At 38.4% G+C, this 72089-nt stretch overlaps 3 protein-coding genes across 8 annotated transcripts; 1 reads left to right on the forward strand and 2 right to left on the reverse strand.

The window, feature by feature from the left end:
• Window positions 1-5946: 5946 nt before the first annotated feature.
• frmpd1b (FERM and PDZ domain containing 1b) lies at window positions 5947-39853 on the reverse strand. 5 transcript variants are annotated; one of them, XM_026917705.3, is made up of 18 exons: window positions 39667-39853; window positions 29025-29164; window positions 21819-21930; window positions 20523-20686; window positions 16134-16163; window positions 15950-15998; window positions 14717-14762; window positions 14493-14597; window positions 14210-14305; window positions 13936-14061; window positions 13694-13813; window positions 13289-13425; window positions 12792-12918; window positions 12097-12189; window positions 11671-11853; window positions 11337-11481; window positions 10234-11247; window positions 5947-10097 (listed from the first exon to the last, which is right to left on the reverse strand). In XM_026917705.3, exons 3-18 carry the CDS (start codon window positions 21920-21922, stop codon window positions 7804-7806), a joined length of 4833 nt encoding a protein of 1610 aa, XP_026773506.3. In that variant the 5' UTR covers window positions 21923-21930; window positions 29025-29164; window positions 39667-39853; the 3' UTR covers window positions 5947-7803. The 5 variants fall into 5 exon arrangements, with proteins under 5 accessions (XP_026773506.3, XP_053091343.1, XP_026773505.3 ...); XM_053235368.1 differs by lacking the exon at window positions 15950-15998; XM_026917704.3 differs by lacking the exon at window positions 15950-15998 and having other exon boundaries at window positions 16061-16163.
• Window positions 39854-39981: 128 nt separating this feature from the next.
• gnpda2 (glucosamine-6-phosphate deaminase 2) lies at window positions 39982-48345 on the forward strand. 2 transcript variants are annotated; one of them, XM_034305844.2, is made up of 7 exons: window positions 39982-40004; window positions 41771-41900; window positions 42324-42425; window positions 43850-44032; window positions 44707-44891; window positions 45350-45524; window positions 46698-48345. In XM_034305844.2, exons 2-7 carry the CDS (start codon window positions 41777-41779, stop codon window positions 46760-46762), a joined length of 834 nt encoding a protein of 277 aa, XP_034161735.1. In that variant the 5' UTR covers window positions 39982-40004; window positions 41771-41776; the 3' UTR covers window positions 46763-48345. The 2 variants fall into 2 exon arrangements, with proteins under 2 accessions (XP_034161735.1, XP_034161734.1); XM_034305843.2 differs by lacking the exon at window positions 39982-40004 and adding an exon at window positions 40319-40448.
• A 979-nt stretch (window positions 48346-49324) lies between these two features.
• guf1 (GTP binding elongation factor GUF1) lies at window positions 49325-58223 on the reverse strand. The gene is made up of 17 exons (XM_026917481.3): window positions 57817-58223; window positions 57496-57607; window positions 56168-56316; window positions 55881-55961; window positions 54752-54829; window positions 54583-54666; window positions 54414-54478; window positions 53899-54102; window positions 52971-53110; window positions 52363-52486; window positions 52106-52238; window positions 51292-51435; window positions 50728-50861; window positions 50497-50598; window positions 50159-50278; window positions 50034-50070; window positions 49325-49936 (listed from the first exon to the last, which is right to left on the reverse strand). The coding sequence occupies exons 1-17, from the start codon at window positions 58003-58005 to the stop codon at window positions 49808-49810; spliced, it is 2025 nt and encodes a 674-aa protein (XP_026773282.3). The 5' UTR covers window positions 58006-58223; the 3' UTR covers window positions 49325-49807.
• Between the last annotated feature and the right edge of the window lie 13866 nt (window positions 58224-72089).

The raw sequence follows: 72089 nt of genomic DNA on the forward strand, positions 1-72089 counted from the left end.
ATCAAAATTCAAGTGAAAAACAAACAGAAATGTTTTGTGGGGAAAGAAAGGAAAAATTTACAATAACCTGGATGCACAAGCGTGCACACACCTTAACTAATACTTTATTAAAGCACTTCTTGCTTGTAATACAGCACTAAGTCTTTTTGGTTAAGATTCTACCAACATAGTACATCTTGATTTGGCAATTTTATTCTACTCTTCCTTGCAAAAATGATCAAACTGTGAGGCACTCTCCTGTGCAAAGCCCTCTTCAATTCATTCCACAGTTTTTTGATAAGATTTAAATATCTCGGCTGCGTGCTCCTATACCATGATGCTGCCACCACCATGCTTCATTGTGGGCATGGTGTTCTTTGTGTGAGAATCTCTCGTTTTTGCACCAAACATATCGTTTAGAATTATCCTCAGAAAGTTCTAACTTGGTCTCATCTGACCATAATACATTTTGCCACATGGTTTGGGGGTGATTTAGGTGAGCTTGTTTTATGAGAAAGGGCTTTCATCTAACCACTCTAGCCCATAGCCCAGATGTGAAGAAAACGGGAGATTGTTGTCACATGCAGGGAGTGAACAGTACTTGTCAGATATTCCTGCAGCTCCTTTAACATTGCTGTAGGTTCTATGGCAGCTTCCCTGGTAAGGTTTCATCTTGTTCTTTTGTCAATTTTGGAGGGACATCCTGTTCTTGGTAATGTCACTATGGTGCCCCATCTTCTTCACTTGTTGATGATGGCCTTCACAGTGTTCTATGGTACATCTAATGTTCTTGAAATTCTTTTGTACTCCTGTCCTGATTGATACCAATCGACAGTAAGATGCTGTACATGCTTTGTAATTTCTTCGTGGACCATGGCTGCAGCAGTCGGATGAAGTCAGGAAGATGAGTTTGAATGTGATTGGTTCATTCTGAGCACATGCCCCATTATAAAAGGGTGCGCACATTTATGCAACCAGATTATTGTAAGTTTTTTCCCTAAAACATTTCTATTTGTTTTTCACTTGAATTTTCTTGGTATCACATTAAAGGTGGAAAAAGATCGAACATGATATATCTTGGTTTCATTTTTTACATCACAAAAACCTGCCATTTCAACAGGGGTGTTTTTATATCGACTGTAATTAGTGTGACAGAAAATGAGCTGTATGCTCATGGGGTTCTCCAGAGTTTGGGAATGCCACAGTGAACAGTGAATTATTTGGGGAGAAATATGTTATAGTGGTGGTTTAAATTATAAAGTGTCTGAGGAATGAGAACACCATGCCCACAATGAAGTATGGTGGTGGCAGCATCATGGTATAGGAGCTCCTTTTAATGCACTGATTAATAATAGTGAGTTGTAATTGAAACCATGTGTGTGATAGAAGGAGTGTTCATATGGTGACAGTTATTTATTGAGGTTTTTAAAAAGTGTTTTGAAATTTAATGGGTTTATTTCCAAAAGTCATTTTTATTGTTTGATATACTAATAAGTTTACGTGTGGTTTTAAGAAATAATAATAATAATAAAGGGAATAAAATGCTTGTAGTAACACTGTATATTGAACATTTTACTGGAAAGGTTTGGCAGAGTGAATGTAACTAATTGAAAGGGGCTAAATTATCATTTCCAATAGTGCCAAGGATTATAATGTAGCAGAGTTCTGGCTCAGTCAGTGTTGAATAGTGGGAAAAATGTAGTTTTGGGGTGAAAAGTTTGGCCTTCTGTCAGTCAGTGAATCCATCTTGCTGTGAGTTTTTAAGATTTGCTCTCTGTGAGATAAGATTCTTGTATAAAGCAATTGCTCTATTTCACAAGGTTTTTGGAAGGGATAATACCATGGAATAAATATTGCAGCTTTAAAAAAACAGGATAGAGCCAACACTGAAATGAGCAGGGTTTAGCAGGGGAAGAGTTATGGTGGCTCAGTTACACAAATTAGGAGACATGGCGTGAAGGGGTGACACAAAGAATAATGCAGTTATTTAAACATATTTGGAATGATATATTTGCCATACAGTTGGGGTCATAAGTTTACATACGCCTTGCAGAATCTGCAAAATGTTAATAATTTATTTTTTTTTAAATGAGGGATAATAAAAATTGCATTTTTATTCCCTGAATAAGCTATTTCATATAGCAGATGTTTCTGCTCAGGACAAACAAGGCACTCATGAACAACTATCACAAAACATAAAAACGTTGATCATCCAGGTAACAACACAGTATTAAGAATCAAGCATATGTAAACTTTTGAACTGGTTCATTTGTGTAAATTCAGATATTATATTGTCTTTTGGACTATATGTAAACATCTGCTATGTGAAATAGCTTATTCAGGGCAGTACTAAAACAAAATGCAATTTTTATGATCTCTCATTTTTTTTAATTATTTACATTTTGCGGATTCTGCAAGGCGTATGTAAACTTATGACCCCAATTGTATATGTCTGTGATCTCACAAACATCATAGCTGATATATATTTAAGCTCAATTTGTAAAGGACATTATATATGCAAGTAGAGCTGTGCTGTATGACCAAAAATTATATCACAAAAATTTTTATATATTGATAGATAAGTCAACTTGTCCAAAAAATCTTATTTAAAGCATTAGAGAGATAATTAAAAAAAAATTATACCATGAATCTTGGTTGGAAAGATGCCATGTCCATGGTTTCACTCACATTTACTTCGAGCACTGCCACTGCCTACTGTGCTGCAATATACTGCAGTGTGTGTGTGAGGGGAGGGGAGAGGGGTTCTGTGATTTACTGCTTTTGCCTGCAAATTATCCAGAATTTATTTATTAAGCAAATCTAAAAATATGAATTATTAGAGAGACTGAATGATTTTTAGAAATTGATTGTATATGTACTTAATTTTGAATTTCAAATGTTCAGTTGTACGCTCTTGCTCAAATTTTAGATTGCTCGTTTGCAAACTACAAATTTCAATTGTGGTTCACAACTGAATTTTAGATATGATTAGTACAAGACTAATTCATAATAATAACATTCAAATATTAATGGCATGATTCTAACTCCATATGTTAACATGTTATGTTTATGTATTTGGATCTTCACATTTTGTTGCTGGAGGGAAACCTTGGTGAACCTTGATGCTTTAGTGCTACATGCTGGTTTGGCGTTATTGCTCAAACCACATACAGGAGATAGACCAAATAGAAAGTTCCAGTTTTAAAATTATTTTTGATTATAGTCTGAACTTGTCTTTTGGGAGAAATTGGACAGCACTCCTTAAATACATTGTATTGTTGAACATTGTTGATTTATAAAAGAGTTGTCAAAAACAGTGGAAATACCATTTGGAAACTGGCTGAAACTTTCATTATTATTTGGATTTGAAGCTTAACATGCTACTTTGACTTTTGAACATTTTTTGGGTTGAGACATGATATAATAATTGAATTAGCATGTTAAATCATGTATCAGATACTGTGATTGGCATTACATTTTGTTATAAGTCTGCTAAGAAATGTCTAAGTTAACATTTTAAGTTGGGAACTAAGGAGAGAAAGCAGCAGAGATAGCAGGCTTATCAAAACTATTTTTGGAGCTGTGTACTTTTATCAGGTCTGTTGAAAATAAGCACAACATCCAGTAAGACAATAAGAATAAGAACTAAATCACTTCTCTACAACAAGTTTTGGCCACAACTGCAAATATTACAGATGAAGAAATGAAAAACTGCACGTCAGCGTGCCTCTTTGCTTACCTATAACCCCCCTTTCTGCAGTGCAACACAAATAGCCCTTAGACGGGAAAATAGAAACAAACGTTTTTCAAATTTGTTTGATTCATTCATTGTTATGAAGGAAAAGTTGTAATCTTGGTACAAATTGAAATCATTTTATTGCCCAGCACTAGATCCAAGAGTTGGGTCATCCCTTCATTCATAGTATTGTAGTCATGACTTGACATGACAGACAGACACATACCATATTTGAAAAGCACAGAGTTGATTTGGTCATCCATTCATTAATGCCATTGTATTCATGAATCTCTGACACACACACACATGCACTCAGCTCTGGTGACCCCCTTTTTAAATTCTGTCCGCATAACCTCTGCTGACATAACAGACTCAATTACTAAGCTAGAGTATCTCCTGAGGCTGGATGACATCCCTCTGTGGAATCATTCACTTCTGCAACAGTGCACAGAGAATCCAGTGGATCTACTATGTATGTTACAAATTAAGTAGAAACAGAGACACAAACACCCTTGTAGAGAGATGTATTATGTATGTTACAAAGTGGAAACTTCATAAGGACTTCTGTTCATACTAATCTGTGATTTGACAATATTGGCATCCATATTTTTTCTTCTATTTGAGTAAGGTGTTTCATTTACTGGCATGCAAATGTTTTTACTTAAACGTAAAACATTAATCACAATTCTTGTACAGAAGTACAAGACAAGCAAAGCTCTACACAAGTGCAGAGTTAGACTTTAATATAAGCCTAAGACAAAAAAGTACATTGTTGGGAAAAAAGCATTAAAAATACATACTAATATATAGATTAGTGACAAAAAAAACCACTGTTCTCGTGCTGTGGGGACATTTTACTGGGGCATAGTCGCCATTCCAGTTCATCCCAAAGATCAGTGGGGTTGAGGTCAGGTCTCTGTGCAGGCCACTCAAGTTCTTCCACTCCAACCTTGGCAAACCATGACCTCGCTTTGTTCACAGGGGCACTGTCATGCTGGAACATGTTTGGGCCTCTTAGTTCCAGTGAAGGGAAACTGTAATGCTACTGCATACAACAACATTCTCTACAATTGTACTTCAAACTTTGTGGCAACGGTTTGGGGAAGAACCACATATGGGTGTGATGGTCAATTGTCCACATACTTTTGGCCATGTAGTGTACTTACAAAATTGATGCTGTAGCTATTCTGTCCACTCATGGTGATCCAACATCTAACTAACAAACTTTATGCTGGGTTTTCCTTTTTCACTCATATCGAGCTAGAATCATTAAAAATATACACATCTAAGGTTGTTACGGCCAAAAATGATCATTTCACTGGTTATAGGGGATATTAGTGGACATCATAATAGTAACATTTTATTGGTTGTTTTTAAAAAGAGCTTTTCCTAGTCACCTATGTGCTCCTTATATTGAGGTATTTGGGTTTTACATTTGGCATTTATGCAGATATTGCTAAATATCAAACTGTGAGATTAAGTCATATTTAGTATATAATCACACTGAAATGTATTTAAACCAATTTTCTACACTGAACATTAAAGCGAAATGATATGCTCCAATAAAGTGTATAATAAAGTGTAAATTGGTAAAAACCAACCAACCAAACAAACAGCATAGATGCATGAATGTTTAACACCCATTACAAGAAGCGTGCATTAATCATGCCATCTTATTTGAAAGATATTTATTGTTATAGTTCTGTAATTGATATTCATATAACACTAGACAATCTATAGCTATGCTTCTAGGGAAAGACCATCATCCATCAATAATTTAGTAGCTCACGTTAAAGATCTTATTAAAACTGAGCTTCATTTGACTGATCCGGTACGGCAGATTGGGCAGAACATGGTGCCTACTGGGCAGACACATCCAGCTCCAGCTACCAGCTTTGTCTAGATTGTTAATCTAGTCTAGAAAAAAATCTAATCTAGATTTATTTATTTATTTATTTATTTGCTAGAGCTTTTTAAAGTGTGACTGAATGCACAAAATGAACAGGCCCATAAATACATGAGTCATTAAAATCTGGAAGAAAGACACAGAAAAGAAACAAGAAACAATTCAGCAGCAGATTCCATTCAATTTCATTCTTTAATTATTGATACAGTAGAAGGAATGCAAAGACTTCACGATTGTCCCTTCGTTATTCAGACAATTTCTCACTGTTCAGAGCTAGTCTGGGTTTATATGTGGACTCTGAATGCAAGCTATCCGCATATACAGATTAATTTAGTACATTTTCTCATTTTTATTTGCTACAATTATGACAAAAACAATAGCTACAGGACCATTTGAGGCTGTCCTCATTCAGGTAGTTTGATATGGCTGATAGACATCTCCGTCAGTGTAACGATTAGTGTCATAAGTTGTGCTGGCGTGCTGGAACAAATTTTAAAAAGTATTACCAGATAACAAGACCACAAATGCAATAGTGAGTCAGCATAAGAAAACTCCTTTCTACATTTCGCTATTTTTTTTATGCTACTCTTGTAAGTGTGACTTGTTGCCTCAAACACAACTTTGTAATCTTTAAGTTGATTGTTTGACATACCATGTGGTCTGAAATGTGTATGTGTGATGTCTGGAACCTCTCCTCTAATATAATGACTTTAGTTAAACCATTACTGTATGTTCATAATTGATCACTTTCAAGTGTGACAAGCTTTAAGGACTAGGTTAAATTATCTATTAATCACTGTCCAGAACTGACAGTTTGCACTGATCTAGAACAGGTTCTCTCATGCAGATCCAAACCTCAGATTTTACCTTTATATGAAAGATATGAAATGATGAATGCTACCAGTGACCATACGGAGCTTTACTTGGCTCTGAAGATACCACATTTTATGACACAATGAATTTGAACATACTTAATAAAATGCAGAACACTTAACTCAATTTTGGGCTGCCTACTGAAGAACTATTGAAACACTAGTACTAACACCTGGCAATATTTTTCCCCCCAGTCATCAGAAGGCAAATTATGATCCAGGTTGCAATTGCATAAATACTTAATTTGACCTTGATCCAGAATATTTTCTTAAAAGTACTTCTAGATCAAGAATAAGGCTTAGGTTTTTTGGGAAGCCCCATTATCAAAACAGTTTTGATCAGATATGAGCAATGTTCAATACAAAAAACTTTGACAACAGCTATGAATTAGTGACACTTGCATAGTAATAAAATAAGTAAAAATAGTGAAGTTTGACTAGTGCTAGAAATGAATGGTCACAATGACAGAGCACCTCGTGCTGTATCATCTTTGGATAAAACTGATCGCTACCATTAACAATAAGCTGACTTGTGAATGAAAAAGGAACATTAAGGTTCATACTGACATATACATATAAAATTAAACACTTTCAGCTTTCTCTCAACATCCATTAATTCCCATTTCTATCCAGCTTTCGAACAAAAAGAAAGAACTTTGGATAGTGAATTAATAAATTACTGCACACAATTCAAATGTTACTGAGTGTTTTATACATCCTTTCTAGCATCTATTATATGTACACATGGTAAGAACTTGGGAGAAGAAAGGGGGTTGGTGTCTGCTTTGTCCATCTTGTGAAGTACCATGCCTAAATCAGTGAAGAGCAGTACAAAAAATACAGACACTGGACACCATAACACTGTCTATTTCTTTCAGGTTTCACTAGTTATTAGACCAAGAGGTAGGACTTTACATACAACAAAACAAAAATGTAGGTATAGGTTATAATCCACGGTGTGTACACATAGCATGTAAAAATAAATAAGTACTTGAATACATACTTAAAGAAATAAGATATTGTTAGAAAATAGCTACTGTATGTATCAATAAAACCATATCCCGTTTAAAGTTCATAAGGAGACTTGGCAAGACCAACAGTTTTAGAGGACAAAGGTTCTACTTTTTGGTAGACTTATTTGCCTGTTAATGAGTTTTACTGAGATTTTGTGTGTTTGTGTGTGTACACGGCACTTACTTTTATTTCATGTGTGCCAGCACACATTCAAAGTCTTTAAATCCAGAGAAAAGGATTATCATTCTCTTCTTAAGTTCTAGCTCTCTGCTCTCTTTCAATGAAAAGTTCCAAGTTCAGAAATTTAGGGGTAAATGTCTATTGTCTGTGTCTGGAGTGTGTGTCCTGAAGAGCTGTGTTAGAGAGAAGACTGTAGAGATTAGAACCGTGCATTGTTTAGCTAACAACCTGACGCCCTCCCCCTCTCGGGCTGTTTCTACAGCCATCACAAACTCCTTGTACAGACACACAATTTCTTGAAGCTTCCTTAGAGCCTCAGTACCATCAATATCACCATGGCAACTTCCACAGTCTGAACAGGACACTTGAAGGCAAGCTGCTGCTAGGTGTACCAAAGCTCCAAAGCTATTGCCCAATGAGAGAAGAGCATCGTCCGGTGCCCAACCAACGCGCGTGGCACGCTGACATCCTGAAGCCAGCCTCCGTGCCTCAGCCTGCACTAAACATCGCTCTGTTTCAGAAAAGGAATTGCCGTTCATACCACTAGCCTTTTCACATGGCCCCTTCTGGCCTGGAGGATTTATTGCAGTCTCACCATTCTTAAGCACCAGCAGAAGTTCATCAATATCTTTGTGCAGGGACGTGTAGCCCCCTTTAATCCCAGTACCTTTTAGGCCTGTTACATATCGTCTTTCTTGAAGATCCCGTAGTGGATTGTCCAATGGGTTGTAACCCAGAGGTCTAGGCCGGGGTGGGGTAAAGAGAGGACTAAGCTCAGAAGAGGTTGAAAGAGGGCGAGGTGTATCTCTTAGCAGAGATAGGATGTTGGAAGAAGGGGCAGAGGAAGGTGCAGTGGAGGTCTGGGGTGGTTTGTTGATTCGTTTCTGACGAGAGAACTCATACACTGTGAGATCATCATCAAAACCACACAAATCCTCAGAATCCCCACTAAAGCAATTGGCATAAACAGTATGGCACCCACATGCATCACGGTGGGGTGTGCCAGTGCTAGATGGAGGAGATGGCCTTTCCAGATTATCCTTTGTACCAGTGTTTTTTTGAGACTTAGGCTGTTCAGACCTGCATGTTCCCAAGCGTGAGAAAAGTTCAGTGGAGTCTTGTAACCCATTCTTCCTCAGGTCTGGATGACCAGACAATGAAGTTTTCCCACTTGTGTCTTGTACATGTGAGGGTACTTCTTGTGGCCCATCTTTGAGCTTCACAACAACCAACTCAGCATCTTTCTCTTTCCAATCATTCAAAGCAGGTACTGAAGTGGATTTTGGAGATTCTTTTTTAGAGTCCTTGTAATCAGCTGCATCTTTAGATGCTTTAGTGTCTGCTAATTTATCACTGCTGAGTGCTACTGTCCCCAAAATTTCCTGGGATCGGGTGAGATACCAGGGCATGTCCTGGATCTTTCCACGTAGTGCTGAAGCAGGCAGACGCCCCGAAGAACTTCTGGTGCTAAAGCTCCTTCCAATCCCAAAGGGATCTTTGGGATCCATGCTTATAGAGCCTCTCATAGTCACAGATGGGGGTGGAGTGGCTGTCAGAGTTGAAGAGCTGGTCACTGTGACTGCAGTATTCTCATTCCTTAGTTGGCATTTAAGATTCTCATGGCTTAGAGAGACCCCTTTACTCAGAGGAGGGCCAGGGGTGGCCCCGTTCCGCTGGGACCAGGTACGCAAAGAAATCCCATTTGATGGTTTCTGATCTTCAGTTTTCAGAGCTAGATCAGTTGATGATTGGGAAACTTTGGATATGAGTTTATCAGGTTCTGGGGGTTTTGCAAAAACTTCTTCTTTCTTGGGCTGCAGAGAAGGCAGTGATTGGTGGTGTTCTGTTTTCTCTTCTTTAACTATTTCATCTTTTTTAGAGTCTGTAGGATTTGTGATATTTTGAGCATCATTCAGAAGTGTTGCAGGATCCACTGTGGTTGGTAGCTGGGATTTAGATTGCCACAATGCTGTGATTAAGGGGGACGACAGTGGTGGTCCAGCTGTAGTAACAGGCTTAAACTCCATAGTGTCTGGCTCCATCTCCAGAAGCTCAGAGGATATGTGAGCATTATGGCCAGGAATATCTCCATTACATTGCTGGCCCTTCTTGTCTGAGATGTGATTATTTGAGATAGGATTAGGTTCAAGCATGGCTGGTTGAGGAAGCAGAATCACTGATGGCTGGTGACCCTCCAGCTCTTTATTATCAAGAATATTTTTTGCAGGAGTGAGATCTTTAAGAAGGGAAGCGTCCTTCTTTGGGTTGTTTCTACTAATAGGTAAAGAATTGTCATCGTGTGGCTTGTCTAATTGACTCTGCATCTTGGATGCTGCTGGTTCCTCCCCACTGACCCTTGCATCAGTCTGTTTCAGAGCATGTTCCACTCCATTCACATTTATTTTCTTCTCTGGAAGAAAAAAAGAAAAAGAAACATAGAAGGGATAAATGCTAGAACAGGATTGATAGAGAGAATACACATAATTTAAGACAAAAATTATACAGCTGATGTATGTTTTCCTACTGTTTAGGAAAAGCTCACTGACCTGCAGGTTGTTCAAAGATTGGTGGAGTGAGACGATCCTGTGCATCAAAGAACTCATCTTCTGATTCTGACCCACTGTTTCTGATGTCCTTTGCTATTTCAGAAACTCTGGATATTGTTCTTTGTGGTGGAGGTGGAGGTTGAACTTTTGGTCTGGACAAAGGTGCTTTAGACTTTGCTTCCTCTTTCTGGTGGAGGTTAGAATTTCTCAAATCTTTCTTACATGCTGGATGGCTACGGACCCTTGCTAAAAGTGCTTGGACATTGAAGCCAGCTACTGTAGATTTTATGCTATTACTACTACCCGAAGCCAACACAGCATCAATGTCCGCAGGTCTATAATTTTTGTTTTCATCTTTATTAATCTCTTCCAAATCACTCAGAGCATCATCACTTGCTTCAGGTGGGCTTGGAAGGGAGTCAGACATTTGGGAGAGGTCACTGTACCTCAAGCCACTGTGCTTATCATAGAGCCAGTCAGAGGAGGGGTTTGATTTCTCTTTCTGGTTCAGGTGTTCAGGGATCTCTAGAAGGTAAGGATGGTGGACATCCAGCCTAGAGGCCCCAGTAGCCTGGTCTGATTTGGGCATCTCCTCCTGAAAAGTGTTCAAACAAGCAGGCCATGTAGTGGATACTTTGCTAATCTCCTCAAGAGTGTTAAGCGAGTTGCTGGACAGACTAGAAAAGCTGCTGTTTACTCTTGGGTCTGTGTACCATCCTGTTTCCAGAAGTGCATCTTCTCTTGCTGCATAGTCTTCATCCTCAATAGAGCCACTTGTACTTGTTCCTTCTAGAGCACCTTCTACTACCTTCTCCTCTTCTTCTGTCTGGGTCACAATCACCCTTACTGTGTTTGCTTTGGCCTCTTCTTTCTCTTCATCCTTCTCATCTTCCCTGTCTTCGTTTGTTTGAGTTGAGACAGTGTCCTCAGAGACTGGTGTGTCTAGCAGGTTGTCCATGGAATAGTCCTCATCTGAGCTCTCCTCTGAGTCACTGCCACAGCGGAATCCAAAGCCTAAGGAATTATATTATAGCATTAACAACCAAATGGTTAAAGCATAAGAAACAGAAGTAATTCTTGAAATCTCTGCCTTTATCTTGTACCTTCTTCTAAAGGTATACGACGTATTTTGGGGCGAGGGCCCCAGCGGAACACGTTCATATTGGGATCCACCAACAATTTGCAATAGCCTGCCAGCAGACATGCCAAGTCCTTAGCAGCTACAGAATCCATTAGCAAGGCCAGGGGCTGTACACAGAGCGCGAAAGAGAGAAAAAAAACAGACATACTGTAAAACTGTGTGTATGGTATGACTACTTGCTCTGAAAGGATAATTGAATATGTGAGATAAATTCATAAATCCCTAAATATGGAATATAAAAGGAAAAACTGAAGAAATGTGAAGAAATATTTTCGAAGCCCCATCTGTGTACCCACCTGGATATCATGTAGGTAGATCTTTAGCATGCTGACCCTGTCAGACTCAGAGAGTACTTCTACACGGCTGATATAATGGAAGTCTATAATAGTCGAGATCATGTTCAGCTTGTGGTTTAGTATCTGACTGACACCAAATCGTGCTCCCACCAACAAACTCACCAACGACTCCCGGTCCTGCAGCTGAAATACACATACATAAATACATACCTATCATCATCCTTGCTCACACACTGAATGTCTGCCAAGTAAAACAGAAGTATACTACTAAGAATCTCAAAATAAGGATTAGGGCCTTGTCCCTAAAATTATTATTTTATCCCACAAAATAAACTCTAGCCAATAGTTTTGTAAAAGTTAGAAGAGAAATAAAACTCCAGTAGGTTTCATTTATTCTTTCATCAGGAAGTAACAAGGTGATCTCACCAGCATGGTGGCATTGTAGCTTCTCCCACTATATGATATCAGTTCTGCCATCTGAGTTAGATATGCTAACCTGGCCTGAGGCACTGAGATTACCTGAGAGAGAGGGGAAAAAGAGACAAAGAAAGAAGGGACAGAAAGAAAGAATAAAAGAGTAAAGGCATCATGGTGAGCATCACAAAAACACATACACCATCACACCCCTTCTTCTATTTCTGAGTCTTCCACAGAATCCCATATGCTGCATTTACTGTCATGTCTATCAAAATCTTTCTTTCTTAATTAACACTGCATTGTGTTAAACATCTCTATTATATCAAGATATATATAGGTTTGCTAACAAACAACCAGAAAAACAGCAGTATTGCAATAGGAAATGTTAAAACTTAGTTAATAATTTTATTTAAATTATAATTACAAGTAATAAATGACTTAATGAAAATGAAAAAGTGAACTTGTAAAAATGTTAATATTTTCCCATTTTAAACATTCAAATGTTTACCAAACGTTTTAAAGATTCAAAACAGTACAAAACAAAATCAGCTGCTTTCAGTTAGTTTATGGCTATAGAAAAGTGGTATATAAAGTCATTGTGATATATACAATATTTTTTGAGTATTGTGACATAATTTATTACAATATTGGTCTTATATTGTAAAATTTTCCAGCCCTAGTCCACACAAAAACACTAAACGTACTTTTTGACGCGGTTCAAGCAGTGACTGGATTTTCTTCATATGACCTGTAAGAGCTTTCCGCAGATCTTTTTCTCTCATGTTCCTCAGTAATGTGGGTGAAATAAAACTCTCCAATCCAAACTCCTTACTGAAAATGACACAAACACAGACATGCACACAAACACTTTGCTAATTAACAATCATAATGTCAATCTGGCTGGCAGGCAGATATGCTGTTAGGTTATTCAGCAAACAGTAGTTGAGTTGTGTTAAAAGGCAGAAAGAGTAGCTGCCAATACTTCAGGATCAATCATCAGGTAAGCAGGTAAACTAGTGAGTAACAGTTACAATGCATTGATGACTATGAAGAGTGTCCCAAACACAATGCCTGCCAAGGTTCAAGGTTCAAGGGCAATTGCCTCCAGAATAGAATACTGCTACTATTTAATTGTACCAAGTGATGTACATTTGAGTTGCAACTGTATGAGTATACATATGTGCCAGTGTGAGAGACTTACGTAATATTCTTGATAGATGCTCTGGTAGTTTGTCCACAGCTGGCCAACCTTTCATGCATATGCAGTGCTGCTAGCCTCAGAGCAGTGTTACATTTCATCTCTACTGCAAACCGCTCCTGCAGCACATCCCCAACGCTCTGTGCACACACGCACAAGCACACGCACAAGCATACGCACAAGCACATGCACACACAAGCACGCACACAAATCCCAATACTGCATCTTGAACCACAAGAAATTGTACCAAATGTTTCAAATGCATGATATTAGCCTGCAGTAATCAATTTAACGCAGACAACATACAAAATAGTTGGAACATTCATACTCTGACTTGAGCAAAAGCACTAATCAGACATGGGTTAAAAAATCTATTTACAGCAATTAATTAAAATTGCACATAGATACCTGGTGAAAGAGGTACTCAAAGGCAACTGGGTCATCATGCAGGAGGTCCACTGGATCTCGGGGGATAAAACACACTCGGAACAGACATCTGTAATCATGGGAGTCCTTCTTCTGTACCACCTGAGAGATTAACATTGTAATTAATAAATTTCTTCCATTAGCTACTTTAAGTGTGTGAACTTGACTGTTATAACTGAGCAACTTTGCAAGGAAGAAGAAGGAAGAGAGATATTAAGAGTTACCTTCTGTATGAGCTCATCTTCATGCAGTAACAGGAGTTTGGTGATACTGTATTGCTGCTCCAGCACCAGGGAGAAATACTCAATAGATCGAATTGACAGCTTGTCCTTTAAAGTCAGCACAATGTCCTACATACACACACACATGAACAATATATGTTTGGAGAGTATATTTGTGTAGCATGATCAACATAAAATTATGACTTTGTGCAGTATAATGGGGTCAGTTTGCTTAGTAATGAGAATAGGGAATAAGGTAGAAATGCTGAGGACAAACCTTCACTGTGGTGGTCTTATCAAATTTGAAGGCTTTGGTTTGCCCATTCTCCAGGTAGACCTTAAGCACATTGGGCAGGAAGAGAAGGGAGTTTCCCTGGGAACACACATGACTGGTTTGAGTTTCAGTTTTTTAAATTTTAAATCAAAAAAAGAAGAAGAAGGAAAAAAAAAGATTTAAAAAAAAGTGTATGTGAATGAAGGCTGTGCGAGTGATCAGTGTGTGTGTGTGTGTGTGTATTTGTGTGTGTATGTATGTATGTATGTGTGTGTGGTGGCTGTACCTGAGTGTGTCCGTTGACTAATACTTCCTCAGCAAAGCGCACTTTAACCGGATTTCGTCTCAGGCGAGCTCTCTTTTCTGCTGACATAAATGAGGACTTGGGGTTCTGGGGAGAGTAAAAAAAAAAACAAACAAACAAAAAAAACACCCACACACCCTTGTTACCAAAATGCAGGAGATTCTACAATGTCATATTCTATATAAGCACAGTTGCCATGTACTCACCAACATGTTTCTGAGCACTGTCACGGTTACAGAATCCTGGCACTGCCTAGGAAAAGAGCATATGAGGTTGTAACCCAATTGCATCAGAGCTGTATGACAAGGGAAAAAATGTGTTCCATTAAATACCTAAATATTTCTATTGAAGGGCTTGTTCGTTTTCCATTCTCAGATTGTAATGTGACTTTATATTAGTGCTTTATTAAATCAAGTGCACTTGTTTGGTGAAGCAGTTACCATAAGATTATACTGTTGTTGTTTTTCCTCTTTCAGTTGCTCCCATTAGGGGTCACCACAGTGGATCATCACAGTGGTCTGTGTATTTGATTTGGCACAGTTTTTACCCTCCCTAGTTTTATCTGGGCTTGGGACTAGCACTGAGAGCGCACTGTGGTTGGTTCCCTGGCCAAGAATTGAACCTGGGCCGCCGCAGTGATAGCACTGTGGCCTAACCACTAGTCCTACAGGGACCCTAGTTACTAGAAGACTATAAGTTACTGTAAGCCTAGAATTGTCTTTCAGCTGATATTAGTTCGCATTTGTAAGACACTGTTAATTGTTAACTGTTATTGTTAAAACCTCATATTGAGAAAATTAGCTTGTTTTGTACTGTCTTTAGAATCTTTAGCTCCAATACAGTGTATATGGCTATACTGACTTTACATACAGGGTCAGAGAATGAGTAAAAAAAATATATATCACTATATCAAACTAACACTTTTATACAGTCAAAGTAGTCTATTTTATGTCATATGACATTACAACCCAATTATATATCCCATAGATATAGAACCCATCATATATCCCATCATATATTCCAGGGATTCCCTGGATATTTCCCAGATCTTTCCCAAGATGTCCCAGATCTAAGAGTGTAGTATTCGTATACTTTATTAACTATGAAGTGAGGTTGGTTAAAAGAACTCATGGAGGTCTTAGGAAGTCAGTACAACTGTAGGCTTCAGAATGCACAGATGCAATTTCCTTTTCAAACCAATGAAAAAAATGGTAAGACAAGCTGTTCAGAAGTGTAAGCAGGAGCTATAAATATTTAGTGTTTCCCAAATATAACTTACAGATTAGGTTTTATGTAGCCAAACACTCAATTTCAACATAAAAAATTAACATTATTACTTTACTAACAAGTTAGCAAGCTGTGTATACTGTAGTTTGAAGGAAACTGACCATGCATAATGCCAAGGATGGTTCTTGATTCCAGAAAGAAAACCTATTTACCTTATGCTAGAAGTGACTGCTCTTTTGCTGTATGTGACATTCATTTCAACTTGTAAGGGAAAAAAATGCACGTTGGAATGCAGCATGAGAGACAGACGAATACATTTTTACCTAATCATGTTGTCTACATATTCAGGAGACAAGTCGTCAATGGCTTTGTTATTCACTTTCAATACTTGATCACCTGGTAAGAGGCGTCCATCTGCTGGTCCTCCTACAATTTAAATATAAAATAAAATTATTACCTACGATAAAGTCAGCATACATAATGTGTGAGGGACAAATAATTAAATAATAAATTAAATAACTACATAGACTTGTCTTTCAATTACAGTGTAAGAACCTTATCAAAGACACTAATAATTTTGCTAAATTACATCAGTATTGTTGTCAGAGATGTGTAGTAATGTGTTACATTAACACTGTTACTCAACTTTCCTTCTGAATGAATCCCAAATGGCATTATAAGGGGTATATTGTGCACTAGGTAAATTATAGAATGTTAATATGTTATATCCTATATACAGTACAGTGAACAGGAAGCTGTTTGGGAATTGATTGAACTACACTGGACGGGTTAAATAAAAACAAATCCTGCAGGAAGACAAAAGTTTAGATGGCAGATTGCAGTGAATAAAAAAAAAATTACATGATAAAATTACATTACTACCCCCTCATGAATTTGTTTGATTCAGAAAGCAGCACAACTGCATGTATTTTGAGGTTATTACATAATTACATTACATAATATCAGTGCAGACACTAAAGCATGCCAGACATGATTTTATTCATTCTTACAGTCTGCTAATTTCTTTTAGGAGTTTTTGGTTATATGAAATAAGGATTTGTTTATTTGCTCTGGATGGAAACATGGCTCAACTATATTTATAAATCAAGCTTTAATTACATCTGACTTCATTTAAATCAAAACTATTCAAAATGCTAAGAATAACCTAAGAATAACTGGGAAGGTTATAAGGAAGGTTATAAGGAAGGAATAAGGAAGGAAATCATTTCAGCTGTCTACTTGATTATGACAGCAACCCTCCCACCATCCACCCCAACTCCCCCCACCCCCATTTTTTTTTAATTACATGTGGATGAGTACATGTAAGTACATGTGTTTGACTCGTTATTTTGTAAGTGACAGAGCTTTTACCCAAGTATCTTTTAGCTACTGCGGTATGTAAAATGGTGAATATGTTTTTTTAGCACTCATGCAGAGAGAATGACCTGAATACTGCAAGATGCTTAGTATTCTGGTCAGACACATTTATCTTTAGGTCAGAATAAGACTTACACTTATACATGCATATATGCTCACACACAGTTCACCCTCCTGCTGTAAAAACACTCCCTCCATCCGTGATATCTCTTGGCCCTCTTTGCCAGACTGCACATAGCTCTGCGTTTGTATCTATCCCTCTCTCTCTCTCTAGGCCAAAATGTACCTTGGCAACAAGCATGCACACATGCACACACACACACACACACACACACACACAATCCTTCTTATGTCTCCTTCCTTATCCCCCTCCTTTTCTCTCCGTCTTTCTTTCTCTCTCCTCTCTTCTCTAGAATGTAATTATCAGGCTGGAGGGCAGCAAGTTTCTCCCACTGGGCTCTGATCAGCTGTTTCTGCCGCAGAAACTGAGGTGTCAGCATGCTGCTTCTCTGACAGTGAGGAAGTATGTGTGCATATATATGTGGGAGTGTACAAAAGTGAGAGCCTTTTTAAGTCAGAGGACATGGCTTAAAGAGTGTGTTATATCTGTGGAAAAATATAGGGCCAAGTTAGTGGCGTACATGTGTGAGTGAAAGTGTGTCAGACTGCGCGTGTGTACATGCATATCCTTCCCTGAGTCCACCTGCATCTTAAAGGATGAAATAAATGGAAGAGAAGCAGCTGGCTCACACTGCTCTCTGAACTTGACAGGCATGAAATGCAATCACACAAACCAAACAGACACACGGAAAAGAGATAATTTCATGTGACCAATTTAGAAGTTTCTGTCTCTTAAACATACACTCACTCACACACACAAAAGTGATTAAGAGTGTGTTCACTGTAACCCTGGTACTGATAATTAAAAAAAAAAGGCTGAGGAAAAAAGTTGAATCTGATTGGATGTGGTGCACAGCTGGATGCTTCACACAGAAAGAGAGACAACCACACACACACACACACACACACACACACACACACACACACACACACATACACACACAGCAACCAATAAGACAGGCAGAGTAAATGTCAGACTGTCTGCAGATGAGAAGCAGCAAGATTGCTTTGCCCAACCAAGGCCATTGTTTTTCTATGAAAAGAGCATCTAATCAAATTCAACTTTGACCCTGTTTGTTGCTGGCCTTTTAAAGTGCAAACAATACAATTCAGCTTGTTGAGACAATGGATGAAAATCTAATTCTCATCTATCTGCCGAACCCCAAGTTAGTCAATATAACTTATTCAATATAAATGTTCTTATTTAATATGTTGTTCCTCTTTCAGCTGCTCCCTTTATGGGTCGCCACGGTGGATCATTGGTCCACGTATTTGATTTGGCACAGTTTTATGCTGGATGCCCTTCCTGATGCAACCCCCCAATTGGGACCGGCACTGAGAGCGTGGCTGTGGCTGGGGTTCGAGCCCTGGCTGGGAATCGAACCCAGGCTGCAGCACTTAGAGCACTGTGGCCTAACCACTAGTCCTCCAGGGGCCCATTCTTAATCAATATACTTATTCAATATAATATTTTGCACTGAGACATGTAATCAGTAAGACAGAGCTGCCAGGTTTGCACCCAGACAGCAATGCTGCACTGAAGAACATGGTCAGCGCTGTCTCTAAGGATGGGCGAAGGGCGTGCTTGTCCAGACCCCTGCCTTATGGAGAGGCCCCAGCTAAAATTATAGCATGAGAGTATGAAATGGATGCTGAGATTTCTTGCTAAATTCTATAGTTAGCAAGCAGACTGCAAAAGACAACTCTCACAAAATGTTTTTGAAGCAGATTATTTTAGTTGTACATCAAGCAGTAATGTTACTCAGGATGCAGGATGACAAATAAAACAATGAGGAGTATGCTTCTTTTGCTTTAGCAGGGAAGAGACTGTGACGAGTGTATACATTAGAGGCGTGTATATATTACATGGAGGGGGAAGAAGCAACTTTAAAGGAAAACACAGCAGATCTCTCCAGCATGTATGAGAAACTATTGAGTTACTGGTCATAGAAAAAGCGTGTCAGTCAATCTCAGTCATGTATACATTTACTCATTCTCTGCATTTACTAGCATATTTCTGAGCCTTTCCTTTTTTCTTAAATCAAATTTTTCACCCAAACAGCGAGTTATCAGAAAGAGGGGCACATTTTCCATATCAATAGCAAACAAACCCCAACTACATTTACCATTTTAAGCCTACATTATGTGTATTTTTAATTTGCCATGTGCCCACCATTTAAGCCGCTTTCACAGCTAAATCTGAGCTTAAGATGTGTCACAGCAGCTGGCTAAATGGTGTGCAGACTCCATCTATCTGGCACAGCGCAGGTGTACAACAGTGCAGTAATTGATCGCAACTCAAATCAAGGTGTTACCTCTGTACTGTTAGAGAAATAATCCATGGTAACAGCTACCACAATTCAAGTCCGTAAGTGTTTAAGAAATGCTTAACTTGCTATGCGCTGGTTATCTTCGGTTCTATAGCTTACTTGTATACACATTACCTCAGCCAAGGCAAGGGACAAAAAATCCACCCTAAACCCTGTGCACCACTTGAGATGGAACTCGGTGTGGTCCTGCAGCAAAACTGCATCTGAATTAAATGTGTCTAGTGGATGACCCTTAAACATGCTACTAATCTACAGTGAAGACACAGCACTTCTCTGTGATATTTATGACAGGGGCCTATAGCTGTTCAGACCACTCACTCAAGTCTGAATTGCTGTTTCTTCTTTCTGATTCATATTCAGACTTCCAGTAGCAAAATGTCAAGTGAAGTCAAGTCAAGTGGAGTTTATTGTCATTTCAGCCATATACAAGTACAATGTACAAGTGTAATAAACAGAAATGCTTTCATGCCTTTACAGGCCAGACGGTTGTGACATTTGCTTTTAATTCCAACTGAACTGAATGTCTGCTGTGATGCACTTGTGTTATGTTGTCCGTATTAAACCTGACTACAACACAAATTACACTTTCAGAAAGAATAAGAATAATAAATTGAAGGAGTCTGTATTGTGTGTCCAATCTCAGGTGACCAAATGTGACTTATGTGTTCTACAGGTGAGAGGGCAACGAACATATGTTGTGTAGGTTTTGTGTAAGTGGGAAGGCTGCAGTTGGTCCATAATCAGAGTTTTCATGTACTGGTGTCCCATGTGTGTCAGGTGTATTCCTGCTGCATGCCCAGTGTTCCCACCACTCAAACCAGGATAATGCAGTTACGTAAGATAAATAGATGAATGAATGTGTCTATCACCAATAAGCTTGAGTTCCTTTTGCACTGATGTTGTCTAGGTAAATTAGATTACTAGTAAATGCTGTTTATGGTTAATGTTTGTTGTATACCTGGAATAATGTCCCTGACCAGCAGGGGGAGCTGTGTGGAGAGTGTGAAGCCATGTGAGTCCAGCACAGCATCTCTGATCACCTCCACTGTCTCCTTCACTGGGAAATGCTGCTGGCCTCCATCGTCTGAACGGCCTGACTTCCTGTCCCCTAGAATACGCTCCCTTTAAGAACAGCACAGTGTAAGACAGGTAAGCTCACACATGCACACACATATATACACACCCATGCACAGCCTTTTTTCATGACAAGGTATAGATGCCTATTCTCTGACTGTTATCTGGTTCAGTTTTTTGGCAAAGTTGGTTCAGTTTTTGGAATTTTGTGAAATTAAATATGCATCTCTCAGTGGTCTGGCAAGGAAACAGCTATTTAACTGGCAATTAATTAAACAATAGTTACATATCTAGTGCTTAAGAAAGTTTCTTAAAGCATCTCCACACTCGGAATAAACAACATCTGTTGTATTGTGTGTAACTGAACTATGTGTATTGTATTGTATATTGCATTGTGTGTACAAAATCTGAAAGATTTGACATTGGATGGTGGGTGGGATGGTTCTCAATGCTGTTAGTAGAACTTACGGAATCCACCACGATTAGTATTTTTATGCTGCTCATTAAGAAGCGCCTACATGTAATGGTTCAGCCATTAAACTGGTAAAAACGCATGCCAGATCTTAAAAAGGCTATCTTGGTTGCTAAATCGTCCCTTTTTCCAGATCCTCCATAGTGTGATTGGAAAAGGGGTTAGAAACACCTACAAGGCACAAAACATACATGGCTGTTTATATTATCCTATTTAATACACTTCACATAAGTTCTGCATTGAGACTGTTTGTCTTAAAAAATACAGTACACAACAATCAGTGAACAAGTGTCTTTTTCCCTTAAGGTGTGATAGCGAATTAAAGGAGTGTGTGCACATTTTACAAAAACAGCACTGTCAGCAGCTAAACACACCGCACTAGAACACAGTAATCTTAGCGCATGGTAATCAGCGAGTTGGCTAAGAGTGAAAGATGAATACGACTGACCTGCAAACACAATGCGCAAAACAAACACAACACGCAATGCTGTAGGGCCTTTTGACAAATGATTAGCACATTGTACTGTGACAGCAAACAAGAGCAAAGGCAAATACAGAAGAAATCTATAGCTGTGTTTACACAGTAGGGTGTTCATGTCAGATTCAGATTTCTGCTTTCTGTGGTTACGCTTATGGTGAAAAGCACTTGGGTGGCTACATTAATAGTTAGGTTAATTAATTACATGTGAAAGTGTGTGTGAGGTCTACCTGCTGAGGGAGTCTCGTGATCGGCGCAGCCATCTCCCCACAACCTGCTCTACCCGACGCACCCTACGCGGGGAGCGACTCCTACTCCTCTCTCTTTCCTCCATCTAAATGACTGAGAAAGAGAGAATTGGTTAGAGAGATATAGGGAGTGATGGAAGGACAGATGACAAGTTCTTTGATTGTAATCTAAAATAATAGACTTTAATTCTCATTAATTGCAGCATATGGCAGTCTGAACATCATCCACTTAATGCAATACATTAAAATCCTTACAGTTCCATTCAGAGTTAACACACACACACACACTTTCTCTGACTTAACACCAGTGAGACAGTAAGGGAATGAGATGTTACATTTAGAAGACAGCACAGATCACACTGAAGACATAAATAGGCTTTCACATAACCTTGGAAGCATCCACATAAATGTGTTCATTCTGGCGGTGACGCATACGCATGAGCTGGCACAGTTTTAGACACATCTTTTTACATTTTCTATACCTCTATACATGTTGTGTCTCAACTATAAGAATAAAGACACACACATTGCCATGATATGATATTCCCATCAGTGAGTAGAGATACAAGGGGGCTGTAAAAGCTTCAGTCACTGATAAATAGACCACTCTCACAACGCTGCTAAACCACAGCTACACTATCACTGTGTGTGTCTTAACTGTGCTTAAATATGATGGATTGACGTACTGATGAAACTAAGGAATCAATGAGCCTTTACTCTAGCTATAGAACTGCATTCAATCATTGTACAGAGTGCAAAGTGGAGATAGATAGATAGATAGATAGATAGATAGATAGATAGAGAGAGTGAGAGAGAGAGTGAGAGAGAGGAGACAGTCAGACACAGAGAGAGAGAGAGAGAGAGAGAGAGAGAGAGAGAGAGAGAGAGAGAGAGAGCTTCCAAATCTTCTAAAGCAAATAGAGGCACATAGAGACGGGGAGTGACAGAAAGGCAGGAAGAAAGAGTCCATTCATGGCTTTAATGGGGGAAAGAAAAAAAAAAAAACGCAGCCTCCTCCCATTCGCATTTGCTCAGTGTCATGGTGGCTGACCTCAACGTCACTTTTTAAGTGTCACACAGAAGACACAGAGCTTCCTGCATCACTGATTTCTGTACTGCTGTGGGAAAAACCAAAGGAAAACTTTGAAAACTTTGACCTGCTAAACTTCTACAAAGACTACCTACCCAACACTTGTAGCTTTTAAACATGAACCCAATCTGTAATCAGAGCACGTATCCCTTAACAGTGGCAGCCAAGGCACACTCAAACCCTGCTTTAATTCAGCCACTGCTGATGTGCTTACACACAAACATACACACAAGACATGACACACTCATACAGTGTGTGTACTTAGTATTAGAGGATTAAACTGCAATTCCCACATGATTTGACAGCGCCACTTCTTCTTTTGTGCTGATCCACATCGACCCAGACAGAGCTGATCTGACACGTGCAGCTGCTGGCCATCACTCACTCCCTAATTACTGTTCTACTGTGTAAAGAAGGGAATCTCCTCTGTGTCTGTGTGTAACATGAGGTGGCATTTTAAAAGGTACAGATCCAAATGCTTTTCCAGTTAAAGCAAAGTGTTTTAGTCTCGTCTCCATGTAACACAGTTGTAGCCTTTGTACGACTGTCACAGACAATAATTTCAACACGTTACCCTGTAAAAAAAAAAAAGAAACCACTTATAATGGAAATTTAAAGAAAGTGGTTGTCAATGTAAATAATCAATTACATGCATCAGATATTTTCATAAATTCTTCAGTCAAATACACTCAGTTGCCACTTTAATAGGAACACCTGTACCCTTGCTCGTTTAGCCAGGTGGCAGCAGCACATTGTATAAAATCATGGCGATACAGGTCAAGAGCTTACGTTAATTTTCACATCAAAAATCTGAATGGGAGAAAAATGTAATCTCAGTGACTTTAGGTGGCATGGCTATTGGTGATAGACAGGCTGGTCTGAGTATTTCAGATACTGCCAATCTGGGATTTTCATGTACAAGAGTCTATAGAAATTACACAGAATGGTGCAAAAATCAAAAAACATCCAGTGAGCAGAAGTTGTGTAGACGGAAATGGCTTGTTGATCAGAGACGTCTGAGGAGACTGGCCAGGCTGGTTTGAGCTGACAAGAAGGCTACGGTAACTCAAATAACTACTCTTTACAACTGTGGTCAGTAGAAAATCATCTCAGAATACATAACACCTTGAACATTGAGCTGGATGGGAAAACCACAATGAGTTTCACTACTGTCATACAAGAACAGGAATCTGAGGCTACATTGGGCACAGACTCACTGGAGATTTGAAGTTTGGACAAATGTCACTTGGTCTTTTTCCAATTTCAACGGTCTGGTTTCTGCTAGCCTGTAGCCTCAGCTTCCTGATATATTATCAGATATGTTATTCAGAACATTAACTGAAGCTCTTGACCTGTTTGTCCAGGTTTTTATGCATTGTACTGCTGCCACATCATTGGCCGATTGGATAACTGAACGAAAGCGCAGACGTATAGTTGTTCCTGTTAAAGTGGTTAAGTGTATATTTTGTAAATTAAGCCATAAATCTGTATTCGTCCTTTCAGATGAGACTGCTTTTTCAGCTAGAAGAAACTGTTTGTGTACTATGGTGCAAGGTTATCACAAACACTTGAAAAAAGTGTAACCAACTAAGAACAGCTTTAGTAAGGCTTTCTATCATATCAGTCACATTCTAAAACTTTAGAGTGTAATTGTAATAGTTTAAAATTTGCATTTTATATTCATTAATAATTGCTCATAATTATTCTTTTACAGAATTCAACATTGTTTCTTAGACTTAATGTTCAGTTAACAGGTTTTCTGTTCTTTTCCTGAGTTAAGTAAAATCCATGGCCATTGCATATACACTACAGACTAAATAGACAGAAATGTGCTTTTCCTGTAATGTGTGCATGTGTGTTGGTGTGAGAGAGTGTGTTGGTGTGAGACAGTGAGTCATCCTCCTCCATTTTTAACAGAAATTCGGATGTGTGTATATACTGTGAATCAGTCTTAGTTCATTTACAATACAACAATAAGCAACCGAGTTCACTACACTGAGAAAAACGGAGAGAGCAAGGAATCAGCAGATAAAATAACCTAATCATTGTTATGTCAATGATTGAGTGCTGACTGAAACTGTGTGTTTGACTGTGGAATGCACTGTGTGTTAGTACACTGATATGTACAGTTCTGTTTAGATGCTTGGTACCAGACTACAGATATAAAGACAGAATGTCAGAGTGCACTAGTGGAAAAGTACAAAGGTATGTGTATTTCTGCTTTGAGTTTGTGCAACTCAGAGCTCATGTATCAGTGTGTGTTTGTGTGTATCTTTGTTGCTGATTCAGTCAAGATCCTAACGCCTTTGCTGACTCCTTAAGTTGTCCGAGTTGACATGTCAAAACGTATGAGTCCAAATGCTTCATCCATTAATGCATGAGCTCTCGTAGCTCCATGGCTGAGACCCATTTAACCACTCTGTTCTCACGCCTCACAGATACAGCACTCATATCTTACTCCAGTATCAGAAGTATATCACACTCTCTGCAGCTACAGCCACAAACTGCAACTTGATAACACAGCTATTATTCACACACTAACAACAAATTAGTCTATTAGTGTTCCATGCAGTTTGCGGGCATCCATTAGTATCTGCAATCACTACTGTACATCCCTAAATCATCCCAGCTAATACTCAACATAACACATAACTAACATCAATCAGAAAGCTTTTGAAATCTGGCAATCAAAAATATTATTTTGGAGCTGCTGATCGTGATGAGTTTGAATCCCAAAAAAAGCCATGGCCAGGAGTCAGAGAGTGCAAAATTGTCTGTGCTGTCTGAGTGGGCAGGACTACATTACTCTCTCCCCTGTCAATTAATCAGAGAGCAACACTAGCCAATCGTGGGCAGCTGTGAGATCAGGTATGTGGAAGAGGGCAGTTAGCGTTTTCCTTTGAGTGTCTTACGCTGCCCTGTGAGCAGCATGAGCAGCATGAGAAAATGCTGTGGCTGGCTTTGCATGTCTTGGAGGAAACGTGCTAGCCTTCACCCCTGTTTTTTTCCCCCAGGTAAAACGACATACTTGCTTTAAAACAAAAATGATCTAACAGAGAAGTAAGAGAAGTAAGAAAAATTACTTTTCACATGAAAACATGACATTATACTTAATTTCATCAGTTAAAAACATGGTGTCTGTCTGCCGTCTGAACATCACTGTTGTTTTGAGGGGGAAACCTGCATGCCTGTAGTAAGCCCATTAATCTGTTCTTACGAAGTCTCTCGTTCTAATGCTTTGAGATTGCTTTCCCCACCTTATTGCAACCTGCAGAAACTCTACACCTACTTAGCTTTACTGCATCATTCTGTCCCTTGAGAATAAGGCACTGCTTCTGCCTTAGCACAGATAACAGAGCTTCAAACTTGCACAGTCTTTCTCATTATATAAAATACAATTTTTTTGACACACATTTTGACAATGGGTTTGCGTTTATCAGCGGGTTAATAACATCTTGGATCACTGCAGTGAAGGTTTTTTATGCCTCACATATTGCTGACTGCTTTCTATACAGACCGGTTTGCTGCAGATCTCTACGGCATGAAGCCGGCTGTAGCAAACCTAAATCACATAGACATATATCACAGTTAGACACACTGGCAACATCCAACCTTCCTCTATGTTAACCAGAGGAGAAAAAAAAAAGAATTTTGAAATCTGTAAACTGAGAACGGTGGTCTGGTCTCTGCGGGTGTGACTCTGCAGAGCTGCACAGATCTCATTATTGATAATGCAGCTTTTGCAAAAAAAAAAAATTGCAATGCAACTCGTTTCAATCAGTGTGTACAACACAAATATTAGTTTTAACCATTTAATTGCTTAGGATTTAATTAAAATATCAAAACCAATAAAACCAATAAAACCATGATACCTCTCCCTCATCCTCATAAAAGCACAAGTATTGGCACCTATATTATATATGGTGGAGACTCTCTTGGTAAGAAAGTATACTGTAAGTCAGTTATGCTTTATCAGGTTAGATTAGTCCTTCATGACCACTCCAGATGATTGAGGTTAGAAAGTGTGTGGTTATGGAAACCTCTTCAACTCTGACCACAAGCTTTTAATAGGGTTCTACTCAGGGGCCAGCAGAGATGGTAAAACCAAAGTACTGCTTCTTGTTTCAGCAACCACTTATGTTAAACTGTTTTAAATCATTATCATCCATCGTCCATCTTCTGCCTAAAAGGAGCCTTGACAGGTTTTTGGCAGAGCTATCTTGGTACTTTGAGTAATTCAGGATGCTACTAGGGTGTTGGTTTTAAAGGTGTAGTATTAAAATTAATTTGAATAATGCCATACACATTAGGGCTTTGCTATGTGTTTGTATCTAATGGAAAGTGAAAATGGCCGTCCTTAAACAAACAACCATTGCACTGAAGCAATGCTGAATTTATCAAAAACTTCACAGTTATTTATTTATCCACTGTAATTTTGTTATATCTTCATACATATACATACATGCTGACTACACAAGATACAACATAATGCCCTTATAACCTACACAGTCCACTACATGCCAATTGCTATTCGACATTCAGGCACAGAAAGTAGTGACTCCAGTAAAGTACCTGTTAAAAATTGTTACTACTTAGCAATTACCTAAAAGTTTAGGACATGTTTGTGTTTTATGTATTTATTAATGTTTATTTTATTATTTTAAATAATAATAATAATAATAATAATAATAATAATATTAAGTTTGTGTTTTATGTATTTATTAATGTTTATTTTATTATATTAAATAATAATAATAATAATAATAATAATAATAATAATAATAATAATGTTTATTGTATTATTGTTAAATAATAATGTTTATAATAGTTTACTTTTTATATTTTATTAGAAAATTGATACTTAGCAAAATAAAACAAAACAACTGGCATGGGGTATTTGGAACAAATTTTATATATTATCCAAAAAAGTTAGCAAAAAAGTTTAGGTAACATGTGTTTCACCAGGCTTAATTAGGAAAATCTGAACAGCATTCAAATAGTGAAATTGTTCCTACAGCCACAATGGAAATACATTTAACCTAATGTTTTTTTATGAAGAAAGAAAGTTTAATGTTATGTTTTAAAGGGTAACAGGTGCTTTTACTGGGGAAAAAATCTTAATGTGAAATCACAAATTGAGATGCATCAAGAACTGCTTTTTAATCACATCTTGGCAACCTGCGTCGAAAATCAAATCATGAGCTGCCTGGAGATTCCCACCCTAATGCTGATGGATGACCAAATAATTTTCAGTGGATTTCATTATTTTTATGCGCTGGGAAAAAGGACGTCACAAAAGTACACTTATGTACGTTATGCCTTATGTCAAAATTAAACTATGAAAGTGTCAATGTACTTATTTTTTGTTAGTTCTTAATCACACTTGAATAGATCATGAGAATTCTTTGACACATTTTGAGGACACTACAATACTGATCCTTAAAAACACAACTTTCAGAATACAAAAGCCCAGTATTCCCCTAACACCTGAGTGTTACATATCTGTAATCCTCCGATCTTCCTCTGATCCTCTGACTCTTCTCATTTTAGGGTACACTGCATGAATGTTAACTGCTGCAATATTAACTGGTTCACATGAAGCTGAGGAAGTGACGGTGTTACAAGATAACTACACCACAATAAGGAAATCTGTGATAGTTGCACTAATGGCTGTAACGAGCTGAGGACATGAGGTTTTGTTTTCCCCTCTCACAAAGCCTCCAGTTGTCAAATTCAATATGCAAATAGTGATGTCCTGACAATGTGGTGGTAAAATGTAGTCTATGATGCAGAAAAAAGTTGCTTCCCAAGACCCAATCAGCAGTGATGATCAAATCTCTACTGACCTTTGCCCATGATGAATATGTTACAAATGTGAGTGTTTATCAGAGTGGTTTGTAAAATGTGAACCTCATAACATTACAAAAAAAAACCCAGCTTGCTAGTTACAGAAACATTAGCGAACGAGTACGCTACAATCTATAGTACACAATCTTCATCATGATATATTAACTATGACACATTTCTGCAATGAGGATCTGACTAAAATTTGAATCCTGCTTAATACTTTATGCTAGAAAACACATGGTTGAACTTACCTGTGAGTGATATGTGTCTTAAAAGTTTCAAAGCGCTGAAATTCCTTAATTTGATAGGCTCTCACATCCTTCTTTCCTGAATTCACTGAGGGGTAGCGGAGGTGCGTTTTTATAAACATCAGGACCAATCAGATGGAGATCTACAAGACAGAGTAGGAAAAATGCTAAGTAAGCATTTGTAAAATACAGTGTCGCTGCATGTTCCATTAGCATAATATAATTCAAACCTGTGATGAAAAGACAAAACAAGAGATTCACAGCACCAGCTCTAACCATTTCTTTAAAAAAAAGCACAGTTCCAGAAGGCAGAGTATTCTTTATGTGGTCACGTAATGCACTTTACCACCATGCACATCAATAGTAATGTTTACATTCTGTGTCCTAGATATGCAGCTCCGCCTTAAAATTCTTTCTTTTCCTGTTATCCCCTCCCTGGAGCTCCTTCTGAAGGCTTTATTGCTTATACAAAATGGCAACTAATATATTTATCTCCATTAGAGAAACTATTTTTTGGATTCTCCCCATAACACTGAGCTCAAGACTTTACTGTGTTACTAAGATCTATAGGCCACGTTCTGTTCCTTGTATTATCCTGGTAAAAGCCACTGCTTTATGTTCAGTGTTTCAATGTTCAGTGTTTCACATTTATACAACTGGACAAATTTAAGCTCCTGAACAAACTGATGGAATTCACTACAGTTTGTTCTTTGTGACTTACCCACAAAACAGCTAAAAACTCAGAATTTTGCCTTGCCATTTTCAAGGATCTTATAGTATTATTGTATTCTTTTATTTTTTAAAAAAATTGCTGGTGGATGGAGACTCTTGCACACCAAACTGTATGTATTTTATTCTGTTATATCTGTTAAACAAACCACATCCATTTTGATCTATAAACGTCTTGAGGTTTGTTCAAGGAACAAGAGAGTTCCAAGATTATCTTGAATGAGAAGTTTTTTGGACAGCTTCCTGTTTTATGTTTCCACACCACTTCAGGGACCATGACGATTATATGGCAGAAGTGACAAAACAATATATGATGCAGATATAAATGGGTTAGAGAGTCCAAGCGCTCGCTCTCTTTTAAGGAAAACAACCCAACAAATAACTAATAATTTTCCATTTTTTGCCATGAATCAAAAACTACAGCACCACCAACAGAAAAAAACACCTATGAATTAGAGACTGGGGCTGATTTCTTTCTAGCCCAGACTGTAGATTCACACAGACTATCACTGGCCATTATTTCATTATTGATGCCCCACTGATTTAATGTCCATTGGGGCTAATCTATTTAAGACCACACTGTATAATCAGCAGTGATCAGCACTTGAGAAGGCGCACATGAAATACAATAGTAGGTGTAATAAACATGAATGAGGTGGACTTGAGGTGGATCATTTTTGATAATTTAAAAAAAAAAAAAAAAAATTCCCCTTGCTTTTGGAGGTGATGCTAAATGTAAATAGACTAAGCACACATCATCCAGTCAAAGTACAAATTACACAAAGGGACAAACATCAGAACTGTAAGTTTTGTGTGGTTTGAACAAAAGAGCTAACTAAGGGCAAGTCCAGCTTTTCTGTTTACCGTGCCTGCTATTCAGAAGAGACATGTTATGATTATAAACTTGAAACACCTGACTTTTTTGAAAAATTTGAATGTATGAATGAAAAACAGATGGGCAATACCAATCAGGGTTTTGATCTGAACAAAAACAATATTTTTACATTCATGTTCCAGAAACTCATTAGAATGAAAAAAAAAATGGTGGTTTAATAATGTTCTTTACATTTGATAACATGTAATACATGTTTTATTACATTTTATATACCTTTTCATTCCCTCTAACATTTCTAAACTCAGCTTTCAATGTGTGTGTGTGTGTGTGTGTGTGTGTGTGTGTGTGTTCCTGATGTGACTTGCTATAAGGCTCAACTCTGAAGATTTCACAATACAGGGTGTCCCAAAAGTCTCCATACATAGGGGAAAATAACTCTTAAGCAAAAGGTCTGCCAAAATTTTTCAGACTTTATATTTTATATATATGCATTTGACAAAATAAGAACGTATTGAAATCATTCTCATGGCTGGATCGGGAATCTGTCACAAGGTTGTGATGGACTTTAAAAGGAAACATGGCAAACATCACAAACGGCACTGTTGCCAAACTTATTAACAAATTCAAAAAGACTGGAAGTGTTGCCGACTGAGAAGTAGACGTCCACGAACATCCACTGACGAAGGCACAACCGACGTAGTGCTGACATACATAGTCTTGTATGTATGGAGACTTTTGGGACACCCTGTAGTAACAGTGAGTTACTGATGGGTAGTAAAATTTGATTTAGCCCACCCATTCAGTATCCCGAACAACTATCACTGATACAATGATTACATAATTTCACTCACTTGTTCACTATTTACTATATAAACTCTGCCATATAGAGAGAGCACTATATACTGTAAAGCCAACATGTACTTGTTAATTGTGTATTTAATTCATTTAATACATAAAGCAATTTTAACACTTCTGTAGTTTTGTGGTTTTGGTTGCTAGGTAATTTACAATGTTAATGTTAATGTAATGGTGGATCAATGATGTATAGTGAGGTCCAAAAGTCTGAGACCACATTGAAATCTGTGATTTTTTTTTTTCATTTAAAATTTATAAATATTTGAAACAAAGAAAGAAATGTTCAATATGTTGAATATTTAGTATTCAAGCTTCTGCACTATTTCTAGGTCCCTATTTAAATAGAAAAATTAGTGATATTGACCATGCTAACTGCTTTGTATAAAAGGTCAGATTTTCCTTATCCTTAATCTCATCTTTCAAAGCATGTGTTCAGATGACACTTTGATGGATTTGATCTAAAATGGATCATAAGGTTTAGTGGAGTCCATGCCAGCTGGAGTGCACACTGTCATTAAAGCAAAAAGGGGACAGACCAAATACTAAGAAATTCTGAAATTCATGTAAATATTTCAAAGATTCTAGTTTTTCACTCAAGTTGTTTTCAGTAATATAATTTGTAATCAAAATTGTTGTATTAAATTAGAAAAGATTGCAAAATAGAAGCATTTTCACTAGTGCTCTCAGACTTTTGGACATCACTGTATTTCCAGAGTACTCACTGTTGGCTGAATTCAGTCTGACATCTCTCTCTCTACTGTAGTGGTCGTTAAACAGCAAATATATTTACACAACGATCAGCCATAACATTATGACCACTGACAGGTGAAGTGAATAATATTGATTATCTCGTTACAATAGCACCTGTGAAGGGTTGAGATATATTAGGCAGTGAGTGACCAGTCAGTTCTTGAAGTTGACATGTTGGAAACAGGAACAATGGGCAAGCGTAAGGATTAGAGAGACTTTGACAACGGCCAAATTGTGATGGCTAGATGACAGGGTCAGAGCATCTTTAAAACGGCAGGTCTTGTGGGGTGTTCCCGGTATGCAGGGGTTAGTACCTAGCAAAAGTGGTCCAAGTAAGGACAACCGGTGAACTAGCGACAGGGTCATGGGCGCCCAAGGCTCACTGATGCGCGTGGGGAATGAAGGCTAGTCCGTCTGGTCTGATCCCACAGAAGAGCTACTGTAGCACAAACTGCTGAAATGTTAAAGCTGGCAATGATAGAAAGGTGTCAGAATACACAGTGCATTGCAGCTTGCTGCGTATGGGGCTGCGTAGCCACAGATCTGTCAGAGTGCTCATGCCTACAATGGACAGGTGAGCATCAGAACTGGACCACGGAGCAATGGAAGAAGGTGGCCTGGTCCGATAAATCACATTTTCTTTTACATCATGTGGATGGCCGGGTGAGTGTGCATCGTTTATCTGGGGAAGAGATGGAACCAGCATGCACTATGAGAAGAAGGCAAGCTGGCGGAGGCAGTGTGATGCTCTGGGCAATGTTCTGGGAAACCTTAGGTCCTGGCATTCATGTGGATGCTATTTTGACACGTACCATCTACCTAAACATTGTTGCAGACCAGGTACACCCCTTCATGGCAACGGTGTTCCCTACTGGAAGTGACCTCTTTCAGCAGGATAATGCGCCCTGCCACACTGTAAAAATTGTTCAGCAATGGTTCGAGGAACATGACTAAAAGTTCAAGGTGTTGACTTGGCCTCCAAATTCCCCAGATCTCAATCCAATCAAACATCTGTGGGGTGTGCTGGCCATCAAGTCTGATCCATGGAGGCCCCACCTCGCAACTTACAGTACTTAAAGAATCTTCTGTTAACGCCTTTGTGCCAGATACCACAGCACACCTTCAGGGATCTAGTGGAGTCCATGCCTCGATGGGTCAGGGCTGTCTTAGCAGCAAAAAGGGGACCAACACAGTATAAGGCAGGTGGTCATAATGTTATGGCTGATCGGTGTATATCCTATATGGTGTATATGGTATCCATTTTGACGACTAATTTTGAGTTCAGAGAAATTGCTATGCATTTTGGTACTTGGTGCAGAAATAGTATGTATCAGTTGTACAGTGGATTTATCATGCACTATGGGTGATAATGCACAATGTGATTGGTACACTGAGAATTCAGAAACACTACAAAAAGGCTACACCCTAAATAGTGCACTATCTGGTAAACAGAGAACAAATTCAGATACAGCAATGGAGAAACTAGAGACTAAAGTTGTATTTTTTTAATGTTTTGTTATGTTGCATGAATATGATATTTTAAAGATATGCTTGAAAAAAGTTTTTAAAAACTGCTCCTACATGTATGTTACTTTTTAAACCACTTGTTCATGGCTAAACGCTGGTTTTCTCTATTGATGTCTGTGGGTGTGGTCATTCTGTGAAGCATGTGTTAACCAATCAGCAATGTATGACAAGCACCACTGCAATATTTCCTGGTCTGCAGAAAAGTTCCTCCTGTTGAGCAGAACTGAAAAGGTCCCCAAAGACTACAGCCCTACTTGCTGTGGGAACACAAAGGTTTCTTAGTTACAGCAAAAACTCCTGGGTTCCTGAAAAGGTTCCTTCCCTGTTTGTCTCTGTTCTGCATAGAACCTGCTCAAGACTCCTTCTCATCCTTTTCCCTGCACACAGAAATCTAGGCTAACTGTAACTCGTGTATAAATAATAAATTCTGTTTTTGCAGCGAAATGAATTCCTCATCATGTCACCACTGCTCCATGCTGAAAAAGAGAACCGAAGTGCAGGAGAAAGAAGGCAACAGAGGGTTAAGAAATTGTTGCAGAGAGCTACAAATAAAGAAAAGGTGAACAACGGTAAAGGGATTAAATAAGTGACAAGAAATAAAAAGCGACACTGACAAAGAGCAAAAAGCATTTGGGAGAGATTGGAAGCTGATTGGAAGCTGCAAGAACGAAAAAGCAACACACAGAACACACACAATCTAATTTCCTTTCAAATAATAAGAAAATTGCAAAAGCAGAATGACTATGGAGGGACACTTCAGGGTGAAAAGGTGTCAGAGAAGGGCAGGATGGGTGGGGAAGGTGTGAAAAACAGGGAGAAGAGGAAGGAAGGAGTGTGAGAAAGAGCTGAGTGATGCTGAATACAGTAGCCTATATCTGCAATACACAAAAAGCCCTGCGGATAGCACATTTATCAATGTAGGAAATGCAAATGTTAAATACATCTGAACTAAAACCCAAACAAAAACAAATTCTGTACCTCCTGAATCTCCTCACTGCTGAATTCAGGCTCGAGTTTCTTTTAACAGCTGTGCTTACTAAAAATACTGTTCAGGCTGAACAACAGTGTTTTTTTTTTTTTAAATGTTGTGGCTATGAATAACACACAACAATTACTATGTCAACAAGCCTCCGTACACAACCTAGGATTCAGACCAGCAAGCCTCCGAGGTCTAGTATGGATGCCTTAGCCAGTGTGTAACCAGTGTGTTCTGGCTAACAAGTTGGCTCTTGACATTCACGTAACCACAGAGATGCAATGGCTATCATCATGGATGGTTCAAGCACAAACACGACTTTGATGATAATCAATAACAATCTGCATCTGTAACAGGGATGAGTCATTCTGTCTTTAAGCTGACATGAAGAGGAATCAATGTCTGGCAGTCTGTGTTGGCTCTAATGCAGGCTGCCACGAAAGGTTAGGAAAATGCTATCAATTTCAAACACGCACAAAGCTCATGCTAACTGCAATGAAACTTCCTGACACACAGACTTCTCCGAACACATTAGCGTTCAAACACGTGGCAATACACACAGGCTTGAATACACAAAACACTCACTGGAAATAAACAGACATGCAGAAAAAAAAACCCAGACTAAATACAGACAAAATACTCAAACAATAATTACAGATAAATCAATACATATAGCAAAACACACTGACAAAATGCAAATAAAAGACATTACAGACAAACTAATACATACAAACAAAAACCTTGGACAAATTAATACTCAAACCAATACTTACAGACAAAACAATACAGAGACATCACACTCAGATACATACAAATAATACTCTCACCAAAACAATACATTGCCATTCAATTTATTATGAACACACTATAATTTAGCATTTTTGCTTAAATGACTTAATTTTAAATACTTAAAAATTTGAAAACCTAACAAAAGAATAATTGGATCAAGAAATGTTTATTATTAAATGTTTAGTGAAATGTCAGAAATTATTTATTTTACTGGAACAATTTAGATCTAGAACTAATTTAAGTGGAAAAGACCAAAATCTTTGTCACTCTCACTCAAAATCTTTGTCACACTTTGTTATATAGTTAATACTAGCACTGTAGTAGCTCTCATTTAGAGTCCCATTAGGAATCTGAGAGCTACCAGTTATTAATTTCCACAAAAATATAGCTTTCCTTATTTAATTGTGATTCTGTATCATTTTAATTTGGTAAGAGGAAATAAACAAAACAGTACAGCTAAGTCCAAACACTACAACTATTTTTATTCAGTGTTTAGAGAATAAAGTATAAAAGACAAGATGAGGGGAAAAAAATCAGTCGATTCCATGAAAAATACAACTGAATATCCACAAAGCCACTTACTGTGAGTTGCTTAATGTTGAAGTACAGACAATACGAACGTTACTCTCAGAAAACTAAACCGCAACCTAATTTATCATATTACATCGTCCACCAGTAGTCAACATAGTACTAAAAGAAAAAAAAATTACTGCATTGACCAAATACCTTCTTTATGTCCCATGTTGAGTTGCTCATGCAAGAAGCAAGATATAAATCTGGACTCACACACTCATTCATTCCCTTTTCTACTGTCACGCAGCTGCTGCATTTCCTCACTCCTCCCCCTACTGCCCTCATTTGTTTCTCTCTGTATCCCTCTGTATCCCTCGGTCTCTCTTTCTCGCCTGTAGAGTGCCACAGGAGAGGTCTGTAAGCTCTGCCAGTAGGTCAATGCTCTGTGCATTTAAATCCATTTCAAATTGCTGTATGTCAGTGCAGGCAGTGACAGATCTGGCCAAGCTGGGCCAGACGGTACTGCACTCAATAGCACAGAATCAGAGCAAACAAAGCAACGGCAGTGAACCTAAACCAGGCTTGGGACAGAATATGGTCCGATGTCACATATTAGCATGCAGTGGGAGAGATAGAAGAAATACAGACACTGTCCTAACATCAAATCTAAATAAATGAATACAGGGTATGTAATTGAAACTATAAGGTACTTTATGAAGTATGGTAAACTTCATTCATTCATTCATTCATTTTCAGTAATTGCTTTATCCTGGTCATGGTCACAGTTGATTGATATGTAACATTTTTCCACAATGAAAGGTGCTCTAAGGAAAAATGAAATTCTGCTGCTTGACCATACAAAGACAGGTATACTTGTCAAATCACATCTACTGATTTTGCCTCACTGGCAATGTCAAATGAGCAGTGCAAATGCAAATGACACACTCTTCATTCACTAAACCCATAATTACGTCATCCTGGTTAAAACAAAACCATTAATACAAAATGTTTAAACATTAAAAGCTTGCCAAACACTTCTTCTGCTGTTCTGCTGTGAAGCATTTTCTGTTAGGTGTGACTAATGATTCTGCCTTTCCTCTGATGTAATAAATAAATCCATCCTCTGTCATACGTCCATTCTGTCCGACCAATCCATTAGCATAATAAACCGAACCTTATCTGCGCCTTTCAATTCAGTTCCATCCAGAATGACTTCTGGTGACTTTTAATCTCACCACCATTTGGAGATTAGTAGTCCACGTGTCCAGGGTGGCTATTTCCCCCCCTTTTTTCTATTTTCGCTTTTGGTCTTGAAAAGGGGCTAGCGGAAGGGCTATAAATACTCACTCACTGCAGATATCACACAACAACACAAAAATTTGATTGACATTTTCATTTGACCCACTTAGACATCTTAGTACATCAACACTAAATGACTCTTAGTGGTTCAACTAGCAGTAATGGGTGTATTAAGTAATTGATTAGCTGAATAATTAGGAAGGATTGTGTTTGGACAGTGTATGTTTCTATAGCCTTGTTCTGATCATAGTAATGTACAGTATGTTGAGAAGAAAGCCTTGCTGTGCATGAGGAGGCAGCTGTGTTTGGACTGTAAGTGTGCAAGGAGAGAGTGAGAGATGGCCAATCAATTCTCCACAGTCTCATATGTCTAGTCACATATGTCTGCACATATGTGCGTGTGCGTGTGTGTGTGTGTGTGCGTGAGAAAGAGAGAGAGAGAATCATAGCTTCCGTGCAGCAATAACATATCGTGTCCTCTTATACAGTTTATTTTTTATTCTGTCTTGTATTTGAAATACTATCAACAGTATAACAGCAATAGTATTTTTTGTTTTGACACAGGTACACATGCTCAGTATGAATTGCTAGTGGATCATTATTGCAACTCCCAACCATAGTCTATATATCAGATTTAATAGTTGTTGGTTTTAATTAGGTCTTGGAGCCAGCTCGAACACAATATGGTTTTGGAACTGATTCGTTTTTGCTTTGATAATTTGCATGTTTATGATTGCATAAGGAAACGGATAGGATATGTTTAGGTAGTATTATTAAAACAGCAATCTGGAGTTAATGTTATATATTGAATAATGTTGTAAAATAGCCATCCGGTGTCTTGGAGTCTTGGATTATGCCACCACGAGAGAGAGAGAGAGAGAGAGAAAAAGAGAAAGAAAGTGTGAGAGAGACAGAGTGAGAAAGAGACAGAGAGAGACAGCGAGAGAGAGAGAGACAGACAGAGAGAGTGAGAAAGAGACAGCGAGAGAGTGAGAGAGAGAGAGAGAGAGAGAGAGAGACAGAGAGAGACAGAGAGAGAGAGAGAGAGAGAGACAGACAGAGAGAGACAGCGAGAGAGAGAGAGAGAGAGAGAGAGAGAGAGAGAGAGAGAGAGAGAGACAGAGACAGTGAGAGAGAGACAGAGTAAGAAAGAGACAGAGAGAGAGAGACAGAGGCAGAGAGACAGATTCAATGGGACAGGGGAGCTGCCAGTATGTGCCAGTATTGCCTGGATATCTCCCTGTATACTCCAACAACAGCCAGCTTCATCACATGTTTCCCGTTCTTCACTGACTCATGACAAACCCTGGAACAAAACACACACACACACACACAATTACGCAGCACATGCACGCGGCACCCAGCAGATCCTGCACACGGCATGCTTATTCAAGCGTCGACTCACTGACAGCGCGCGCGTGTGTGCGTGTGTGTGTGTGTGTGTGTGTGTGCGCATCAGCAATGGCACAAATGCAGGTTTCAGCTCAGCTGATCATGTACACACACCTCAGAGCGGACAGATGAACGTGAACGCGCCGTTACAGTCCACTGCGCTGCGTCAGGAAAGAAGCTGAATCAAGAAGCAATCCCGACGTCCACACACACACACACACACACACACCCAGTGAGGCAGCAGGCACCGAGCCACACCTCACCTCACCTACTGAGACATGAGGAGGTTTGAAGCTTTGTCCAGCTGGCCCCCATGCTCACACTGAAGACAGCACTGCTCTCACAGGCATCCAGAGACTGAGAGCTGCATTTGTGTGTCCCTGCACAATGAACCAGTCCCATTCAGCCATCATCCCCTCCTTCACACAAACAGCTTCACCAAACAATGAGCCACACATCTCACATTTTAGCTCAGCTTGTAGCCTGAATATGCCAGGGATTAAAAACTGATCCATCAATTATTATAGCAATTAAACTTTTTTTTTTTTTAATATTAAAGTTTTCTCCAGTCATGCCATTTTATTTGTCATTCTGAAATCTGACCTAATTTCTTAGCACCAGAATAACAATCTAGAGTAATTCCTTACAAACACACACATTTTCAGGCACCTGTGAGAAAAGAGATTAATCATGTAATTAGGCAGTAAAGAAAGAAAAGCAAGGCTTTTTGTTTTGTTCTGTAATCCGATTTGATTTGGATGTGGCTCAGGATCCCATTGTAAGAGAATCCACATGCATGCATCCTGTACTGTAGCCTACAGCCTAAATCAGACACCAACACTACACTGCTACAAAAAGTACCACCAAAACAAAGCGGATAGTGTGATGACAGCGTTCATGGAGAGGCATCGGCTCTTTGGAAGAGCTCATTAAGCGTTAAAGAGCATGCAGTAGTTAAGACAATAATGCGTTACTCTCACCTCGTGGCTCTCAGCGCGCGCGCGGATCAGTGGACAGAGGGCGAGGCGCGCGCAGGTGGAAGCGTCCCAAATCTGGGCTCAATCCAGGAGAGGAAGTGACAGGATGCGGTGTGTGCGTGTGTAAATGTGGATGCTGTCAGTGAAGAACACCGCTCATGGGCGTTTAATAATCCAGGGAGAGGAAGCTCAGCCGCCCCACCCCCTCCTCCTTCTCTCTCCTCCTCCTCCTCCTCCTCCTCCCTGGCTCTTTTTGCTTTACCCTGGCCTTTCTTTCTGTCTATCTCACATCATTGTTCTGTCTCCCTCTGCCCGCCTGCTCCCAGGCTCCTCTGTGCAAGGTCAGACAAACTAACATAACACGACATGAGAGAGATCACATAAGACATTTTCTCTGAAAACAGACGAACTACAAGACAAAAAAAAACTTAATAAATTAATTTATTTATAAATGCATTTTTTTTTAGAATGCAATGCTTGTATTTTATTAAGATGTCTGATTTGTGTCTACATTCTGACCTCTAACGTAGTAGTTATACAAACACTGCCTATAATTAACCTACATGCTTTAGTAAAATGTGCACTGCTGATGTGTATATAGGATTGTTGAACCTTTTCGGCCACCGTACAAAGATAAATCCTAGTTCCGGTTAGGTGACGTCAGAGCATATGACCGGAAAGCAATCATATGATCAGTGTTTACAAAAAAAAAAAAAAAAAAAAAAAAAACTGATTCCATTCACACAGACGCCGCTTGATATACACGCAAGGCTGTAGTATTTACGGTAAGAAATGTAGTATATATATAACTTATAGTTTGTTTTTCTTTTAAATAAAGTAATACGTTTAAAATGGAATTTGTTATGCACAAAATTACGCCGGCGTTAGCTAATCTAGACTATAAAATGAACTTTCAAATAGATAGATAGCGCTCAGTCCATGCACACAGTGGAGTAATGGCTTCTACACCAGTGCACTGTGGCTAACAGGAGAACATTTCAGTGTGTAGATCTTTTTCTTATATCTTTCTCCCTGTATTTCTTTGTTAAACTGCTGCGTGGAGCTCCAGCTCGGGAGAAGTGTGGGTTTTTGTTTTTTTGGAGTGTTAAGGTGGGAAAGAAAATAACATCACTGGATGCTTTTTTCAGGCAGGTTGAAAATAAAATAATGTAAAAGTTAAACAGGTTGTAAATGCTTAAACACTAGCATCATGGGAGTTCTCACTGAGAAAAGGGATATAAGCCATTGGCTTACCTCTCCTCAGACTTAAAACAGGCTTCACAACTAAATCAAATATATTTGACCTGAAAGCTTTGTTTGTTTTGTTTAGTTCAGTAATTTTATCCTGAATATAACAGTAATAGACATAAAGATCCAGAGGATCAACTGTAAAAAAAATCCTCAGGATCTTTACAGTTGCCAAAACAATGAATAAAACCCCTGTGTGTGTGTGATTTTTATATGTATATATGATCAGTGTGTGTGTGTGTGTATAGGGGCATTATTCGTTGTTTTGGCAACTGTAAAGATCCTGAGGCAGCATTTCCTTATTTGACATCTGTTGCCAAAATGTACAGCAAAATGCTGCTTCAAAAATATGAGATAGATATGCGAGATAGTTACATGCTGTTAACAGGAAGCACAAGAAGATATGCCCACGCAGGCAAATACTTCTTTGTTGGAAATTACCCAATCTCCCATCTGAGCATGCCTGGCTCAACTTAATGACTACTTAATATTTGAAATAAATTTAAAAAAGTGAAGTATGCACTCAGAAGCTCCACAGCAACTGCTGATCTCATACTTTGATGAGATTCCAGCTATATTAATGTCATAAATTAATGTACAGGTTGGATTTTCTTTCCAAATGTCTGTAGTAAACTCTAGTAAATAGAGTAGTTGTGACTATATTATTCATAGCATTCATAATCAGTTGAGGGCTGTTTTTTTTAAATTAAATAATTAATAATTTTTCTATATGTTATATGCCCAATAAAAATATACATGCCCATTTTGTATTTTGAGTATCACCTAAATCTATGATTTAATCACTTTGACTGCTGAACAGGCATCGTTTGGTCATTTCTTATCTGAACTCTTTTTGAAGGTGATCATGAGGCTTGTGATCCTTGATGATTATGACCTGGCAAGCGAGTGGGCTGCCAAATACATCCGCAACCGTATTATCCAGTTCAAGCCCAGTGCAGAGAGATACTTTACTCTGGGTCTGCCCACAGGTATGTGAGTGCAAAATGGCGGAACACCTTATCTTTGGTATTTGCAGTGCATTCAGAAAGTATTTAGACCCCTTCATTTTTTTCACATTTTGTTATGTTGCAGCCTTATGCTAAAATGCTTTAAATGATTTACAGTCTACACTCCATACCCCATAATGACAAAGCAAAAGAACAGATTTGAGATAACTTTGCTAATTTATTACAAAGAAAAAAACTAAAAAAAAAATTAAAGCATTTTAGCATAAGGCTGCAACATAACATGAATTCTTTCTGAATGCGCTGTACAAGGCTCCTAACTGAAGAGAGGAGGTCACTGTCCAAATATTCTATATCAACATTAGCAAGATATTTCTGAAAGTTTGAACATAAATCTTCCACAGTTTAAATGTTCTCTTAGAATTATTTATAATTTCTTGTTTTCAGGAAGCACACCACTGGGGTGTTACAAGAAGCTGATCGAGTATTACAAGAATGGAGACCTCTCCTTTAAATATGTGAAGACATTTAACATGGATGAGTATGTTGGTGAGTCATTGAGTCTTATCATCACAAGTTGTTAGTATGAAGCACGTATAATTCTATATTATAAAACAGTATGTTTTCTAAATATAAAACAGACACACTTTAGAATCTCTTAATAAATTAAATGTATAAGTACTGTCAATAGGTAAATGGTTAATGTAGTATATGATAAACAGTGAAGTCTAACATTGTTTTGTAGATAGAAGGAAATGCCCACAGGATGAATTGAGGGTGGAGTTGCAAATATTTCATGTGTGTATTTGTACAGTGCTTTTCCTACGAGTGGATTCAGCTCATAATTGTCAACGCACCACAGTGCCTCATCACAAACCAAATAATGTAACGTCTGGTAAAAGTACTGACAAGAAAACTAGCCTACCTTAAAACCAGATACTTAAAAGCAAATTACAGAAGCAGTATTTTTATACCTTTAATCAAAACAAATCATTCCATTATAACATAACATAATTAGTTTAAGTCCAGTACTGAATTCACCATGTTAAATTTCCCAGTACTGAAGAAAGTATGTCTGGAAGAAGTTGACCACTTCATGATATGCACTTATATATGCATTAGTCTACATATTAGTTATAGATCCTAATAGATAGAAACATTTATTCATTCATCACCTGCAACTGCATTATCCTGTTCAAGGTTTTAGATCCTATCTTGGGAACACTGGGGGTGAGGCAGAAATACATCCTGGATGAGACACTAGTTCATCGTAAGGCACACCTTTGAATGCTCACCTGAGTCAGTTTAGATTCACAGGGAGAACATACAAATCTCCGCACAGGCAGTAACTTGACCTTATTATCAGAATGTGGACCCTGAAGCTGTGAGGTGGCAATGCTACCCACTGCGTACTGCGTGATCTGGGGATAAGCAGTTAGTATTATTAAAGCAGTTCAGTAGTACTTTCAACACTAATCAATTTGGTTTACCTCATCATGCGTATACTTAAACCAACAATGTCATTCTGTATGACTATGAGGGTTTTTGGTTAATGGGGAAATTTATTAATGCATAGCAGCCTCTGCCCTGGTTTTACGCAACATATACCGCCCTCAGTGGCCTAAGGTGATACAGTATGACCCAAGCGTTGTCTCTGCTTGCCTCCCTGTCTGTCCTCATTTGCCCTCCTTGTCTGCTTTTTCAACTTAGCGCAAGAAGAAAAATTTGGAGAGGAAATGAGGAAAAACTTTTGGGACAGTGCCAAAAGTAAATCCAGTCAAACTCCGGTCATCTGTCTGTAGTTACACACCGTGGTTTTATATATCAGGAAGAAAGAAAGTGAAGCATACCAGAATGACTCAAGCATAGCATTTTATGAAAACTGATTGCTTTATTTAAATCACCAGAGATCAACATGAAAATAAGAGAACCGTGCCTAATGCAGTTTTCTTATTAATATATGTGTCCTCTAGGCCTGCCCAGGGACCATCCGGAGAGTTACCATTCCTACATGTGGAACAACTTCTTCAAACATATTGACATCGAACCACAGAATACCCACATTTTGGATGGCAATGCGACTGACCTCCAGGCCGAGTGCGACTCATTCGAACAGAAGATAACATCTGCTGGGGGCATTGAGTTGTTTGTAGGAGGTGTGATCAGAGTTTACACTTCTGAATGAGGTTTTAAAATGAAAATGGCACATATGTGTGTGTCAAATGGCAGGTTCTTACCGTGAGTATGTAGCCTGTAATTTGGCATGTAGTAAAAAAAAAAAAAATGGCGCTGAGTGTTAGGGCTGTGCCATCCCCAGGTAGCCTATCAATTCCAAAAAGAACATTTTGGTCAGGTTTAGCAACATTTTTAGCAACCTTTTTAATAGCTTATGTAGTCTAGTAAGGAATAAAACACCACAGGTCGTGTTGTTATAAGAAAATAATGAACAACTAGATGGAGTGATGCGGCCAGATATGAAGCAGAGTTACTGTTAGCGTGAAGATCAGCACAAAGCTGGTTATTTTCCAATAACAGCATGTCCCAAAAAGTTCTATACCTTTTTTACTGCAGCAACTTGTCAGTTTACTACAGAACATGTCATACTTGTAACTGTTCATAGTTACATTTAATGTTGTGGTGCGTCCACAAGACAAGTTGGTTCCTGTTATTACTTACATTACAGTAATATTAGTATTAGAGTGAGTGCATTATGATAAACATGTGATTTGAATTACACCCAGTGCTACTGTAAGAAAATTAATCCACACCTTCTGAAACCTTCTGACTATTCTATATAGTTATGCATAATTCTGTTTTTTTTCCATTATAGGAATTGGACCAGATGGCCACATTGCCTTTAATGAGCCCGGTTCCAGTCTGGTGTCGAGGACGCGAGTGAAGACACTGGCTAAGGACACGATAGTGGCCAATGCTCGCTTCTTTGGAAATGACTTGTCTAAAGTCCCCACCATGACTCTTACTGTTGGTGTGGGCACAGTTATGGATGCTAGAGAGGTAAAAGTCACTCGTAACCTAAATTAACCTAAATTAAGCTTACACATAAGACACTACAAAGCAATGTTATAAAAGAAGTGGAGAATAAATCTGCTTTTGCTTCTCAGACTAGACTCTGTTTTATCGTTTAACAATTGTTGTTTCCATACCTGAATGCTACATAGATGTATTTAATGTACTATATAGTATATGCATGATGATTATATTATGTATAATAATGTATCCTGCAACAAGCCCTGATGTGGTCATGTATGTAGGACTCACAGATACACTGCATGCTTTAGAAATGCTGTACAGGAACGGGTGCATGAATTACTATGCATGTGTTTGTTTATTCTGTATCTGACACATCACTTGATCATCACAATAACAACTGATTTTACACTACATTAATTGGGTTGTTCTTAAACATCCAGTGCTGGACAATAAAAAATTCCATGATTATATTGTATTTCTAGGTTATGATCCTGATCACAGGAGCACACAAAGCCTTTGCCTTATATAAGGCCATAGAAGAAGGGGTGAACCACATGTGGACTGTATCTGCCTTCCAGCAGCACCCTCGTACCATCTTTGTGTGTGATGAAGACGCCACACTTGAGCTGAGGGTCAAGACTGTAAAGTACTTTAAAGGTAAATGAGCATTTTTCTGTGTTCCATCATCCAGCTATCCTGCTGGCAAGATCATTAGAGCAGGATCAGGCATGCATAATTCTTTTGAGGTTATGTACAGTGAAGTCTTGAATTATTTCCTCCTTCATTAAAAAAGAGTCAAGATGATTGTATCAACTAAACATAATATAAACACGTTCAAAACGTTTAATTAAACATAGAAGAAACTACCTTAATGTTTGTATATATAAAAATAATGTGTGTGTGTGTGAATGTATATATGTGTACATGGAAATGTATGTTTAACAGTGCAAATGTAGATGCAAATCAAACCCGGTATGGCCAGTATTATATAGATCATGAGAGAATGAATTTTACGGCAAATTCTCTTCCGTTACATTGCTAGTTGATGTTATGGAAGCAATAAAGTGAGGAAACGGAAGGAGAAACACACTCAGAAATTCAGTGCTGTTTGTGATTCTCAGAGAGATGCTTTTTTTTTTTTTGACCCTTGAAGCTAGAGATATCAGAATGACTAGCCCCAGTCTGTCAGTTTTTTTTTAATGAAAATCAATAGTTTATCCTGCTTCCTGGTGCATTACTCTATTATTGTATATAGGAATCATCCACCATACTTCTTTGGCAACATAAGCGTGAGTGTTTAGCTCTGCTATTCCACACCAATTATCCAGTTTTATTCAGACACATGAATACTGATTTCCCCTCCAAGTGACCTGGAGTGTCTTCTGACTTGATGGGTTAATGAAGTTTGTTATTTTCCAGCCTTTGAAAGGCAGACTTTTATATTTATAGCCCTTATCCAGAGTGACTTGCAGCAGTGATTTGTAGTCTCCATCTACATGTCCTCCTCATGTTAATACAAAAGTCTGCGTCTAGGAATACTATCAAGCTAAAACAATCCAGATAACGCAACAAATGCACTTAATTCTTGGTAGCTGGTGTTCTTGATGGTTATATCTGTATAATCTTAACATCTATTTTCTTATTTTTTTTAGTTGTGTAGGTTAGATGCTGGGAAAGCATAGATAAGCATGCAAACTTTTTTTTTCTTCAGAAGGTCTTGCAGCAGATTATTCAGCATCTGTAACTCTCAACTTTCCCAAGGCTACAATATTGTCATTCTTCACAGTTCCCAGAAATTTTCTGCTCATCTCCAAGTCCTTTTTGTTACAGGGCTGATGCATGTCCACAATCAGCTGGTTGAGCCGACACACAGCATGAAGGACTATAAGGATTAAGGCTGAAGGTCAGGCAATATGTTGCATCATAAGGGAATGAAGTGGATTTGCATCAGTTTGCGGTAGTGGAATGTGGTTTCGGAGATGACACAAGCCCCCAAGGCTCACAAAGGTGCCTGAAATACCAGTGATGTGTAGACTACAGGTTTGCATCACATTAATGTTTACTTGCACAACAGCAAATGCAAACGCTTGTCTGCCAATTTGAAATTATTGGTAAGGCCAGTATTATAAAGATCAGGAGTGAATGAGTTTTAAGGCAAGTTTTATTATTAGTCATTTCTGGCCTTTCATTGTTACTGAAGAAAGACCTCTTGCGTAAAACACCATTTTAATTCACTCCTGTGTTTAAAGCCTAACAAACTATTTGTCCATTGTGTATTTAATGTGCCTTCAAGTGCTGTTATTGTATTGAAATGATAAGGCTAAGACACTTCTTACACTTAATCATATACTTCAAAATGGGTATGGGTCATGGGAAAAGAAATTTTTGTTCATATGAGATCTGTTTTAAGTTACTTGAATTATTTGACAGACCTTTTCCCTTTAAACAGAAAAACTTGAAGCACATACATATTTTAGTATATTATGGTCTTCATTAGAAAGCGTAACCTACAGTGACTGTATCTGCTGCTCATGTTCATTTCAGCCTGATTTATTTTGTGCTTGTGTTGAAGATTAAGGTTTAAGAAGACAAAATCAGTGGGTGTTGACATGATGGGAATTTCACAATTTAATTTTATAAGGCCCTTTCTGTAGCCCAGACCTGGAGAAACCCTGAGTCTGCTAATGATTATACTGAGGCATTCAAGCCAAATCCAACCAAAGTTATAGGCTGATTTCAAAACGACTTCCTACTCCCTATGTAGTGCACTACTTGTGGCTTGAAGTAATGCCTTTACACTCTTGGTAGTACCATATATTATATAGGGAGCCATTTTGGATTAAACCATAATATACATGGATTTGTTTCAGGCATAGTAGAGACCAACCCATCTCTGGAATCTTAAGTGATTGACAAGTTTGTCTGGGACCAGCATCAGTGGTGTTATTTCCCTCAATTATTTCCCAAATTTCCTTACTGATTGTATGTCAACTTGACTACCTTTGACATACTTGTGTAGCTATGTGACAAACAGCAGCTCATGAAGCCTGATCCAGAAAATGTAAACATTTCAGCATTGTAAATCAATCTGAGCCTGTTTAGAATGACTGTATATGCTCCCAGCACATGTACACTACACCTAATTTACTGTGTTGGCTGCTGTTTTCTTGTTACAGCAAACCCATTTTACTTTCTTTCTTCCTAGTGTTTAGACATGTTACTGCATGGAATGTTACTGTAGTTATTTTGTGTACAACTGAATTTATTTGTAACATCTTTGAACCTCAATATATTGATTTGATTAAACTGTACCATACCCGCCAAAACTGATAGCAACAGTGTTGATGTGTTTTTCTGTTAAAGGATTTGCATTCACCTTATTAGTGAAACAGCTGTTACCAGACTTTCATTTCAATACCAAATCTTATATACATGTTCCAGGCTGTATAAATGATAAATAAAGCTTGTTTGGTTTAAATATGTCTCTAAGTGAGTGAATTATGTCTAGAAATCCCAAATTTAGGTTAGTTCCTTCTAATTCATTAGTATCATTCATATAAAGTACAAAATGATAGTGTTTACTATAATTCATTATTCTTTCATCTTCATTAGCTGATCACCTCCCATAAACATGCTGGTAGGTGGACTGGCTCTGCTAAATTGGCCCAGCTGTGAATGTGCGTCTATATGGTGCCCTGCAATGACCTGATGTCCCCTCCAGGGTGTAATCCTGCCTCACACCCAGTGTTCATAGGACTGGCTCCAGATCCACTGTAACCCTGACCAGGATGTTTTCCATAATCCATCATCAGAACGCTATGAATTTTGGCCACATCTAATCATCTTCAGCTTTCAATGTACAGGAAAGTGGGGGCACAAAAAAAAAAAAAAAAAAAACATTTCCCCTCCTTTCTCCAGCCCTAGCAATCATAGAGGAAAAACCTTGAGTGTGTTTCTATTGGAATTAAAAATGCATTATTTCCTTTTTAATGTTTTTTAAGTGCTATACATAATTAAACACAGATTACCTTCAGCGTTTCATTGCACCCATAAAGTCAATAAAAAGTATAATAAAATATTTTTTACATTATTTAGGGCTCATTTTACATTTTAAATGAGCATATACTACATATTTTGACTCAGTCCATTACATATTCCACAAGTCAGAAATAAATACACTATTGCTCTCCATTAAACTCCTTGGAGGTGTCTGAAACAGAAGGCAGCTGCCTTGATCCCTATACTGTGTCATACTTCAGTGTCTTAGAAGGCAGTGCTTTCACATCTATAAAGGTACCTGTAAGGGAATCCTTACATCAAAATATTACCATATGCTAAAGGCACTAAGCCAAAAGGCCTGATAAGCTAGACTGAATAAAGCATTATTCAGACAAATAAAGACAAATAAACATAGGTATTTCATTAGAAATAAAATCTTGAGTGAAAACAACTACAGATGATTTTTACAGGAATAGTTTTATCTTTCAGCAGTATAAGCAGTCACTTCGTGCCCCTGAGCCACCAGGGAATCTATACATTTTTTTAAAATAAAAATGTTTATATTGCACAGCTGATGAAGGACTTTTGTCTGAAACCTCTTGTTTGTCAGGTAATTTTTAGTACATTCACTAAATATATCTAGTCCAATAAGGGAGCGTGAGGCCATGGCTGTTACCACGACTTGTTACCATGGTTTTCACAGGGGGGCCCCCTTGTGTTCTGCAAATTGAGTGGTATGATTGGGGTGGTCCAAGTCAGATGTCATTTTGTTTACAGGCTGTTGGCACACTGGATTATGGAATATGTAGGACAGCACAGGATGCTGCCTTGAAAAATCAGCCATATGCAGGCACCTCAGATTTGATTTGGATGATCTGATTCAGATTTCTGCCTTTGAATACAGCCTCAGTATGTAGCATGACACATTTTTCTTGTAGTTTCTACTTCCTTTTCAGTACGTTAATGAAGGCGTCTTTTGGGACCTCAATATTTCCGATGCGCCTCATTTTCTTCTTGCCTTCCGCTTGTTTTTTCAACAGCTTCATTTTTCGTGTGATATCGCCACCATACTATCAGAAACAGTAGAAACTGTATTAGTGTCAGGGCCAAATGAGTAAACCAATAAATAGTAAAATTAGGATAAAAAGGCAAAGAGGAGTCACTTACACATTTTGCTAGGACATTCTTTCTGTATGCTTTGATTCTGCGAGAATAAGCATGAATGCAAACGTTATAAACACTTTTTACTTACTTTATACATTCCATTTAGCAAAATGAGCACCATCACTCACGTTTCCCTGGCGATGATTTTGCTCCCGATGGCTGCCTGTACAGCAATCTCAAACATCTGCCTGGGGATGGATTCCTTCAGCCTCACACACATGGCCTTCCCTGTGTTATAGGCCCGGTCTCTAAAAGCAGCAACACAGCAAAGGCTCTAATTAAAACGCACTCTTCACTTCCATCATGCAGCTGGTAATAGTTTGCAATTTAAATGAGACTGCTCATGAATTGCTTTTAACCCAAACGCTGTTGTTTAAACTGAACTTAACGGTAATTAGTATGCACAACTATGCAGTGTTCACTGACTGCTAGGCATGCAAATGCACCTTGTGAAACTGTAGCTTACTTGTGAACAATAGTGGTGAGTTCTTCCACTGGTTTCCCATTGAGCAGGAAATCAATCTTAATCAGTTCAGCTGGTTCATAGCCAGCATCCTCGTAGTCAAAGCTGCAGAGGGGAAATTGCGTTGTGGTGTGAAAAGGCTGAATCAGACTAAAACGACAGCTCAATTCTCAACTCTTACAGGGTTGCAAAGGAACAGCTTGTATGGGCAGGTCTGTTCATCAGTAACATTACCTAGCATATCCTGATGACATGGATTTAAGCTCGTCGTAAAAATCTACCACAATTTCGTTTAGAGGGAACAGGTACTGCATCATCACTCGGTGGTCATCGATGTAAACCATGTTCTTCTGAATAGCTCTGCGGCTCTGAAAATAAGAAGTAACAACATATACATTTCATACCACTCGGTATCAATTTTAATAAAACTTTGACGAAATTACAAACACTTTATTTATGAACGTAAACTAGACAGAGTTGTGTGTTGAATAGACACATTAATGTATACCATAACAGTTAATGCGTAGTTTAAACTGACTGCTAACTTCTGATCCTATTCATGTATTGAACATGTATTTTATGTTCAGTGGAAAATAGGTTTATTATCGAAAAATCTACGAGTGTTCAATGAGTATTGAACACTCATGTCATATAGTGGGTTTCAACAAATCACATTATTTATTAGAAGTAGAACAATAATAAAGTGAAAGCTTGCAAGAATCTAAATGAAATTTTACCAGATTATGGCTACATTAAAACAGATCTATGTGATTTAAGATAATTATATGCCAATCATACCTGACAGAGGCTCATGATCTTCCCAGTAAAGTCATCAGGGCTGATGATAGTTCCCAGTACCATGGGCTCCTGGTATTCCACCACACAAGACTTCTCAGGGAATTGGGTTGGGTTTACAATGGTCACTACCTCCTGCCCATACTCCTATACACAATAAGACAGTCCATCTATACTCCATACTCTACAATAACTCAAAACATTAATGCTAGATATCTGAGAGTTTTTAATTTTCTCTCTAAGGATATACACTATATAGCCAGAAGAATGTATACACCCATATGTGCTTGTTGAACATCTTATTCCAGATTTAGTCTCTCCTTTGCAGGTATAGTAACCTTCACTCTTCTGTGAAGGATTTCCACTAGATTTTGGAGTGTGGCTGTGGGGATTTGTGCTCATTCAGCCACAAGAGCAATTAGTGAAGTCAGGCACTGATGTTGGATGAGAAGCCCTGGCATATAGTCACTGTTTCATCCCTAAGGTGTTCAGTGGGGGTGAGGTCAGGACTATGTCCAGGGCACCCAGGTTCCACTCCAACCTTGGCAAACCATTGTCGTCATGAACCTCGCTTTGTGCACAGGGGCATTATATATTATTATGTTTGGGCCGCTTAGTTCCAGTAAAGGGAAACTGTAATGCTACAGCATACAAAGACATTCTAAACAATTTAGCGCTTATGACAACAGTTTGATGAAGGCAGACATATGACTGCAATGGTCAGGTGTCCACATATTTTTGGTCATATAGTCTATGTAATATATAAAAAACTAAACAATTAAGGTACCACAACCAATCATCAAGTACACTGTTATACCTTTATGAGTTTGGGCGAGGCCAGGATAGCTTTGTATGGCACTGTTGGAGCTGTGACTATAACAGAGGCATTATACTCCTGCTCCAAACGCTGGTTAAAGACCTCCATGTGCAACAAACCCAGAAAACCCAGCCTGAGAGAACAAAAAGATCCATGAGTGTGTCCTCATCATATAATTACTGCATTTCTGCCATAATAGTTTTGTTGTAATCTAACAGTAATGGAGGTAGCTAAATGTGAACATATTAAATCCAGACCTCCAGCCAGCCCCCAAAGCCAGACTGCTGTCTCTCTGCACCATCACGCTGGAGTCATTCAGAGTTAGCTTCTCCACCGCGCTACGCAGAGAAGGATACTCTGACTGATCTGTAGGGTATATACCTACCACACATACATACACACATTTAATTCAAATTAAACAATATGGGTCTAAACAACAGTTAGACACTATTACAGAAAATGGATTTTGGATGGCCCTGCTTACTCTAAGAACAAGATGCAAACACAGATTCACTGCCATACATTTGGAACAGTTCATTATAGCCTTATTACTTAAATAGGTATAGATGCACCTTACTCTGGATGTGGTACACACATAAATTTACTATAATTAATTACATAAAGAGTTTTGGATCTGTCTAGCCACTACAGAGGTAAGAACACATAAATAAAGGTTCATAGCCTTTGTATCAGTTATACAATAAGCGAATTATCACTGTCAGTGCAGGTCTAACAATGTCCTTCAAGCATTTCGCAAAGAAATCCAAACAGAATAATGCAATGTAATGCACTGATTCAGGAAAATACATAGTTACTGAACATAATTATAGAAAGCCATTGCAATGTTTAAATGAAAGCTGTATACCTGCAAAAACCATGGACTTAGCAGGTTTAAAGCCAGGCAGTGCCTCCACTGGCTGCTTTTGGAGATAGAATGTGTCTCCAATCTGAGCGTCCTTCACTTCCTTCATGCCAGCTATCACATAACCCACCTGTCCTGCATAGCTGAGATCAAAAGTGAGGGTTAGGGTACAAAATAAATGTAGCAACCACTGTCTGTGCAAATATTAATACCTGAAACACACTTTATAACTTTGATTTAGTCTGTGGATTCTGTCTGGCTTTATCCAAGTAGTGGAAATTTTGGTAATGTTATATACATACATTCATACATACACGCACGCACGCACACACACACAGACACACACACACACACAGTACTGTGCAAAAGTCTTTGGCACATGCAAGGAAATGCTATAGACCAAAGATGTCTTCAAAAATAATGAAATTAAATGTTTCTACATTAAAAAAAGATAATATAAATAGCAGCAAACAGTAATAAATGAAACAAAGTCAATATTTGGTGTATCTTGCAGAACCAGCCAGAGTTCTTTTGAAGACTGTGACTATCACGCTTGCTTCTTATTTTTGCAGCAAAACCCAGCAGCCTTCGTTATGTTTTTTGTCTGAAAAGTGGTCTCTTATATAATATGCTGCTTTCTTTACTGATATACAAACATTTTTCTGTAACACTTACTGTTGTGCTGGAAAACTAATGTTCAGAAATCTAAATTGTTTTTTGTACTCACTCAATAATGTAGAAATCATTAAAAAGAATCTATAACAAACTTTGTACTAAAAAATAGGGTGTCTAAGACTTTTTCACAGTATATATATATGTGTGTAATAAATATCTCAGAAATTATATGTATAATGGCATATGAAATGTAAAATGTTCTTTTAGCAAGCTGGTATTCAATATCAATATTTATATGCTCGTAAGGGTTTCTTACAGTCTCTCCGTGGGTTGTTCATCTGGCCTCAAAACCCCCAGTTCATTGACCTCATATGTCTTTCCCAGGTGGGCTGAGACAATTTTGTCCCCCTTGCAGACCTGTCCACTAAACAAGGCAATATTGGCTACTACTCCTCTGTAGTGGTCAAAAGTCGAGTCAAAGACCAGGGCTTTAAATGCTTCCTCTAGCTTAGCTGTGGGTCTGGAAAGAGCCAAGAAAAACTTTTAAGATTGAAAAAACTGATATAGGTCTATACATGCACATTTATGTGACGATATTTCGGCAATAACTTTAAATGTCATTTCATTAAAAGGGACAAACCGAAAGTTGACGAAAAAGTGTCTCCAAGCCAGTTATAAATAAGATTTCTGAACAAACTATGATTTGAAATGTACTAAATATTGATTTTGCTTTTAAATAAAATGAACAAAATTTCAAATATGCAAAATACTCCAAATAACTAGGTGGAAATTTGAATGAAAAAGATTCAAAAGAATCTGATGAAAACTCACGGAGGTATTCTCTTCACTACCTCTTCAAGAACTCTGTCCACATTTGTGCCTAATTTTGCAGAAATCTAAAGACAAATATTTCGAGAAGCATGAATTAAACATTGTTATGAAGACAAAAAATGCACTCATGTACCACACCATTATTTCTCAACTTACAACTCAAGCTCACCCTGATACACTCCTCACTTGGAATGTCAAACATCTTTTCAATTTGCTTTTCCACTCTGTCAGGATCTGCATTTTTCAAATCAATCTGATTAGAAAAGAAAAGAATTCGATCACACAAACTTAAACTTACATTATCAATGTAAAAATATTTTGTAAAAGTATGCACTTACTTTATTTATAACTGGTATGATGGTTAACTGAGCTTCAAATGCCAAGTAGAAGTTTGCTACAGTTTGAGCCTGTATTCCCTTTAACAGTGAGAAACAGAAATAAACATAACACTTAAGTGCATGTAAAACAGCTTAAGCTATTACAAACAACTGTCATGTATTTCAAAATTCAAGGCCTAGCTAAAGATTACCACAGCAAGCGACATTTGTCTTTTGAAATGCAAATATAAAAGACAAATCACTTTAATGTCACTGTTAAAGCCTTATGCTATTACCATATTATTTATCTGAAAAATGTCATGTTAGAGTGCTGGTTATAACATAAAATAACATAACATAAAATTCCTTCCTTACAAAAGTCTGGATAAGCAACTAACATTACTAAGTTCTGACAAATGACCTGTTAAATGCTTATTGATTATCCTATAATGATTAGTTCATGGCTATTAATGAGAAACATCAATTTAAAGTGGTTTACTTTATCACTTTTAACTACTGCCACAGAAATATTTGGCCAAAAATATGTGAACACTTGACCATCACACCCCATATGTGGGTCTTCTGTTGCCACAAAGTTGAACGCACACAATTGTCTAGAATGTCTTTGTGTGCTGTAGGTTTAAAACTTTCCTTTGCTAGAATGTGGGGCTAGCCCAGACATGTTTCATCATGACAATACCCCTATGCACAAAGTGAGGCCCATGAAGACATGATTTGGTGAAGTTGGAGTGGAAGAACTTGTGTGGCCTGCACATCTCAATAACACTGAACACCTTCAAGATGAACTGGAATGCCAACTGTGTGCAAATCGAGTGGAAAACTTGCCCTGTAGTTACCCTGGTCTGATGAGCTGCCTTCAGCTAAATTTTACATAAATGCATGTGATTGCATAAGACACAACAAAGGATCTGCTACATAAGCCATGCTGATTTATGGTTAAAAATCTGCTGTCACTGCCATTTTACAGTATTTTTTCTCTGTATCATGAATGCAGTCTGCCAGCTGACAACCCCTGGTATAAGGAACATACATGTGCACACTTTTTATTCTCTTAAAGAACTATTCCAGCTAAAACACTAATATTACTAAGGCATTTATGTAAGAAAGAAAGCTCCTTGGTACAATGTACCTCATTTGCATCCACTATGAGCAGAACTCCTTGGCAGGCTGATATGGAGCGTGACACCTCATAGCTGAAGTCAACATGACCCTGAGCACAGGTGGGGGAAAAAAACCAGACTTCATTAAATCTAGAAGTTTTTAAACTTGAATACATTTATATGTCATAAATATGCAGCAAAAGTTCAAACAATTCACTGGAGGACAATCTAAAAAAGTCTTTAATTCACTATATAACTAATAAAATTAGCTCCAATATATGATGGCTGTAGATAGTGGATTTATTTTTATGCAGACCGGTGTGTCGATGAGATTGAGTAGATAAGTCTGTCCCTCATGCTTATAGAACAGAGAGGCAGTCTGAGCCTTTACTGTGATTCCTCTCTCTCTCTCCACCTGCAGTTTGTCCAGCACCTGCTTATTCCGCTCCGTCTTTGCAATGGCACCTGCACAAAATATGAAGGATTTTAAGACAAAGTGTTCAGTAGTATGTCCACTTATAAGTATGTTCAGAGCCACTGAGGTGACATGGTGGTTATTTAATAAGGTGTGGCAATCTAAGCATGGAGATGACTGATTCAATTCAATTCAGTTTTATTTGTATAGCACATTTAACAATGGACATGAAGTACATGGAAATAAATACATTCAAATTAAATTAAATCAAAATAAATACATCTGTGACTTTATCCCTAATGAACAAGCCAGAGGCGATGGGGCAAGGAAAACCTCCCTGAGACGATATGAGGAAGAAACCTTGAGAGAAACCAGACTCTGAAGGGAACCCATCCTCATCTGGGTGATAATGGATAGTGCATTTATAAATAAATCTCTTCTATAACTGTGTACTAAGGGACAAATGGTGCAATTGTGCAACCAGTAAATTCATCACAGTTTTCACATGAAATCCAGTTTGTTGAACCTATCCACTGTCCACTGATGGAGTCCTGAGTACAAAACTGCTCACGGCAACTGCAGCCCCAAAACCACCACAGCAATCGCGGTCCCATGCCATCACAGTACAACTCCCCATATGAGATCCCCAAGCCATCTCCACGGCTCGCAAGTGGCACCATCTCCAGCAACCCCAATGATCTTCAGACCGTCCATGTAGGGCCACCCCCAGCAGCAGCAGGTGATCTCAACCGATGAGAACTCCAACCAGAAGCAGGGCATCAGGATGGAGGTCCAGAGAGCAGAAGGTGTCAGGATCACTGGTATCTCAGGAGTAGCTGATAATATCACACTTTAATCTTAGAATGATGCATACCAGCATACTGAAGTTGCTGGCATTGCCACATGGACATATCACTAACCAAATTCTCAAAGCAAAAGACATTTTTACTCATTCCCACCAAATAATTAACTAAAAACCAAGTATTAAGTATGATCCCGACATATCAAATTATACAATTTGATATCTCAAGGCCACAATATAATAATTCATTGACATAAGATGCTACTTTGTGGCCTTCATACATTAATTTATGATTGCACCTTATTAAAAAATAACCATCATGTCACTTCAGCAGGTCTGTATAAACTCCTTTGGAGGAGCTTATGCATGTTTAGTCATTAAGCTTGGTGTCTGTAAGGTGCCTATAGCCCAGGGCGACACAATCCACCTGTCATCTCCAACAGTCTGTCAGCGAGGGTGCTTTTCCCATGGTCAATATGAGCGATGATGCTGAAGTTTCTTATCTTGTCCACAGGGAACTGGGACATGTCGATGTTCTGCTGTGAGAGGGAAAAACAGACTTCTGTGAGAACCTGGTCACAGCAAGATGGTCCCAAGCACAGAAATTAATTAGGTGAATACTTTTTAATAAAAGATAGATTACAGAATCAATGATTAGGTCTAATTCCTCCTCAGGGTAACATGGTTTCAAGGCAGTGACATTAGCTGAACCCCAGAAACATCCCTTTGTGATGCAGCCTGTATTTACCTTCTGAGCTGAGGAGCTGAACTCCCTCACACAGTGTGTATTTGACACACAACCCGTCTTTATCCATCTGTGTCTGATTAAAGTGCAGGCTTCTGTATAACCCTGACATCTTCTCTTTATTCTGCATATCTTAACATTTTGTCCAGCAAACAATAAAACATTACTAAGAGGTCTCAGTAAAAGTTGCATGATAGCCAGCGGCTCAGGGTTGAACAAACTAGCTGTTAGTAAACACCATTAAATAAAATAGAGTTGTGACACTATGTCTATTTCTGCCTAGCTCTCGACTAAATATGTTCAGCCGGTATAAACATTCACGCTTTAATATGAGCTTCACATTCATGTTTGCAGGACGTCGCCATGTTGAGGTTAGAGGTTAAGTGTGCTTCTTCTCTGGAGTAAGTGCCGAGCCGCGAACTACACCGTTACCGCCACCTGCTGAATGGCGTGTGTAATGAACATGGTACTGATGAATCGTTCACAAGTGAATCGACTCATTTTCAGGTGGACGTTTGGAGTCGACTCGAATGTTCAGCTGCACTCAATCCAAATTTAGTGCACTGTACTACTGTAATGTACTGTCATGACGAACAATAGTACATCTGTATCGCCAAATAGCCAAAGAATGTAGATATTAAAAGGAAAAGAGTGAATACAAATACGGAAAAGGAACCAAAATATTTAATTGTATACAATATACAGCACAACAACAACAACAACAACAACAAAAACAATACTACTACTACTACTAATAATAATAAGTGGGGGCAGGGTAGGGTAGGGTAGGGTGGGGCGGGGCAGGGTAGGTTAGGGTAGGGTAGGGTAGGGTCGGGTCGGGCCGGGGCGGGGCGGGGCGGGGCGGGGCGGGGCGGGGCAGGTCACACCTCCAGGGTTGAGGGTTCGATTCCTGCCTCCGTCCTGTGTGTATGGAGTTTGCAAGTTCTCCCTGTGGTTCGGGGGTTTCCTCTGGGTACCTCGGTTTCCTCCCCCAGTCCAAAGACATGCATTGTAGGCTCATTGGCATTTCCGAATTGTCCGTAGTGTGTGTGTAATTGTGCCCTGCAATAGGTTGCCCTTTTTGCCCTGTGGACCCTGGGATAGGCTCCAGCCTACCCCGCAACCCTGTGTATGATAAGTGGGATGGATGGATGATAATAATAATAATAGTTGCCAAGCACTTTCTGTCCCCATCCCTTAGTGACCAAGAGAGACCAGAAGCCACTGGGACCATGTGCACTTGCTCACAAGGAGAAATACTAAATCTGAAGGCAAAACATCAAGTCTTTGCTGAGATATTGCCCCACTTTCTGTTTTCAGTAGCCCTTCCAAGTTGCAAATGAAGTCAAGTCTTGTTTCTCAACGTTAGATTTCGTTCCTAAATTTATCTGAGGAGTCTGATGTAAGTAAGTAAAAGCATTGCTGTGATATGCCCTCACTTTTTGTTTGGCGACACAGCCATCAAAATTCTTTTCAGTTTATGGGTGAAATGTCACATAAATATCATAACTCTGAGAAATTAGGCTTTTTCAGACTGGTCTGACAAAGCTGAGATCCAAATTTCTTGATGATTTCGTGATGATTTGTATGAGAAGAAGCAAAAAACAGTTTTTGTTAAATTTCAAAATGGCTGACTTCCTGCTTTAGAAATGACAAGTGCCTGATGCGCAACACTGTGCACCTTGAAGGGAATCAGTGTAAACAAGAATCATTTCATGTTGAGTGAAACAAATTTGTAGGAGAAGAAGAGAAAAAACTGTATTAGAAAAAAATTCAAAATGGCGAAAAATGCAATTTGGCAGAAATCAACATTGGTGTTCATTGAACTCAGCTTGACCCATAGAATCAGAGGAAAGTGTTTCTTCGACATTCCATTGTGGAGTTATTGTAAATGTATGTCCATATTGGTGGAGCTAGAAGGCTTAAGTGGTGTACACCTGTGAAGGTAACTGAGACTGTCTTCTATCACTGTGCCAAATTTCATAAAAAGCATACAAAGCATTCTATGGGCTGGCATAGACGCCCATTGGAAATATAGTAATAATAATAATAACAAGAAAATCTACAATGACTATAGGGTATATCTCTGTACATGTGTCTTTATGTTGTTACATTTTCTATATGTTTTATAACAAACACAATGCATTTAATTTTGTAATTAATGTTACAAATGATAAGCTAAGCTGAACTGTCTGTTATAATATTCATCATTCATCTTCATTAACCGCTTCTGGTTACAGTGAATCCAAGATTGCAGTGAATCTGGAGCCTTTCCCTGGAACACATTCACAGACTCATTCACCTAGGGGCAATTTAGACTAGCCAACCTGTGTGCTTGCATATAAATCTCAAACATTTATTGATCATTTAATTCAAGTATAAGGAAGTTGGAAACTAACGTGCCAGATGGTAAAGATGGTCTACCATGGTTTTGGCAGCTGGTAGTTGGCCAGAATGCGCTGGATCTTCCAGCAGGGTGTGAAGGTCTTCAGTCATCCAGGTGAATGTGAATTTGTGTTTTATTCCCGTATGAGACATCCTGCTATTTAAGTTTCTCTCCTTTCAAGTGCGTGCATAATATCATACAACAGAATGAACAATGTTATAAAATGACATGGCTTTTGTTTCTATGTTGCTAACTGATTCACTCACAGCAGATGTTGGTTCCAATTATGCAAATGATTGAACACAAGCACTTGTTGCAAACATGAAATTATTCCATTCCTTCACCACTTTAAGCACATCTTTATTTATCAGTATGCCAACCTTGCTACAGAATGTAGAAAAATACATCATGTATAATCTGTGGCATTCATTGAGGAACCCAGCCAACTGGAACAGCTGGTATATTAGCCTTCATATTTGATTGGGCTTTTGAATACTTGCATTAGACTTATCTCTGTAATTCTAAGCCTACCAAACATGCCCTAGAAATGCTCTAAATTCTACCTAGTTAAAGACTAATTTGTGGTTTTAAGCAGTTATTGTCATTCTTCTTCCACAAGGTGTCACCATTGATACAGATGATGTAGCAGGAGAAAACAGTAGAAAACATCATTACCATGGCAACATGGCAACCCACTCATAGGCCAGCTAAGTAGGTCCCTGTGAAAATTGCCTAGATAAGAAATCAAATAAAATGCATCTCCCCAAGCTTTTATGCTTGATGGCTATTGGCAGATACATACAATTGTGAAACCAATGTATGTCTATTCATTTTCTATGTAGATTGTAGGTGGACTTCAACCACATGTAGCATGCACTAAGGGTCTTTAGAGGATATATTTATTATGGAGTGATGTAGTATGTGTGTGTGTGTGTGTGTGTGTGTGTGTGTGTTTCTGCACTCCTAAAGGTGGGATCAGTAAAAACTCAAAGCCCATTTTTCATATTTAGCAAAGTTCTTCTCCCATTTAAGCAGCTTCAAAAAATATCTTCTTTGGAGAAACATGTAAAGAGGAGCAAAGACAAATAATGTGAACCATCCAAGCAATCAGGACAAGGAGGTGCCTTTCTTTGCCTGTCACTCAGTTTGCCTTTTAAGATGCAGAGCAAGCTTAACATTCAAAATATCACATAGCATTTGGGAGGAAGTATGTAGGCTCTACAGCACTGTTATGTTATAACCTCTTTAGTGAACATGTGATTTGAATAGGAAGCAATTTGGGCATCTCCTCACCATGTGAATTATTCATTTGTGCTGACAAGTTGGGGATGGCAGATCTTTATGTAAGTAGGTTAAAAAGGACAAGAAAACAACATAATTATTGGTAAATAAATAATATTAAATTATTTGCAGTACATTCGGCAGTACCTCCAGTATTAAATCTTTCAAACTATTAAAAGTGAAAAGCAGTTTTTAAGGAAGACAGCTCAAACAACTATTGGATGCAGTGTTGCAGAATGATCAGCTGATGCTTAATAGCAACATAGCTAGTAAACTAACTTATCCAATTTTTTATCTCTTTTTGTTTGCATGGAGCACATGCTGAGACCTTCCAACAAAGTCAGGAAATGGTATACATATAATGCAGTATTTGCAGTAAATACTGCTGTTATACAGGCATCTCTATGTACACATGTGGGACTACATATAGCCCATATGGTGCTATCTGCTTAACAGCTTTTGACTACAGTTGGAGCTACAGGTAACCTCTCCTCCAAAGCTGATGATACACTCCTATGTTCTCTTCTGCTTTGGTGAGTGTATTTTTTTTTTTTTTTTTTGGACATTTTTAGTACTTTTTTGGAGAACATTATGGAATTGAACCTGCTAGCTTTGGGATCTGGGAGGTTTTTCCAAGTCTCATAATGACACTGCATGCTCAACTCTCTCCTCACCATCTGAAAACAGCCTAATTGCTCACTCGCACCACTGACAGCCTCTAAACTAGCTGTGATAGCCACCTTCAAAATGATGTTGGTCTGAATGGAATTGGATAGTGATATGTAACCCAGGGCATTGAATGCTCTTTTCCACACAGCACCAGTCCTGACGGAATTCACAGGACTTTAGCAAGAGTGCTAAAGCAGAGTTTAGACTGACAGTAGACACAGACGAACTTATTATTGGATTACATATTACATTATGCTAGCCATTCTACTGCTACCATTGGAATCTGCAGATATTGATCCCTCTGTGGGGAGTTGATTGTCATCTTACTCCTGAAAGTGGGAAACAATGCCAGGGTCACTCTTTGGACCTGTTGTCAAAGAGGCCATGGAAAGGAAAATGCAGGTTTCAGAATCACAAAACAAACATGAAACCTTTAGATTGCCACATTTTCAATATCCACAAACGTTCTGTCGTCTCACACCAGGCCTAGGCAGGGAGCGTCACCTCTCAGGCTCCTAGCAGGGAGTTCATCCATTCATCAGGGAGCTCCTACCATGTTCATCCCATGAACATGGTAGGAGGCCCCACAGAGCATGCCCATGGAGGGCTGGGGCTGATGTTGGGCAATTTACAGCCAAAAACATTGTTCACTGGGCAATGACTACATTTGATCAGTAGGTCCTGATATCAGTGTCACGGGGATACAAACTCCAGTTCCACTGTCATCTCAAAATATCACAGCTCAGAGCCTTGTAAAAACCACACTCCAACAAGGTTGCCACTCTGACGCAAGACGATTGTTCCTTCAGAAGCTCAGTTGAGAAGGTGAACCTCAAAATTTAAAAAAAGGTTTCTACTCAACATACTTTCTTATTCAGATGGATGGAGGTTTCTGTCCATTTCTAGATTTGAGAGAATTTCTGAATTGCTTCTTAAAAGCCCTTCCTTTACTTATGCTAAGGTTGTCATATGTAATTGATTCCTTGAAGCAACAGGACTGGTTCTCATTGGAGGATCATGCACAACAATTATTGTTCCCATTGTCCCAGAACACAGATGGTTTTTGAGTTTCATCTTCCAAGGACACGCATTCCAACTTAAAGAAACTCAGACACATTAATCAGCAGGGTGGCACAATGTCAGACAGCACTCTTCGAATTGCATGGAATGTTCTCAGTGGGCTTCAGGTTAGCCTCACTGAGAGCAAATCGCCTACCAGGGGTGCAGTGGATGTGCTTCCATGATGGGAGAGTGTATAGCCAGGAAAGTGCCATCTGCACCCTAAGTGGTGCTCCTGATCTGACAAATGTTTAGCAAGGTTCAAGTGGACCTTTTACTGATGCCAAGTCAACTTAATGCTGATTGTGACTCTCTCTAGCAGAGCTGAACAGCCCACTGATACAGCATGCACTGGCCCATGATTGGTCTCACCAGCTACTGCTGATTCTGCCCATATTGCACAGAATTCAGCAACTAGACGACTGCTACTTTCTCTAGTGGTCAGTGACAGATGTGTCATAGCATTGTGGATGTTATCTCTCACAGACTTATTATGGCCTTTCTGAATAGACTGAGGCTCCATCTACCTCTTCCCCAAGGTCCCATCATGGAACATTTGTTATGTATGTACTGGTTCAATGAACCCTGGATAACCACCAGTGCTCCTTGTCATTGAGAACCAGGGCTGACCTGGCAAGAACTTATCAAGTAGGTTCAGGAAAAGATGGCTCTGTGACAGTCTTATGTCAGTAGCGACTTAGTGGGGGAACAGGTAGCTTTGTCACCTCACAGCTTCAGGGACCCCGGTTTGATACTGAGCTCATTTTACTGTGTGGAGTTTTGTACGTTCTCCCAATGTCTGTGTGGGTTTCCCCTGGGTTCTTCAGTTTCTTGATTTGATGGTGTGAATGAATGTGTGAATTTGTGTGTGCATGGTGCCCTGCGATGGACTGGCGTCCTATTCAGAGTGTCTCCCCTTGTTCCTATGAGGGGCTCTGGATCCACTGCAACCCTGACCAGGATAAAGCAGTACTGGGGACGAATGAATGATGAATAAATGCTGTATGGCACTTTGTGACGTGTGTGCACTCTCAGAAGAATGTTTCCAGATGATTCTTATTGCCCTAGCGGTTATACAGTGTTTACTGAACCACTGTTACGTAGGCAACTAGCATTTAGTGTTGTTAACTACTGAGATCAAACAAAGACAGTGAGTTACAATAACCTGAAGTGTGTACTGGATATGGTGTACCTATGTTTACTCTTTTTTGACCTGTTTCATCTATTTACTATTCACATGCTATTTTCTCATGATAAAAATGATATTTATGCTATTTGTTTATCTATACCTGTACAAGTACGAATTCAAGTGTACTTTAGTGTGGTATTTATAGTCTTAAAATTGATCTTATTATCACAACAACTTGGAAAAATAATGAGGCTTTTTGGTCTGCATAGCATTACTCATTAAAACCATGTTCCTCAGCCGTACATTTCAGAAGCTGCTATGTGTCAGAGCCCACGCAAGTTCTTCAGAGTGATGAAACCACTTGCATTCAGCCCCAGGTCCTCGTTAATTTCCCAGAAAGATCAGAAAGCCTTATGGAGGCACATTTGCAAAGACGAAATACGGAGTAGAATGCATTCATCAGGCTTCAGCTGACAGCCCTGATTCAGTGTTCAAATTAATCACCACCAGCTAAACACTTAGATGTTATTGGAATCGGATAATTTAAATAAGAGAATATTTTGAAGAATAGGAGCTGGATTGGCAGTAAGAGCAATGAGTAATTCCACAGTCCTTAGATGGGTGCTACAGAACAATACTTAAGTTCACAATAAACATGACTCTGGCCCAGACGTGGTAGCAGCTGGCAGACACAGAAGTACAGTAAGCCATAAACTGGGCTCCCAGTGTGAAAAGCTCTTTGTGGCGCTTTAGTTGCCAGTGATGGAAAAGGGATGATTCATGCCAAGCACATCAGCAGAGATGATTGGAGCTTAGGGAGTGAATCTAAAGTGGTGTAATAATCAGTGTGCCATTCAGGGCTTCATGTGGTGGAGCAGAAAATCCATCTTTGAGATGTTCGGCTATGTGTGCAGCTAGAATGGGGGACATTTTTTCCCCCGCTGCAGCTATTTTATGGGGTTCATTTGTGCTAAAGTCACTATGATGCTCAGTAAATTGAATATATTTTTGTAGCCATCTGGAGTTGGAATTGCTAGCAAATACCTGCTGTAAAACATATCCAGTTAGATAGGAACCCAAAACTAAAAAGATCTTAAAAAGATTGGCTTGAATCAACTTACTGAAATTTCTTTTGGGAAAGCAGATTTAGTTGTCAGATTGTTCCAATTACTCTTTTACCATAGTCAGGAAGAAAAGTGGGGACTTAACTTTAGATAATAAGTGTTGAAAAATATCAGGTACCATCAGATTGCTGGTCTCTCTAGTGAACCTGGAGAACGAGTGAAAACCTAGAGTGGGTGGAAAGAAAGTGCTAGAAGTACAGAGCCAAGAAAGAGATTCTTTAGAGTTTTATGTGAAACCCAAAGGGCATCCTGAGTAATGTACCATACTGTAATTCCTGTGGAGGTTATTTATTGATGTGACTGCAAAATGTGAGTTCCTTTAGTACCAGTATAAACTAAAATATGCATGAATATTGCCTAATTAAAAATGAGCTAAGCTACACTTACAAATATATCTAAATTGAACAAGCTGTCTTTTTAGTCAACAACTGCTGTGACCTGGTATTAAAAAGACATTATGAAGCAGTAATAATTAACAGAGATGGTTTATAGGCAAGGTTCAGCTTCTTTGCCCTCTAATGTGAGTACGGTTGTGTTCGTTTGCAAGTACATTTTCTCCTTACTGATTTGAAAGCTGTGAAAAATATGATTGTCCTGATCTCTTTTACACCCTGTTTTTACCCCAGTCAGTTTTACCCCAGTCAGGCACTGCCTTTATGTCTAAAACAGCTAAATTCACAATTTTCAATTTAAATGAGGAAAAAAAAAACATTTCAGCCACATACCTATGTGTTAAGCTAGTTAGCTTGTTTACATGGATAATATTATTAGATACTACTGATTGTTAGAGTATATTTGACTACTATTAAGAAATATCAGAGAATATAATAATTTAGATTCACCCACTTCCCATTTCTAACTGTGGAAAATGCTCTAATTTACTAGCAATTAACAAGTCAGTTAGCTATATGCTACTGTTAACTATAGTGAAACACAGTATAGTTTCATAGTAGAAGCGAGCAATGTCAGTAAACCAAGCTATCCAAAAACCTCATGCCTTTTCATAAGGGCACAGTACTCCACGGATAATAGCACTGGGAATGGTGTTGAGCTGGGAAATGGGGCAGTTTATATTCATTCACCTCTGCATTTTTATGATGGAGAAGATGTGGAGATGTTCCTAGTCCATTTTAGTAGTTTCTTTAACATTAAAAAGACAAAGAATAAATTATTATAATTCTTCTTCTTCTTCTTCTTCTTCTTATCATTGGACACACACACACACACACACAGTCAGACATAGTGCATGCATAAGTCGAAGCATCTCTTTCTCTCTCTCTAAGTGGTGTGCCAGTGGTGTTCCATTATAATACAATCAAGTCTATTGGCAAATGTTGCCAGTGTTCTCTGATTACTGCTGAGCCTTTTCCATTTTCTCACTGATTACCATCTTGGCATCCACACTCAAGCGAAGACAGTTTACAAAGTTTTCATTCTGGCATATTGCTCGTATGATAATATGTTTTTGTATTAACTATGATTTGAAATTAGATTCTGAGCTTACACTTGAATAAAGAAAAAGAGAGAAATACAGTAGCTCAGTAAATGTAGAGTCACGATCTGAACTGTATCATGAACTGTACCTGTGTTACATTCTTTGTTAGTAACGCAACAAAACACAGTGGTTTATTAAACTGCAGTGGAAGAAGATGAAAGGTAAAAGGTGATATGCTAATGTAAACCAGGACTGCAGCGTACTCTGTACATTTTAGAGAGCTGATATATACATGAAAAAGCTTTGTATATTAATATAAAAAGTTGGATATATAAATACATAATCCAAATTAGCAATACTACATGCTCAGTAATACAGGTACCAAACTGTACTTTTCTTTGTCACTGAGTTGGTACAATCAAGAGTAAGTCATTAAATATAATTTAACATACAGACTACTGATGTTTCTTTAAAGGTTTACCACCGCAGTGAGAAGGAAAATAGAGTATGGTACCTTTATTTCTGAGAATGTGGAATGTCATTCCTTTTACACAACAGAAAATGGTGTATTAACAGTATCCTACACACCAGGGAATTCACAACCATAACTAAGTAAATAAATTGTGTTCTGAAACAGATTTAGGTTGCTGTAGCCTAACCCAGGACACTGTGTGATTGTTGTTGTCTGCTGGCTATGTCAAGTGGACATACCTCATGGTTATTAGTGATAGGCTCAAGCCTGAAAGGCTACAGGAAGCTTAAATGTCCCTCTGCCATTCTGTTCTGCTCCTGTAAGAGAAACTCACTGGATCTATTTGAGACCTGCCAAGCAGGCCATGAACTAATCTAACCAATTCCAGACACCACTGACAGGTGAGGTAAGGCCAATACCAATCTTCTGCTCTAGTTAATAGACTGTGTGTGAGTGATTGTGTGTGTGTGTGTGTGTGTGTGTATGTGTGTGTGTGTGTATGTGTGTGTGTGTGTGGTTGCATGATTCGTTCATTGTATTTTGAACATTTGCTGTGGGAGTTGCTCTACACATTAATTCCATATCCTTCTCCATCTGACAGGAAAACAATAACTTTAAGGTTATTTTTGACTTCCATGTGTTAAATCTGTGTTGTAATTGAATTCTTATTAGCTGTAAACAATCCTCCTTTGGGAGACCCCAGAAAGTGTGTACATCTGCTATACCTGTGTGTGAATGGGGTGGATGTGTGTGTGCGTCCCTTGTTTTCTCCTTTTGGATTGTTGCTCAAGGGAATCCTTCTGCCACAATCTCTGTGCACGACTGACAGCTCTAAAACGAGAGAGACAGGACTCCCTCAACCATGCCACAACCAGCTGCTCTCCGCTGCTCTGCAGGTTTAGCTCAAAGCTGTTCAGCTGGCTGGTCTGGCTCACGCATTCCTCACAGTTCACCTGTCACACTCAGACAAGTGAGAGACTCGGGGAGAACTTTTAGCCCCAACTGCATTTTCACTCTTTACTCTGGAGAGCACAAATATATTGGCTTGTAAACTGAAACAGCTGAATCAGACTGTGTTGTAAAAGTTACTAGAGTGCTGTAAGAAGGATATTGACTAAAGAATAGATTGTATTACAATACCAGTGATTCACTAATCTGAAAGCCATGTCTAAAAATTGTTTGAACCATGGCTCATAGAATAGAATTAGTATTATTACTACTAATAATAATACTAATACTAGTAATACTAATAGTATTAGTAGATAGTTTTGGATGATTGCTTGATCATAAGTTTGATCACTGACAATTTATTGCATGCAATGATTGTATTACTTAATGTGGATTCTGGGTTTTCTGTGTTTTACAATATGGACTATTATGATATGGACAATATGGATGGCAAAAACAAACAAACAAACAAACAAACAAACAAAAAAACAGTTTTACCAGCTAGTTTTTATCTTCAGACTAAAATGGGAAGAGGCTTTGTTGGGGGGAAATATATTCAAGATTGAGTTTAAACTCAGTGGGATATTGCCAAATATGCACATCTAAAGAAAGAAGACCTACTTCATGCCACAAAGGCAAAAATTCCCATTTGACTGGGCAGTAGATTTCAACTTTAATAAAACCTAAGTATTAGATGATTGCTTGTAAAAATGAAACAGAATCTTGATCATTGACAATTTAACATATAATCAAGATACCAATAATATAATACAAAAAAGCATTGACTGTATTACTCAGAATAATTCAAAACCTGTTCCTTGTGCATTTCTTTCAAATCTTATGCCTAACAATACAGACTATGATTTTTGGCATAGCAAAAGACCAGGCTGATCAGGAGAATGACAACACACCATTTTTAACAACTGGTTTATATGTTCAGACAACAAGAGGGAGAGAATTGGGACATTGTCGTGGGAAAAAATACTCAAGGTCGATTTTAAATTCAGCAGAATACCACCAAAAATGCACATCAAATGAAAGAAGACCAACATTATGTGAATTAGACAATTAGATAAAAATGCCCATTTGACTGCTTGGTATATTTCAACTCTCAAGAATTAAAGGTTAATTTGCTTTCCTGTCTTTCGTCCCATGGAATGGCACCTACATTTGACAATGGTCCAGATCTTACTGAATACCTTTCTCTGGCTGAGACAGAGCCAGTTTACCCAGAGAATTGAGCCGAAGCCATCTGGGCTGACAGGCCTCCCTGATACGGCTTCATACGGTTCCCCATGCCATAACACAGCACGTGCTAAAATCAGTACCACCCGCTGACCTCTTTCAATGCTCTTGGCTAAGATAACCTGATGCAGATGACTGAGAGAGGGCACACATGAATTTGATGATAAGGATAATGGCAATGGAGGCATAGAGGCATAGTGAAAGTGAAATTTTAATGTAGGAGGGAAATGTTTTAAAAAGCTGAAATGTAGTGGTTTTTTTTTTTTAAGGAAGGAGAGATAAGGTAAATGTATAAAAAATTAAATAAGAGTTTTACATGAAAAAATGCCCAGAATATCTGAAATAAAAATATAGTTTTTTTTTCAAGGAAGGATATATAAGGTAAATCTATATAAAAAAATGAAATAAGAGTTTTACAAGAAAAAAAACACTGGAATAAATTTTATTATTATACATTGGAACAAAGACAAGAACTGCTATAAAGACCTTTCATCCCAAATGAGAGAGGTAGTTGCTACTGATGATCATTAATGCTACTTCTTGACTAAAATTCACTTTGAACAGAGAAACTACGTAATTTAATACAAGGTTTAGTGCGTGTCTGAATGATTAATTTGAGTGCCCACCCACTTGAAAAGATCTTTAATAAGCTTCTGTCTCAGAGTCTCCTGCACCCACACACATATTACCATCCACTGCTATTGCTCCTAAGAACAACACTGTTGTGTTCCAAAAATATGCCATCGTTGTACTGTTTGAAAAGTAGTTTGCTGCCATGTTTCCTAGCAACTGCACTGAAGTAGTTTTTGTTTTGTCTATGTCTCATTTACTTTCAAAACACTTGTGTTTTAAAACGTCACCCAGGCTATAAGGGAAGCGGGAACACTTGTCCTACGTCTTGCCTGGGTTGCAGTTGTTCAAGCTTTTGTTAAGCTGAAAAAATGATATTGAGAATCCAGTGCTTTTAGAAAAGCAGTGCCCTCCTTTTTCCTGTTCTTCCTCTTATTAACTCTGCTACCATCATGTGAAGCTTAGCTGCTCAAACGAGAAAATCCCTTCTTTCTACCGTTACCAAGGAAACTATTTACAGCCATTTTTTGGCACTCAGTTTTCTGCACATAAGAAGAGAAAGAAATTTAAAAAAATGCAATTGAAATGCAAAACTTTGGGCCAACGCAACCCTTCCCACACACACTCACTGAAACTGGACAGTTGAAACTGGAAAAAGACCAGATGATTTTTTTTTTCTAATCTTCATCTGTCCAGTTTGGGTGAGTCTGTACCCATGATAGCCTCATATTCTTGTTCTTGGCTGACCGGAGTGGAACCCAGTGAGGTCTTCTGCTGTTGTAACCCATCCACCTCAAGGTTCAATGTGTTGTGCATGCTAAGATGCTTTTCTGCTCACCACGGTTGTAATGAGTGATTATATGAGTTGCTATATGCTTTTGGCAGCTCCAACCAATCTGGACATTTTCCTCTGACCTCTCTTATCAACAAGGTGTTTCCGCACACAGAACTGTCACTCACTCAGTGTTTTTTGTTTTTTTGCACCATTCTTTTACTTTAGAGACTGTTGTGCATGAAAATCCCAGATCAGCATCTATAGAAATACTCAAACCAGCCCATCTGGTAGCAACAGCCATGCCATGATCAAAGTCACACAGACACTTTTTCTTCATTCTGATGTTGATGTGAACATTAACTGAAGCTCTTGACCCGTATCTGTATGATTTTATGCATTGTGCTACTGACACAGGATTGGCTAGATAACTGCAGTAATGTGCAGGTGTACAGGTGTTCCTATTAAAGTGGATGGTGAGTGTAGGTAATGAATCAATGTAAGACCAGTGCCTGAGCTGCTTTTTGGTTAATGAAAGTATTTAACTCATAAAGACCAACAAAGTCACTGCATCATTATATTTTAATAAACGATTGTACATACGGCCATCATCTGCTTATTCATCATTTAACAAGTAACCTAGTTGCATGATGGAAAAAAAAACATCATTAATGAGCATGCACAATTTATGGGCTTATCTAGGACATTATTCAAGTATATGGAAATGGGTCAGCAAAAATGAGAAAAGAAAAAAAAACTTCAAGAGAATTAAGTTAAATGGTAAAAACAGATTATGATGTGATCTCATAGCTGGAAATTTGATAAAGCACACAGTGTTAGGGTTATGGTTAGAGTCACAAAATCTGAAAGGACATGCCTATCATTTCACATTTATTTATAATCCAACAGTATAATATGGCTCACATACATTTCTAACTTAAAAAACATATAATAACTCAGTGTTGATAAGTCTGTAGGCATAAAAATGACTCACTGGATAAACAACCTTAATTTGTTGATGTCTTGAAATTGTTTGATTGATGAATACTTAGGAATGGATTTTGTTTTCATCAAGAGAGCAATAATTCGCAATTCATCAAGCTTGAAATAATAGGTTATTACAATTTGTTTAATTAATGACTCTTTTCAAAATTTATTTAGATAATGAGTTTAACTGGATTTACAC

Source organism: Pangasianodon hypophthalmus, chromosome 7 (genome assembly GCF_027358585.1).
Source record: "Pangasianodon hypophthalmus isolate fPanHyp1 chromosome 7, fPanHyp1.pri, whole genome shotgun sequence".
NCBI lineage: Eukaryota > Metazoa > Chordata > Actinopteri > Siluriformes > Pangasiidae > Pangasianodon > Pangasianodon hypophthalmus.

Coding starts and splice junctions, on each gene's coding strand:
- gnpda2 (XM_034305844.2), top strand. CDS start 41,777: ATGAGGCTTGTGATCCTTGATGATTATGACCTGGCAAGCGAGTGGGCT. Junction 41,901..42,323: donor TACTCTGGGTCTGCCCACAG/GTATGTGAGTGC, acceptor TCTTGTTTTCAG/GAAGCACACCACTGGGGTGT. Junction 42,426..43,849: donor TAACATGGATGAGTATGTTG/GTGAGTCATTGA, acceptor TGTGTCCTCTAG/GCCTGCCCAGGGACCATCCG.
- frmpd1b (XM_026917704.3), bottom strand. CDS start 21,922: ATGGAGGAAAGAGAGAGGAGTAGGAGTCGCTCCCCGCGTAGGGTGCGT. Junction 13,426..13,693: donor TTGAGTACCTCTTTCACCAG/GTATCTATGTGC, acceptor GTGTGTGCACAG/AGCGTTGGGGATGTGCTGCA. Junction 11,248..11,336: donor TCGTATACCTTTAGAAGAAG/GTACAAGATAAA, acceptor ATAATTCCTTAG/GCTTTGGATTCCGCTGTGGC.
- guf1 (XM_026917481.3), bottom strand. CDS start 58,005: ATGCAACTTTTACTGAGACCTCTTAGTAATGTTTTATTGTTTGCTGGA. Junction 54,103..54,413: donor GTAGTGAAGAGAATACCTCC/GTGAGTTTTCAT, acceptor GGCTCTTTCCAG/ACCCACAGCTAAGCTAGAGG. Junction 52,487..52,970: donor TAAGTCCATGGTTTTTGCAG/GTATACAGCTTT, acceptor TATGTGTGGTAG/GTATATACCCTACAGATCAG.